The following is a 72,089-nucleotide window of genomic DNA, read 5'->3' as shown; positions in this document are numbered from 1 at the left end:
CTCTTGCAACCTTCTGGGGTGAAGCTGCATTTGCTGCCATTACTATTCTCAAAAAAACAAACGTCCGGGTAAACAACACTCAAACTCCTCATGAACTTTGGTATGGTAAGACTCCTACGGTAAAATACTTCAAAGTTTTTGGAAGCAAATGTTACATCAAAAGGACTGATGAAAAGCTTGGCAAGTTTGAACCTAGAGCAGATGAAGGCATTCTCCTTGGTTACTCTTCCCGAAGTAAAGGATATAAGTGTTACAATAAAAGACTTGGAAAAATTGTTGAAAGACTTATTGATGTAGAGGTTGATGAAGCAAGTGATATTCCAAAGTAGATAAAAACCGAAGATTTTGAAGATGAAGAGGATTATCCTTCAACTTCAAATCAGACTAATGATGAAGAAGAAACCTATGAGGCACCAGAAGAATAGATAAGGGTAGAAGAAAAGACTCCATCCAGGTACGTCCAGAAGAATCATCCAGAGACTCAAATTTTGGGGCAGAAAGAGGCAAGTGTTCAAACAAGAACTATTACAGAAGCTTCAAGTTATCTAGTATTGCTCTCCTCCGTCGAACTATGAAATGTAAGTGAAGCATGCAAAGATGAATGCTGGATCAAGGCCATGAATGAAGAACTTGAGCAGATTGAAAAGAATAACACCTGGGAATTGGTTCCTAGAAATAATGATAAGAATGTCATAGGGACCAAATGGATATTCAAAAACATGTTGAATGAAAATGGAGATGTTATTAGAAACAAGGCCAGACTTGTTTGTAAAGGGTATGCTCAACAAGAAGGTGTAGGCTATGAAGAAACTTTTGCACCGGTTGCTAGACTTGAAGCCATAAGAATGTTCCTTGCTCTTTGTAGCTTTCAGAAGTTCAAAGTATATCAAATGGATGTGAAATCTGCCTTTCTAAATGGAGACTTAGAAGAAGAAGTGTACATTGAGCAACCGGATGGATTTATCCTTGGGAATGATCCAAAACTTGTATGTAGACTCAAAAAGGATCTCTATGGCCTTAAATAGGCTCCAAGGGCTTGGTATTATCGTTTGGACAAATACCTCCATCAACAAGGTTTTTCAAAAGGATCAACAGATAGCAATCTATATATAAAAAATGACAATGATAAATTGCTAATACTTGTTGTGTATGTTGATGATATCATCTTTGGTAGCAATGAAGAAATCATGAACCAAAACTTTGCTTTGGTGAGAATTTGAAATGTCCCTGCTTGGTGAACTCACATATTTTCTTGGTTTACAAGTCCAACAAAACAAAGACAATATCTTTCTATCACAAACCAAGTACCTCAAGCAGATCTTGAAGAAATATGGGATGGAAGATTCGAAACTAGTATGTACCCCTATGATAACAGGATGCAGCCTCAACGCAAATGATGAATCAGCAGCAGTACATCAACCAACCTATAGATCCATGATTGGTAGTCTACTCTATCTGACAGGTACCCAACTAGACATCATGCATGCAGTGGGAATAGTTGGAAGATTCCAGGCAAATCCAAAGGAAGCACACCTTCAGGTAGTTAAAAGGATCTTCAAATATCTTCAAGGAACACAAAACTATGGCTTATGGTATCCTAGAGACACAGATCTCACACTTCATGCATATACAGATGCAGATTGGGCAGGAAGCATGGATGACAAAAAAAGCACTAGTGGTGGTGCATTCTTTATGGGATCCAGATTAGTATCTTGGTTCAGCAAGAAACAAAGTTCAATTGCATTATCTACAGCTGAAGCAGAATATGTGGCTACTGCATCTTGCTGCATGCAACTCCTTTGGATGATGCAAACATTGCAAGACATTGAAATCACTTGTACTCCACCTATCTCCATTTTTTGTGATAATACAAGTGCAATCAGTATTTCAAAGAATCCAGTCATGCATTCAAAGACCAAGCACATACCTATCAAATATCATTTTCTCTGGGAACAAGTGCTTGAACAAAAGGTCAAATTGGAGTATGTTCCCTCCAAGGAATAGGTGGCTGATATATTCACCAAACCACTGCCTAGGGAGACATTTGAATACCTCAGACAGAAGCTGGGAGTAGTTAATGCATCTGGTTCAGAGAATAGTGGTTGTACACGAGTTTCATGAATCGTATTTGTGTACATACGCCAGTTTTTGTGGATACAGTCGCATTTGAAGACAAACAGTGGGCCAGACTCAGGATGGAAAGAGTCTGATATGGGTTTGACAGAGACCATCTGGCACAGGTTCAGGGGGAGCATATACTTCTGATAATGCATTGTTGGCATTTCTTGGTTCATTTTCACAGCTGTTTTTGTTTCAGGTGGAACAGGTGTAGAGGGAGATCATGGTTGCTGATTGACAGATACTGCTGATGATAGTTGTTGATGTCTATCACAGTCTTGTTTCAGATATTTTGTCTCTATGTCATGTATTTCTCTTATTATCAAGGTCATGTAATGACCTATCTTGTTTCCCCACTATGCCTGGGATGGATAATGTAATGTTCTTGTTTTATCATGTATAAGTTTTTGGTGTATCCCCACTTGGTTGGGTGGATGAATCAATCTTGGTATATCCCCACTTGGCTAGGATATGGATGTATGTATGAGTCTTTGGTGATAGGCAGGTCATTTTGTAGAACATATCTTTGCAGACCTTGCCTATAGTTAGGGGGAGCATGGACAACACAACAGAGCAGAGATTTCAGCATGTACTCAGGGGGAGCATAACCCTTTGCCCTTGATGACAAAGGGGGAGAATGACTTTGAGTAACTTGGTGTTGCCATCAAGTCCAAAGGGGGAGATTGTTGGAATTATGACACAGGTTTGGCACTATGACATAGGTATTGTCGTTGATGGCAACTCTCTTGGAAAATCACTCAGATGACAGTTCAGGCTCACTGGCTCTCAGCATAAAGGAAAAGGAGGTATACGCAGGTTCTCGTTGACGAAGCCGCGTATACACCTGATTTCACAGACCAAAAGGCGTGTATGCGTATACACGCACTTTCATGCACATAAAAGTGCGTACAATTTGGAAAAATTGGTTTTGGTCCGTGGCATTTGGTCCATGGTATTTGGTCCGAAGTATTGACCCCAGGTATTGGGTCCGAGGTATTGATTCTATATGGTTTTGGACCATGGATTAAGGCCTAAGACTATAAAAGGGGAAGGAGATCATTAGGCAAAGGGACTCAAGGATCGAATATCTTATGAAGAACAAAATCTAGAATACTGGTCTTTGGGTAATGGTGCATATCTGGATCTCAATCATGGATGAACCTGAGCACTAGAAGGAGGATAAGTTCTATTGATGGGTCAAGATCTAAAGGCTTGAAGAGAAGTATCTTTGTGTGATTATGATATGTTATATTTGGCACATGACTTGATCTATAAATCTGATGATTTGGGTATAACTGATGTTTGAATATTTGAAAAGGGTAAATTATCTTTTATAGGTCTGTACGCAGGTTTCACATAGAAAAGGCACATATACATGCTGGTTCAGTATTTCAAAACTGCCTATATGCAGGTTTTCCTTAATATAATAGTGTATGCACGCAGGTTATACATATTGAATTAGCATACATCTCATAAAATATGTTTTAGCTACTTCTGTTTATTGCTGCAGTTTTCTAGGTTTAGGATTGGTTTCTGGTTACTGTTACTGTATTCTGGTTACAACATTCAGACAAGTGATTGTTTGATTCAGTTTTTGGTTAGTGCAAAGGAGATTGGTTGATGCAAATACATTTGATGTTTGATTGATGATATTGATGTATCTAGTCTGAAAAGTTATGAAACGTGGTCCCTAGAAGAAAAGAGCAGGTTGTAGCCTTCTGTAGGTAAGCACCTACATACTAGTACATCAGCTAGTACAAGAGCTAAGGGGGTTGTAGCTCCTTTCCAGGAGAAGCTGGAGAACGAGAGAAGGTTGTAGCCTTCTGCAAGTAGAAGCCTGCGTACTGGTATAAGACTACACCAGTACATAAATATTGTAAAAAGAAGTTTCTTATTAAAAGAAGATAGAGACGAATTGCAGTAGGTGGTTTTCACCCACGTTGGGTTTCCACCTTATATCTTGCGTTCATTGCCTGTACTGTTTACTGCATTGATTACTGTTTTATGGTTCTGATACACAGATTAAGATCAGCTAACTAAACTAGAAGTCTGCAAGATATACACGTTTTTCTCTAAACACAGTTGCATATATACGCAGGTTTAATTAACAGAAGTAGTGTATATCAATTTGTTTATGGAAATGAAAAATTGTTAAATTGATAATACTGATTCACCCCCCACCCCCCCCCTCTCATTTTTATTTCCAACAGAAACTAATGCATGTGAGGTTAGAAACTTCAAACTCTGAAAATTTAAATTCCCATACCTGAGATGCCATAACCAACTTGAATCCTCATAAGCCATATTTGCATGACTGCTATTATGTTCATTAAACCTCAAGGGAAAAATCCTATTTCTTGTCATAGGCACAACAATGATCACCCTATTTCCCTTATTCTTATCATAGATAGTACATGTCTTATTTTCAAAGACTACTTTATAATTTTTCTCACATAGCTGCCCAACGCTCAACAAATTATATTTCAATTGTGGAGTATAATAAATGTCATGAATACTCTTTATACCTTCTTTTGTTTGGACCTTCACGGCTCCTTTGGTAGCAATCTCCAATGGTTTATCATCACCAAGCTGGATCTTGGATTTGAAACTTCCATCCTTTGCTGAAAATAACTTCTCATTCCCTGTCATATGGTTAGAGCATCCATAATCTAGGTACCAAACATCTTTACTAGTATTTTCACCTTTGGCATAAGATAAAAATAAGTGATCTGGAGGATACTCATCACTTTCTTGAGCATAATTAGCATTTTTACCTTCTTTCAATCTACATTCTCTTTCAAAGTGGCCATCCCTGTTACAATAGTAACATTGAACATTTCTCTTATCAAATCTACCTCTACCTCTTCCTCTGAAACTACCTCTTCCACTTGAGCCACCTCTTCCTATACCTCTTGAATAATTTTGGCTTTTCCATTTACCTTGACATTGATTGCTTTTGGTACTGCTACTGCTTGCATCTTCATTCTTTGTAATTTGTAATTTAGAGGAAAAAGCTTTCTCTACACCTTCAAAAGTGTCTTTCAATATTTCTTCATGAGACATCAAAGATCCAACCAATTGATCAAACTGTAGTTTTGTCAAATCCTTACTTTCTTCCATGATTATTGCAACATGATTCCATCTATGTGTTAAAGATCTCAATAATTTTTTAATTAAAACTTCGTTACTTACAATTTCTCCAAGTGTAGCCATTTTATTGACCACATCTTTGACTCTCACACAATAGTCACTCACACTTTCAGCTTCTTACATCTTCAAATTCTCGAACTCTTGCTTCAATGTCTGAAGCTTGACCACCTTAACTTGATCACTACCTTGGTAAGCTTCTTGTAGAGTCTCCCAGGCAGTTTTGGCGGTTTTTGCTCCTCATATTGTTGGAAATAAGCTCTTATCAAGAGCTATCTGAATTTGAAACAAAGCTTGAGCATTTTTCTTCCTTGCTTCCTTTCTTGTTGTTATTTCATTGGCTGTAAGGGCATTCCAATCAGCTGGCTCCTCATATCCTAATTCAAAAATCTCCCACAAATATTTTCCAATAAAAAAGGTTAACATCTTAATGCACAAATAATCATAATCATTCCCATCAAATTCTGGAACTAGCATCTAGTTAGAATTCGACATGATTAACTTTGGCGAAATTCCAACAATAAAAGTTTAACCCAAAACAATTTTACCTGCTCTAATAGCACTTGTAGAATATGAAATGACTTATTTCCAGCCAACTGATAAGCCAACAATACTATGAAGAAAAATACATATAAAAAAAATAAAACAAATAAAACACAGTTACTGTGTGAGCTAAAAACTACTGCAAATCTCATATATTAATTGAACCATTAACTACATTCTTATATAGTAAAATTATTACTAAAATCAACTCTGAAACAAATCTACTGGCATTACAGCTAATTTCCAGCACTTTCCAGCAGTGACCACCCTAACAATTTGCTGCTTTAATTTTGCAGAGAACACAAAATCTGCTGACTAATTTGTCAGCAATTTACATAACTAATTAAGCATTATTCCCAATATTAGATTTATGTCCAGTACTCCTTGAGGTTTTTTAGATAAAGTCTAGGATTATCATACACTCCCTCATAAACATGCTTAGCTCATATGTTGCCTTTTCCATTTGCATTCGTGCATGTGTTGTTCCGTTGTCAGCGTGTTGTTCTCGAAATGTGAAATTAGACAGTCATACCCCACCACCCTCCCTGCGCTGTAGAAAGAAAGAAGAAGTCTGAAAACATTTCTGAATACAGGTCACATCGCAATGAACCAAAAGATAGTTGCCTTTCAGTTATGATTCCTATATGACGACGCAAATGGTCAGTGTCATACGTGGCATGGGTTGGAATTTTGATTCTTCTTTACTAGTCGAATAATTTTTTTTGACGTTTTGGGTTTTTAGGTTTCTTTTCAAGGAAAGTTATGTTAAAAATTTGGCCCTTCAACTTCAATGTTTTGATAATAAATTAACCTCTTACCAATAAAACTTTAATTAAAAAGTTACCCTTCATGTTAAATTTTTTCACATATTTATCATAAGAAAAAACACTACCGAAACAAACTAATGACTTGTTAAACCTTAAAGTTTGTTTTACTCACTTTTCGATAGGATATAAGTTCTTCTCCAAAACACAAGATATTACAATTATGTGCAAATATGGAAATCTATTCCACACACATCAAACCTGTCATTATTATAATTAGTGTGCTCATATTTCAGTGTTTTCAATTTTCCATTTGGGTTTTGATTAGACCATTTAAATGTTGCAATTTCAATGAAAACAAATGGATTTTTTCCACCAAAGAGGACAAAAAAGTTTACTGAAAAGAAATTTCCATCTCAAGGACTGTAGATTTTACATGAGGCTATATAGATTTTATGTGAGGCTATCTTCCAGGCTCCCGGTCCTCTCCCCCATCATAATCACATGAAATCAAGTGGGGTATGTGTTTGTAGTAAAATCAACATATTGTATTAAAAGTGTTTTAATATTTCATAAAGTTTTCGTAGATGAGTGTTGGTCCGTAACCTATCCTCAACACATTAAAAACAATTATTCCATCAGACCTGCATAACCAACTCAACTATAATCCACCCTATTTATTTTACTTATTATTAGTGAGAAACAACAACACAATATATGGCTTATGTATATCTTTCACATGACAATTTTTATTTTTTGGGATCTTATAGGTGGTCAGTGATAAATAATCAAATACCATTTTTAAGCATGTTTTTATGCGATTGGCTTCACAACAATCTCAAAATTTTAAAATATGCTTGATAGAAAGACGTCAACCATCCTTAAAATTATAAAATATGCTTGATAGACGTCATGTCTTAGATATGTTTACTTCATTGATGGTGGTAAGTTCTTAGGAATTTTGCACGCATTTTCAATTGTAGGACTTTTGGCATTGTTTCCAAGTGAACAAGTACCGAGGTGTACTCTTGTATCCATGCATTAAGATAGCGCAATAGAAGTTCCTGGTGCAAAAGTCATAATTGCAAAAGCCACGTGCTATAGTTCAGATTCTGTGAAAAATGTAAATATAATGTTGATTTTGTAGAATTGAAAAAATAAATGAAAATTTAACAATTGTTAATATTTCACTTGCAAAATTCTTACTCTTCAACTTAGAATGTTAAACTAATGGCAGCTGTCTTTCTCCTTTGCATTGATTTTAGAATTGTCTCACAAAACTTTAGGTTTAATAACCCTCTAAAGTGAAGCTTAATAACTCTCTAAACTTGAAACTTATTAATAGTGAGATCAGATGAATTTTATTTAGATCATTGTTCCTATTATTTCTCAAATTATAAATTATTATAAATGTTAATTAAAATAATTGTCCTTGAAGTTACATTGGTTAACACTCATGAGAAATTTGTAGGGAAAAGGCTTCTTGAGAAAAACAAAACTCAAAATGAACTTATAAATGGTTTGGATAAGAGGAAAATGGTTTTCCAGAACTCACTACTTAAAATAGATCCTTGCAATACTAAATTACTAATAACAAATAACAAACACATTTTTACAGTGATAAACATATTCTTAAAAATAAGATATTTAAATATATTTAAAACATTTACAATAATAAACCTATCTTTTAAACCTTAAAATACTTAAATATATTAAAAACTTACCTGGATTAAAGGTACCAAATACTGCACTCCAACCAAATTCGTAAGTGCCAGGCAAAATCCCATTGTTAATGTAATAATTGTTGAAAGCTTAGAAGACATGGACCTACACATTATCAAGGTAGAAACACACTCCACCCTATTATATTGCATTGCAATCTATGCCCTAAAAACTTCCCAAAACCTATTAAACTAATATAAAAATCTCACTAGAATCTCAAATAAACAAAACAACAACATAAAAATGTATATTATTAAACCATGAAAACTGACAAAAATATGTAGATAAACAAAATAACAATATAAAAATGTATATTATTAAACTATGAAAATTGTCAAACACAAGTAGATAAACAAAACAACAACATAAAAATGTATATTATTAAACTATGATAAGTTGTTTAGATAAACATGTAAATAAGTTGTATAGATAAATACATAACAAGATAATTATATACCAATTTTTTTTTTTTTTTCAACTAGAAAACAAAGTGAAAAATATGCATATATGAACAAGTAGACAAGCCACAAAGTAGTCAAAAGGCGAGGCCACTGAGAACAACCACCATTACTCTCTTTGCCATGCTTAAGTGGCTACTTGGCACTCAATGCTCCTTTGCAACAAAAAAGGTCATCCTTTCCAATTTAATGTATTACATATTTAAAATATATAAAATAGAAAACTGTGTAACAAAATTTGTGGGACGGTGTGACACCCTTAGACAAATGAAACCTTAGAAATTGTGAGTCACCCATATGAAAGCACGAACCTTAGATAAATTGTGATTCACCCATATAAAAAGTGTTAGAGCTTTTTCGTTGTTTAAAATAGAGTAGTAATAACGTTTTCCCAAAAATTAACCCATCAAAAAAGCGTTCTGTACATTTCAAAACCCATTAAAAAAAAAAACGTTCATTTATAAACTTGAAATGGAAAATACATTCAAAATGACCTTTGACGGGCAAAATGCCTGTCAAATTCCAACCCTGAATTGGCATAGATAGTTCGACGACCATCTCAGTTTTTTGGCAATTGTATAGTCCTCGCCGATTTCTGACTTATACATTGAATGCTTCGCCAACTTATTTTTGTAGCCAACATTAACACAAGATGCTACTCCAAATCCCATTTGAATTTCACGAAGTTGCCTCCCGCGTCAATTTGAATTCAAATTTTACTACATCTCGGCACAGTTGAATTGTGTTGTGAATGCCTCGGCCAAAGCGAGTGGAGCTATCATGGAAGTTTGTTAGGGTCTTTTTTTTTGGACGTCAGATCAATCGCAACGAGAGGAAAATGGGCATTCGCATGCTCTTGCGCTAGTGTCATTATTGACTACTCGGTTTTTGGGTACTAAGAGTTACGAGAGTTGCAAACTATGGAAAATTTGGTATTTTTGGAGGGAGTCGTTTACGGAGTTGGAGGAATTGCCTGTACAGTCAAAAGAGACCGAAATCTGGTTAATTTTTTTTTCAAAAAATATTGTAGAGGCAGTGTTTGAATCATGTTTTTGATGGTGGAAATAGATTCAACACCATCAAAAACTTCTAGTACACTTAAAATTTTAAAGTTAAACAACTATCCTTATAAAAATCAATTTATTAAAATCCTTACTGAATTTTCTCAAAATATGGCCAAAATTTCCATGACTTTGAGGGGAAAAAAATAGTGTTATTAGTTTACGACTTTTTGGAGAAGCTGTGGGCATTTAGTTAGTGAAGATGAAGAATATACCGGCGTTGGCACAAGCCACAAAGCTTAGATGCCTAATTGTTTGTAGGTGCCCTGAGTTAGAAGAGTTGGTGAGTATGAAAACATTGGTATCTTTGGAGGAGTTGCGTTTTGATGGATGTGTGAAGCTGAAGAACATAGGATGGTTGATCCGAATTAGATCCATGAAGATTATTAAAGAGCCATCGCTGTATCAAAATAGGACAGACTTCGAATTATGAGCACAGAGCGATCAGGAAGACCTCTAGACAATGGCAGTTTGTAGCCAGCGAGGAACGACGAGGACCTCGGTCAAAGCACGCTGACCGAGGCCCATGGAGACCGCGCAGGAGGCAAAATTGGCACTTGGGAAGCCCAAATCGGGAAACAGAGGGCATTTATGATGCAGAATTAGTGCTTAGCGCTAATCGTGCATCGTTGGGAAAAACCCCTCGAGAAGGAAAAGCCCCGAAGCGCTCGGTCGCATGGAAGCCGGGAAAACCGTGGGGAAAGCGCTAAGGCGAAAGGCGGGTCCCATGCTCCAAAACGGGTTGTATATTGGGGGCATCATTGGGCGGTAAGCAGATTTGGAGAAAAATGAACGATTCCATTTAGCGCCCGATGCGTGGCAGGTGGATGAGAGAGAAAACCACCGCTCATCGTGCACTAACGTTCGATCAAGTCAATTGCGTGAAATGAGCGATTGTTGTAGGATCTACGAGCTCTAGATCTGACGGTGGAGATTGCGCCTGATGGAGAAACCGGAATTGACAAGGGAATTAAGCCACGACATAGAGAAGTTTGACGTCCGATTTGACCGTTGAGTTGGCGGATGACTCATTCCACAGTATAACCAAAAAACCGAACCGTTGAGGAAGAGCTGGCGCAATTCGTGAGAGGACAAGTGGCCACTCCCTGTGAGACATTAGCGAAGACGTAGAGGCAGGGAACTCCAAGCGAACAATAGTAGGTGAACTGAAGGGGCAGAAGAGGAAGCAAGCAGTCATGAGATAGATTGGCTTATAGCCATGAACAAAGAGAAAACAGAACACAGGGAAAAGAGAACGAATATAGAGAAAGCGAGAGCAAAGAAAAGACAGTAAAGAAAGAAGCAGAAAGACAGAGAGCCGAGCTGACCATAGGCAGCATCGAGCAGACAGAAAGCTTGAGAGGTTCAAGCGATCCCTGAGAGGATCTGTTGGGGATTGAGCACTACATTGGGCTCCTTCCATTAAAGACCAGAGAGGTCAAGATCTGGTAAGGAAAAGAGTCTGTGCACTCTAGTGGCTTGGGGAATCCAAGAACCACCCTACCAAACATTATTCTGTTTCAGGAGACTCAAATTGAGCTCCTCATTGTAAATCTCTGCTTTAAAGACACAATACAAGAAGGCCACCACTGAAAGCTGGACCGGAGATGTAGCCTTGGAGAATAGGGTGAACTTCTTATTAATTGTTGTGTTCTTGCATTTGTTTACTGTGTTTCTCTTGCTGTTTTCCATCTTCCAGTGTCTGTGTATTTTGCAATCTGATTGATCCATTGCCTAAAATAACATAGACACACACCAGCACATGAGTCTGTAATACCTTCATTCAATAATTATTTAGCTGAGATCACTCAAGGGTGATTTTCAGATCAATTGGTATCAGAGCTTTAGGCTGTTAAGGTTAGAAAGGCTTGTGTTGGTTTAGCTGTTGAATGCTAACTAAATCAAAGCTCAAGTTAGGAGAATGAGAGTTGGTCAAAACTAATCCTGAAATTGGGAGAGTCTATCCTCAGAGGAAGGTTCGGTAGGACCAGAACCTCAATTCATAGATAGTTTCCTAGCCATAAATTCCATGGTAGAAGAAATGTATAGGGACTTGTTGAATCCCCGAAAATCGGGTCGACAACAAGGGGGATACCCGCCCGGTCTGGACTTTGGTTGGCAGCTCCTTATCCGTTTGGTATAGCAGGTCTGACTGGGGATAATGGGACCAGTTCCCAATCTATGTGTGTGTGTAGAATTTGATGTTGCTGATCTAATAGTTCCTATCTAGGATATTCTAATTCAAACTTTTAATCTAATTCTATGCTATTGTAATCTAACAAACAGCACATCTAAATCTATACTAACCCGGGATGTAATTCTTCTATTATGCAATCTAAAGAGATTTCAAATAACAACTGGTAATAAAGATCATTCAGCGATTATAAGAAAGGAAATCAATCAAGATGAACCACTTCGCATAAAAAGTTAGATGAAACAGTTGTGAATAGCATATCGCATAATGAGCTATTCATACATTAGGCATAAATAAATAGCTATCACCGTACAAAAGTGCCAAATGATAACTCAAGCATTCATGCAATAATACATAAACAACTAAAAACTGTATATCACTTTAACATATAAGCAGAAATGGTCAAGAGATAAAAGTACCATTTATGACTAGTCCTACTCATAAGCTTCAAGCAACAATGATTTATCTCTCCTTTCTTCAACATCCACTAAGAGTACAGAAGTGCAACATTAGTAGTAGATATCAAATGCAAACATCAACAAATCTTGATCCATTCATTCACCAAAACCTCCTCCGAGGGTGCAAAAGTGCATGTTCTGATGACAAGTTTTTGATAAATTTCTGGACCCTTCTCTAAATGCATGAGAAGGGTTTAAATACTACTAACTAAATATCTTAATTACACAGATTCAGGATACAGTTTAAATGACCGTCCTTTTTCTAAGAAAAACTATTTCTAGAAATTAAATTTAATATCTAACTATTTCTGCATTTGCTCCTTAATGTTGCGAGCATTCAATATTTGCCTGGGTAGAGTCGGCTGACTGTCTTCCACTTTTGGTTGAGCTAAGCAAACAGAAATGGTAAGAGCTGGCACCATTTTTTCAGCAAAATCAATGATATATTCGAGAGTCATCCTCTGGCTATGTGGATTTACTGTGTATGCCCAGTAATAATCCAAGTTCCACTTGGTTAATCCTCGAATTGCTTCTGCCTCTTCTTTCAGCTTTATGTTTCCAGTTTATTCTTTACCATTGCTTTCTTGCGTTTTCCGGGCTTACAAGTGACTGAGCAGTTAGAGGCTTTGCTTTTTGAGCAATTTTCTCAGCGATGCGCGATTAGCGCTAGGCGCTAATCGCTCATCGAAAATTGCCTCTGTTCTTTGATCCGGGCCACTCTGATGCGTTTTCCGCCTTTAGCGCCTTTTCCTTCACCGGGTATAAGCTTCAAAATTTGTAAACATACTGCTTTCGTGAGCTTCTGACCTTGAGCGTTAAACCCCCTGTTGATATCAGCATTGTTCAACTACTCATTCAACCATGGCTGTGAATGAAAGATCTGTAATGGATAGCTCAACAGCGCTCTGTGAATATGCGGCTTTGTTGCATGCGGTATCCGCTTATGATGGCATCTTTTCTCTGTCTCTGAGCATTGGAGCTTTACCCTTTTCCCTTATGGCTTCCTGCACATTGCTTCGTGTTACTTCTATTTTTTGTTCCTGCAGTTCACACATGAGTAATGATAATAAAAATCGACAAGAAAGCTTTAAGCTCTATAGATGTACAAAAACATGCCACCTGACGTGAACTGACTCTTCAAAAAACACAAAATCGTCTTTCATTAACAACTGGCGTATCATTCATTAATTATCATTAAAGCACTTATCCAATTCTTGGTTTATGGAAAGCTTTTCTTGAATGTTGAGCCAGGGAAAATTTGCGATGGAACGTTTCTGCGATTCGCATCGCATATCGCATTATCGCATTACAGCAAATTTCATTAAGTTGTGTTATCGCAGGGTTGCTCGATCGCGCTATCGCAAGATCACAGATCGCAGTATCGTGCTATCACAAAATCACGGATCGCAGTATCGCGCTATCGCAAAATCGCAGATCGCTACAATCGTTAAATGGTTATGTGATTTTCATGCGATATTCCGATATGCGATATCGCATATCGGATATTTGTGGATTTTAAGGTTTTCCAATATGAACGTTTTTTAATGCATGCGATGCGATGGAATTCGAGTCGCACTTCCACAGTTTATCATTTTTACTCATAAGGAAATGCCCTCTTATTCTTTGCGCGATGCGATGTTTTCTTAAGGAGTAAAATACATGAGCCTTAATTGAATTTTTTGAATTTTTTACTAAGGGTCCCCACTTACCTAGTGTTATTGCTAATACTATATAAGGAGGGGGGTTGTTGGTGGCCACAACAGGACTTTAGAAAACATAAGGAGGAAGATTCATCAGGCTTCAAGCAAGACAAAGGAGAAGACGAGTCTCACTTTCATGACCACTCAAAAGGAAAAGGGAAAGAGGAAAGCTTTCTCACACCTCCTAATAGCCCTGATCACAAAAAGAAAGCATCTTTGATCAAACTAGATGTTAAATTTGATCTACCTATATATGATGGAGAGTTGAATGCAGAAAAGTTGGACAATTGGATTAGACAAATTGATGTTTATTGCAGAGTGCAGAGTATTGATTCAGACAAGAGCAAGATTTAGCTAGCATGCCTATGCCTTAGAGGCACTTCCTTGGTTTGGTGGGAAGGTAGGACCTAAGCTGACATGAAGAGACATGGTAAGACTATCTCCGTTTGGAGTGAATTTGTTTCTGCAATCAAAAAGCATTTCTATCCATTGGCCTACATGCAGCAAGCCATGATGAGTTGGCAAACTCTTCGACAGCTGAAAGGGCAAAGTGTACAAGGGTACACTCAAGAATTTAGAAAGAGAGCATTGATTCTAGGAATCTCATTAGACTCACCTGAGACTCTGTTGAAGTACATTGGTGGTCTACACAGCTACATGAGGCATACCATCCTCATGTTTAATCCCACTAGTATAGATGAGGTATCTGTACAAGCTACTCATCTAGAATTTAGAGGAAAGAATGGAAGTCCAGAAGTTGGGGGAGCATCCCAACCCACTGTAAGCAAGAATAAGGAGAAAAGAAAGAAAAAATGGAAAGCAAGGAAGGCTAATACTGCACAGAAGAGTAAAGCTTCATGCACTCACTGTAAAAAGGATGGGCATGATGATGAGCACTGTTGGATTCTACATCCAGAGCTGAGACCTAAGAAGTTCGAGGGCAAGAAGAAGAAGAATGTTGCAGCGATTTAGAAGGATTTGGGGTCAGACTCAGGAGATGAAACAACTAGTGCAGCCACAGATATAAAAGGTAAGAATTCTAAAGCGTCTACTAGTAATTCTGCACAATCTATTATTGATGAAGAAAATGAGAGAAAAAGACATGAGCTTTTCCATATTTGAGTTATTTCCAAACATCAAAAGATTGATACTTTGTTTGATAGTGGCTCACAAGTAAATTTAATTTTTGAAGCAATTGTAAAGAAGTTGGGATTAGTAACTACACCTCACAAGAAACCATACCCATTAGGATGGTTGAATGACAAATCACAACTACAAGTGACTAGACAGTGCAAACTCAAGTTTTCTTTTGGGTTAGCATTTGTAGATGAGGTTGAGTTAGACGTAATTCCTTTGGATATATGTGGAATTGTTTTAGGAAGTCCTTACTTGTATGACAGAAAGGTTATTTTTTATAGAGCTGAGAACAAGTATCTACTTGTTAAAGATGGAATCAAATACTTTGTAAGAGCTCATAAGCTCAAGAATAATTATACTCTCATAAACTCAGGGCAGATGAAATGAATGATAAATTCATGCAAACAATTCTTACTGATGGTTGTAAAGGAAAATAAATCTGATAAAACCAATGTATTTGAGGGCTGTAATGCTGAACAGCAAGCTGATTTAGAAAAGGTTGTTTCAGAGTATGATATCTTGTTTCGAGAACCTAAAGGTCTGCCACCCAAAAAGGAAATAGTACATGATATTATTTCGTAGCAAGATGCTCCATTGACTAACATTGGAATGTACAGGTTGTTTTCTTTAGAGAATGTTGAAATCAAGAAGCAGGTGCAGGAGTTGCTCGAAAAAGGGTTCATCAGACCTAGCACATCACCATGTGGGTCACCAATCGTTTTGGTGAGAAAGAAAGATGGCTTGTGGAGAATGTGCATTGATTACCGAGCACTGAATAAGATAACAATCAAAAATCATTATCCCCTTCCTCGCATAGATGATATTTTAGATCAATTGAAGGAAGCTGTTTATTTCTCCAAGTTAGACTTGCACAGTGGATACCATCAAGTCAGAGTTGCAGAACAAGATGCATGGAAGACTGCTTTCAAAACAAAGTAGGGATTGTATGAATGGCTGGTTATGCCTTTTAGCTTAACTAATGCTCCTGCTACTTTCATGAGATTAATGAATGATGTACTCAGACCTTTTCTTGATGATTTTGTTTTTGTGTATCTGGATGACATTCTGATATTTAGCAAAACATGGGAAGAACACTTAAAGCATGTTAAGTAGACACTAGATGTTTTAAAAATAGAAAAACTTTATGTTAAACTCTCAAAATATGAATTTGGCAAAACATCTTTGAATTATTTGGGTCATATAGTAGGGGGTGGTGAATTGAAGATAGATCCCTCTAAGGTGGCAGTTATTGTGAACTGGCCTAAACCCAAATATGCTACAGAAGTTAGAAGCTTCTTAGGAGCAGCACAATATTGGAGGAAGTTCATTTCTAACTTTTCTTTAATTGCATCTCCCTTACATTCTTTAATAGGTTTGAACAAGGTGTTTCAGTGGGGAGGCAAATAGCAAAAAGCCTTCGACACCTTGAAGAAAAGATTAGTACAACACCTATACTAGCACTGCCTGATCTTCAAAGACCATTGGAGATCCAAACAGATGCTAGTGACTATGCCATGGGAGCAGTGTTGACATAGCACGGTAAACCCATATGTTATCATTCTGAGACATTTAATTCTGCAGTAGTGAACTATCCTACATATGATAAAGAATTGTATGCATTAGTACAGAGTGTGAAAAAGTGGAAACATTACTTAATGGGCAAAGAGACAGTAATACATACTGATCATCAACCACTTCAATATCTACACTCCCAAACTAAGTTGCATCAATCAAGACACTATAGATGGATGGGTTTTCTACAACAGTTTCATTTAGTCATCAGATATAAAAAGGGCATACATAATAAAGTTGCAGACGTGTTAGCTAGACCCATTATAAATGCATTTACTATACTTAAGCATAATTCTGTGTTACATGAAAGTTACATTGAACAATATGCTCAAGACATAGACTTTAAAGATGTATATGCAACTTTAAGTCAAGGCAGAAGAGTAGAAGAATTGGACTATCATGTAAAGGACCGACTCTTATACCATTGTGGGAAGTTATGCATTCCACAAACTGAAAGAGTAAAGATCATTCGAGAAGCACACACTTCTTTAATATCAGGTCACTTTGGGATAAGTAAAACAGTTGCACAGCTACAAAGATTTTGTTATTGGCCAAAAATGAATGAGACAATTTCTAGATATGTAAGAGGGTGTACTTTGTGTGCTAAAAGCAAGCCCGACAATAGAAAACTAGGCTTGTACACTCCATTACCAGTTCCTTCTCACCCTTGGGAAAGTGTTTCCATGGATTTTGTGGAGGACTGCCTAAATCTAGGAAAGGTCATGATTATCTATATGTTGTTGTGGATAGGTTCAGAAAAATGTGTATTTTGATAACTTGTAATAAACAGATTACAACTGAACAAACTACAAAACTATTTTTTGAACATGTATGGGTTCATTTTGGATTACCCACTTCCATTATATTTGATTGAGACACCCGGTTTGTGGGGAAATTTTGGTCAAGTCTGTGGGAACTGATGGACACCAAACTGAAGAAAAGCACAACTTTTCATCCACAAACTGATGGCCAGACAGAAGTAGTCAACATGACAGTGATCCAGTTGCTCAGGGGATATTGCAGCAAACATCCTAAGCTTTGGGGTGAACATTTGTGTTATGTGCAACATGCTTACAACAGATCAAAACACTCTTCTACACAAAGATCTCCTTTCGAGACCTGTTTTGGTTTCAAACCAAGGTCTCCTTTGGATTTTGTCTTTGGTAAAGACACCACAGTTGAGGGACACAGTGACGTGGACAGGGCAACTAGGTTCATTGAAAAAATCCAAGAGATCCACCAGGCAGTACATGAAAAATTGGAAAAGAGCCGAGCCAAATACAAGGCAAGGCATGACAAGCATCGGATGGAGCATAGTTTCCAAGTTGGTGACCAAGTTTGGTTGTACATTAGCAAGGACAGGATGTAAGGTGAAGGTAAAAAGCTAAAGCCCATCAAGTATGGACCTTTCAAGATACTTGAGAAGATTAGTGAGAATGCTTTTCACCTTGATCTGCCATCTTACATGCACATCTACTCAGTCGTAAATGCAGATTGCTTGAGATTGTTTGAACCCTCACTGATTGAGGATCCCGAAGAGCAGAGTCAATTTCCTTCTATTGATGACCTGCTATCTGAATATCTTAATGAATTGCAGGAAGACACAATTCTGGACAGGAAGGAGAGGACAACGTGTAGGGGAGATGTTGAGTACCTTAGAATTGGGCTCAAGGGTTCAAAGCCGAGCAGTGAAAAGTGGATAGAGATTGGACAAGTGAGACAGTTGTACTCTCACTTATTCGATGCTTAAAAACCAACTTTTGGTGGTCCAAAAGCTTCTTCAGTGGGAACGCTGTGATCCGAATTAGATCCATGAAGATTATTAAAGAGCCATGGCTATATCAAAACATGACAGACTTCGAATTATGAGCGCAAAGCGATCAGGAAGACCTCTGGACAATGGTAGTTTGCAGCCAGTGAGGAATGACGAGGACCTCGGTCAAAGCACGCTAATCAAGGGCCATGGAGACTGCGCAGGAGGCAAAAATAGCACTTGGGAAGCCCAGATCGGGAAACAGAGGGCATTTATGATGTGCGATTAGCGCTAATTGCGCATCACTGGGAAAAAAAGGAAAAGCCCCGAAGCGCTCGGTCGCATGGAAGCCGGGAAAACCGTGGGGAAAGCGCTAAGGCGAAAGGCGGGTCCCGTGCTCCAAAACTAGCAGTACATCAGGGGCATCCTTGGGTGGTAAATGGATTTGGAGAAAAAAAAGTGATTCCATTCAGCGCCCGATGTGTGGCAGGCGGATGAGAGAGAAAACCACCACTCATCGCGCGCTAACAAGCGAGCAAGTCAACCGCGTAAAATGAACGAATGTCGTAAGATCTGGGGGCTCCAGATCTGACAATGGAGATTGCACCCGATGGAGAAATTGGAATTGACAGGGGAATTAAGCCACGACATAGAGAAGTTTGATGTCCGATTTGACCGCTGAGTTGGCGGATGACTCATTCCATAGTGTAACCGAAAAACCGAACCGTTGAGGAAGAGCTGGCGCAGTTCGTGAGAGGACAAGTGGCCACTCCCTATGAGATGTTGGCGAAGATGCAGAGGCAGGGAACTCCAAGCGAACAACAGTAGGCGAACCGAAGGGGCGGAAGAGGAAGCAAGCAGTCATGAGACAGATTGGCTTTTAGCCATGAACAGACAGAGAACAGAACACAGGGAAAAGAGAACAAAGACAGAGAAAGCGAGAGCAAAGAAAAGACAGTAAAGCAAGAAGTAGAAAGACAGAGAGCCGAGCTGACCATAGGCAGCATCGAGCAGACATAAATCTTGAGAGGTTCAAGCGATCCTTGAGAGGATCTATTGGGAATTGAGCACCACATTGGGCTCCTTCCATTGCAGACCAGAGAGGTCAAAATCTGGTAAGGAAAATAGCCTGTGCACTCTAGTGGCTTGGGGAATCCAAGAACCACCCTACCAAACATTATTATGTTTCAGGAGACTCAAATTGAGCTCCTCATTGTAAATCTTTGCTTTAAAGACACAATACAAGAAGGCCACCACTGAAAGCTGGACTGGAGATGTAGCCCTGGAGAATAGGGTGAACTCCTTATTAATTGTTGTGTTCTTGCATTTGCTTACTGTGTTTCTCTTGTTGTTTTCCATCTTCCAATGTCTGTGTATTTTGCAATCTGATTGATCCGTTGCCTAAAATAACATAGACACACACCAGCACATGAGTCTGTAATACCTTCATTCAATAATTATTTAGCTGAGATCACTCAAGGGTGATTTTCAGATCAAGGGTTTGCGCAAGGGACAAATCTTAGGACGCTGAATCCTCGTTCTTGATTTATGTTAAAAAATGTGGAAGGCGTTGAACATTGTAAGCGGTTGGAGATGCTTAATACCTTTGGTTGTCCTAACTTACAATATCTGAGTGTTCGGTGCGATATGAGTAAACCTGTAAGCTGAGGATGGGGCAAGAATCTTACACCTAGAACAACCTTCGTTAAACTTTCGAAATGTTTAGAATTATTATTTAAAATAAATTATATTACCGTGCTCATGACTCTGGTTCAAAGACATCACTAATATTTTAAAAATTTAGCCCTACTTATGTCTCTCAAAGTTCCTATTTCATAAGTGCTCATGGCTCTTGTACAATGTCATCTTTAATATTTTATCATTAATATTTTAAGTCCTCTCTGCGCCTCTTTTAATTAGATCAAATAAGATCCATCGCTTAAATTAGAGACTAATTGTTCCTTTTACAAAACAGAACAATCTTATAGGAAATTGTTCTTATAACCAATATGCGGTGAAGTTTTTGTTTTTGTTTTTTTAAATTTAAAAGTAAATATTTTAATTTTAAAATAAATTATAAATAAATAAATGGTTTTTATTAATAAACATGTTTTAATATAAAATAAACATTTATCCCACTTTTAAATAATAATATTTTTTTAATTAAATTTATAAACAAAAAAATATAAATAATAATTAACTTATTTTTTATTACTAAAATATTCATAACTATTCTATTGGTAAAATCAATAAATTAAACAAAAAGAGAACATAACCTTATGAAGTAAGAGAACATAAGTATGAATATAGTCTTTTGCTATTAAAAAAATAAGAGGAAAGAAAATTATAATTTTTTCAAAGTAAATGATTAGATATAAATATATTTAAGGTTGCTTTATTATTATGACGTAAGGCATTCCCCTCTGAAAATAACTTTCCTAGCTTCTTTTGTGTCATAATCTATGCCATTCGATCTTTTGTTAGACGATTGGGTTATGGTTTGAATTAAATGATAGTTACTACTCTTCAAAATATGAAATTCACTGTGCATCCATTTAACAACTGCACAAACCACTTGGAAGATGCATACCATGGTTTGCCTCTGTCCTGCAGCACTGGCCTCATTTTCAGGTCAATTGCAGATGAAGTTTTTGTTTCGCACAAGGTCTCCTAGTGGGTCTTTTGTTAGACGATTGCGTTATGATTATTTGTTGATTTGAATTATATGACAATTACTACTCTTCAAAATATGAAATTCACTATCCATCCATTTAGCAACCACAAAAACGACTTGGCAGATGCATACCATGGTTTGCGCATGTCCTCCAAATTGGCCTCATTTCCAAGTCAATTGCAGAAGAAGATTTTGTTTGGCGCAAGGTCTCCTAGTGGGTGAAACTTGAGTTTTTTAGGAGATGACTTATTTTGTAACTTCGGTTATTTATTTTAGATATTGATGCTAATGTATGCAGACTTTTGCATGTCTTATTCACCTCGGTCTATGAGGGTTTTATCTGGATTTCTGTCGTAGCCCTCTTTTTTTTTCTTGCAGGGACTACTTCTGTAAATTTCAACTGGGTGGAAAGCACACCGCTGCTAGAATTTTCAAATGTTGGGTTAGGAATTTTGAATGGTTGCGGTGCTCTTTACAATGCCCATCTAGCTAATTGTAAAATTTTTACCTGGAGAACTATCTTTGGAATCGACATAAGGGTTTCCTTTCAGTTCTCTGTTAAAAATTTGCATCTGGTATGTATTTTTTTTTTTATTATGTTGCCTTCACTGATATTACACTAGGGCTTATATGGGCTTTTAAAAGTATTTTCTTTACTTCTTCTACTATTGTCTATTCGGTGGTTCGTGCTTCCTTTAGTTCTTTGGTTCTTACGAAACGACACCCAACCACAAGAGGAGTCTTGTCTTTTTTCCTTGTGAAAAAACTACTCGATAAGGAAATTGAAGAAAACCTGATTCTTTAGGGGATGACATATTTTGTAACTTAGGTTATTTATTTTAGATATTGATGTTAATGTATGCAAACCTATGCATGTCTTTTTCACCTCGGGCTATGAAGGTTTTTATCTGTCGTAACCCTCTTTTTTTTTTTTTTTTCTCGCGAGAACTACTTCTGTAAATTTCAACTGGGTGGAAACCACATTGCTGCTAGAATTTTCAACTGTTAGGTTAGGAATTTTTAGCGATTGTGGCACTCTTTACAATGCCCATCAAGCTAATTGTAATTTTTTTACCCGGAGAACTATCTTTTGAATTGACATAAGGGTTAGATAAAAATCAGACTTGAATTGAAAAAGAAGGAGTTACAACTCACAGGTGAGTACTACACCTGGAGACTGCACTCAAACAAAGAGAACTCTCTCCGTACACTCTACATTCATCAAATGAGCAATTACATCATTAAGTACATTACTAGAACTCAGGAAGTTGCAACCAAACTCCTAAACTCTAGGAACAAATCCTAAACTAAGGAGATACGTTACAACTTGTGTAACCATTTCTCCATTAATACAAAATAATATTAATTATTTTCAACTCCCCCCCTTAATGGAGAAAGGATTATCCTGAACTCCTAGCATCCCTCTAAACAATTCAAACTTTACACGCCCAAGAGGCTTAGTAAAAATATCAGCCATGTTATCACAAGTTTTACAATATTCAACACATATCTCTTTTGACTGTTGTTTCTCTCGAACAAAATGAACCTGAGTATCGATATGCTTGGTATTTTTATGAAAGACTGGATTGTATGCAAGCTTGATGGTACTCTGGTTGTCAGTTTTGATAATAGTTGATTCTTTCTGCTCTTCTCCTACATCATTGAGAAGTCTTCTCAACCAGATAGCTTCACATGTGGCTGCACACAATGCTTGGTACTCAGCTTCACATGAAGATAGAGCTACAATGTGCTTCTTTTTGCTGCTCCATGCTATGACCCTGGATCCAATGCTGAATGCGTAACCTGTGATAGATCTTCGATCATCCAAGTTACCTGCCCAATCGGAATCTGAAAAACCTGCTAGAATAACATCAGAAGTGTCAGTGTACAAAATGCCATAATTACTAGTACCACTAAGATACCTCAACACACTTTTTGCTGCAACCCAATGACTTTCGAGTGGTTTTGACATGAACTGGCTCAACACACTAACAGAATATGCCAAATCTAGTCAGATATATCAAACTGCCAACTAGTTGTCTGTACATGGTAGCATCCACCTCTTTAGTACCATCGTCACTGCTCAACTTTAAGTTCTGCTGTAATGGTGTTGCTGCTGATCTGCACTGCTCCATTCTGAACCTTTCCAGCAAGCTTCTGGCATACTTCCCTTGAGTGAGAAAAGTCTGTCCAGAGTCTTTCCATACCTCCAATCCAAGCAATAATGAAGGTTTCTGAGATCTTTCATCTCAAACACTTGTGACCTCTGCTATTTGATTTCTTTGATCAGATTGTTAGCATTCCCTGTTATGATCATACCATCTACATACAAAGAAATCAAAATAATTTGCCTCTGTTTATTAAACTTGGTATATAGATTTGGATCATTCAAGCTCGTATGAAAGCCACGCTGAACAAAAAATGAGTCAATTTTCTCATACCACGACCTGGGTGCCTGTTTTGAACCATAAAGTGCATTTTTCAATTTACACACAAGATGTTCCTGCCCCTTTTTCACAAAACCTTCAGGCTGTACTAAATAAATTTCTTCCTTCAAGTCACCATTCAGAAATGCAGACTTAACATCTAGCTGGTGTAGCTGCCATTTGTGTTTTGTTGCTAAGGAAATTAGCCTTCTAATGGTGTTTAATTTGGCTACAAGAGCAAAGGTATCATCAAAGTCTATTCCCTCTTTCTGTGAGTAACCTTTTGCTACCAGTGTAGCTTTAAGTTTCTCTATACTCCCATCTGCATTTATTTTTGGTTTATACAGCCATTTGCATCCTATGGGGGTTTTACCTTTAGGAAATTCAACCAAATCCCAAGTATGGTTTCTGTTTATTGATTCTATTTCCTCATACATTGCAACCCTCCATGCATCAGATTTACTTGCTTCCTCATAATTTGCAGGTTCTACAATGTTTAAAATCTTTGACATTAATGCATAGTCTTTCAATTTAGAAGATAATAGAGTCTTCCTACCTGATCTCCTTGGTAGGGGACTTACCTCAAATCTGTCTATTTCAGCCTTTTTTGGGCTTGCATCATCATTGATTACATTGTCTGTTACTTCTTCTTCTTGTTTCTCCTCCTGCTCTTCATCTTCCTCACTGTTTTCTTCCATTAGCAATGGAATGTGCCAATCACTGTTAGAGTCATTCTTTCCTTCTTCAACCTGTTCATGAAATATGACATCTCTGCTTGCAAAAACCTTGTGAGTCACAGGATTAAATAACTTATATGCCTTGAACTCAGTGCCATATCCAACAAATATACATTTCAGGGCTTTAGGATCTAACTTCTTCCTATCTGCCTTAGGTATATGAGCATAAGCTTTTGACCCAAATATTCTTAAGTGACTCACTGCTGGTTTGAATCCAAAAAATGCTTCAAAAGGGGTTTTGAAGCCTAGACATCTAGTAGGACTCCTATTCTTTAAATACACAGCAGTGTTAATAGCTTCTGCCCAAAGACCATTTGATAGACCCTTACCTTGAAGCATGCTCCTTGCGCACTCCACAAGAGTTTTGTTCTTCCATTCTGCCACTCCATTCTGCTGTGGAGTGTGGGGCACTGTAAACTGTTGCACAATCCCATGATGCTTGCAGAAATCCATGAACTCTCCCTACCTGTATTCTCCCCCTTGATTTGAGCGAAGAATTTTTATCCTTTTTCCTGTCTGGTTTTCTACCATGGATTTAAACTCTTTAAAATATTGAAAGGCTTGACTCTTTTTACTCAGAAAGTATATCCATGAAAATCTACTGCAATCATCTGTAAATAAGAGAAAGTAATATGCTCATCCTAATGACCTGGTTTGCATAGGTCCACAGATGTCTGTATGCACCAGTTCTAAAATGTCTCTTTCCTTTCTATTAACATGCAAAGGGAACTCTTCTCTATGCATTTTCCCTAATGCACATCCATCACAATCCAGCTTAACATTACGGAAAACAGGGAGTCCATCGACCATACCTTTTCTTTGAAGTAGGATGAGGTCTTGCAGATTAAGATGGCCGAATCTATGATGCCAGAGATTTTCGGTTGTCGATCTAGCTGCAACCATTGCTTGCTGTGGCATACTCTTCACATCTAGTCTGTACAGGCTCCCCACGTGCACTCCTGTTGCAATTGTTTCCATCTGGCTATCCTTAATGACACAGTTAGTCTTAAAGAATTGAACTTGCATGTCTTGATCAGTAATCATTGAGACAGAGACCAAATTTTTCTTAATTCCTGGAACATACAATACATTTTTAAGGTGTCTAATGTCACCGCTAGGTAATTTTACAGGAATGTCACCATATCCTTTGATCTCATGTCCACTATCATCTCCTAAATAGATTTTCGACCCACATGAAGTTTCTTCAAGGAATTCAAACCAATCCTTCTTACCAGTCATATGTGAGGATGCGCTCGAGTCAACATACCATATGTCGTACTCATCTCCCTTTGAAGTTGAAAGGGCACGATCAACTATAAATAGTCGAAGTTCGTGGCTATGATCCTCTTCTTCCTTAACAAAGTAACCCTTATGTTTTCTCTGTTTGTTTCTTCCTTCGTCAGCTTGCCTCTTATAACAATCTTTAATCTGATGTCCAGGTTTTCCACAGTAAAAACATTTTTTGCTGGGAAAATTATTAGCAGACATACCTTTAAACGGTCTCTTCTGAAATGTGTTGGCTCCTTTTTGCTGCTGCTGCTGCGGTTGCTGATGCTGCTTCCCTCTATACTGTCTCCTTTTTGCCATCAGAGCAAGGTCATTGCTCTGTGATTTCAAATTTTGTCATCGCTCTTCTTCCTGTATCAGAATCCCTATCAGCTCTTCAAATGAAGGGGCTTTCTCCCTTGCTGACAACCCTGTGATAAACATCTGGTATTCATCAGTCATTCCGTTCAACGTGATCGTGACCAGATCTGAATCGGAAACTTTCTCTCCGATATCTCCCAATCTGTCCTTCAGGTCTTTGACTCTAGCAATGAATCCAGCAGCGGACTCATTCTCCTCCATCTTCAATGCAAACAGCTTGCCTTTGAGTGACAAGACATGGTTTGTATTCTGCGTCTGGTATAGGTTTTTGATCGTCGTCCAAATGTCAGTGGCCGATTTACAGTCTCTAATATGTGGGATAACATTGTCCTTGACGGACATCTTCAATATGACCTTTGCTTTTGTCTCCCTTTTATCCCAATCTTGTTCTTGTGTGGCTGATCCTGATCTCAGCTCATTTCCTATAACGATCGACCACACATTTGCACTTTCAAGTAAAGTCTGCATCTTGAATTTCCAGTTGGAGAAATTCGATCCATCAAGTTTTCCATATTCGTGGAGATACGATTCTATACTGTTATTCATATTGGATTGATAAAATTTCTGATCCTCTGATGAATAAGTCTATCCAACTGTACACTTTCAGGACACACTAAAAAAAAAATCACCACATACCAGATCCGAACCTCTGTTTTGCTGAGAAAAAAAAATTGTATCTTCAATGAGCCACCACCGGGCAAGTCCGATCTGCTGCCACCAAACAGATCCGGAACTCCAATGCGCCACCACCGGGCAAATCCGATCTGCTGCCACCGAGTAGATCAGGAACTCCAATGCGCCACCACCGGGCAAATCCGATCTGCTGCCACCGAGTAGATCAGGAACTTCAATGCGCCACCACCGGGCAACTCCGATCTGCTACCACCGAACAGATCTGAAATTTCAAAGTGCCACCACCAGGCAACTCCAATCTCCAAAAAATTGCAGATTTTCCAAAGAGAAAGAGGCTGGCGCTTCTCGACGGTGAAATACCTGTGCCGAAAGCAAAATTGACGCGTCTTACGAAATTGGCGCGATTAAGGCTTGATTTTCCGCGCCAATAGGACTTTCTGGCGCACTGGCGCGACTATATCACTCAAAACCGCGCCAAATGGCGCTACTGTTCCTTAATAAACAGTGCCAACCCTTTCTTCCGCTCAAAAATGGCGCGACTATTCGCGACGAAACCGCGCCAACCCTATTTTCCGCTCATAGATGATCAGTCATCTGAGACCTGTCTTCAGGTGTTACTGCAGTCCACTTGATTCTACGAATGCTTCTGTACACTCCACCGCCACTACAGTTTTGTAATCAATGATGCATCCTAAAAAAAAATAAGGCTATCCCTACTTTGTGCTCTGATACCAAGATAAAAATCAGACTTGAATTGAAAAAGAAGGAGTTACAACTCATAGGTGAGTACTGCACTCAAACAAAGAGAACTCTCTCCGTACACTCTACATTCATTAAATGAGCAATTACATCATTAAGTACATTACTAGAACTCAGGAAGCTGCAACCAAACTCTTAAACTCTAGGAACAAATCCTAAACTAAGGAGATACGTTACAACTTGTGTAACCATTTCTCCATTAATACAAAATAATATTAATTATTTTCAATTGGGTTTCCTTTCAGTTCTTTGTTAGAAATTTGCTTCTGGTATGTAATTTTTTTATCATGTTGCTTTCACAGATATTACAGTCAGGCTTATGTGGGCTTTAAAAAGTATTTTCTTTAATTCTTTTACTAATGTCTGTTGACTGGTTCATGTTTCCTTTGGTTCTTTGGTTCTTACAAAATGACACCCAGCCACAAGAGGGGTCTCGTCTTTTTTCCTTGTGAAAAAACTACTCACGAAGGAAATTGATGAAAACCTGAGTTGGACTTTACTGAGGAAGATTTGCAGATTTAGAAAGCATGTTAGCAGTTTACAGAAATGGATAAGCTCAAGGTGTTGGTGTTGCATTTTTCATATTCAAGGATGTTAGTACTGTAAACAGGCCCTTGAGGATATAAGAACCGAGCAAAGGAGGCCAGTTGCAATGTTTTATCTATTATGGAACTTCAAATTGAAAAATGTCATTGGAAGGTTGAGATAACATCAGGAGCTGCTGATACATATTGGCACCATTTGGTTACCAGCAAATTTTCAATGAAAATGCGTCAGGTGGCTACGAATTTCAGCCTTCTCATACTTCTTTTATTTTTTAGAATTTCGTAGGTCTTCTATCTTATTTGAAAAATTATGTGTCTTGTATTACACTCTAGGTACATAAGCAAGGTAGTTCTCTTGGGAGAGTTGTGGATCTTACAAAATTTGAAGGCTATACAAAGCTTATTCGTGAACTAGATTTGATGTTCAATTTTGAAGGACAACTGTAGGATGCAAACAAAGGTTGGCAGGTTGTCTACAAATATGATGAAGGAGACATGATGCTTGTAGGAGATGATCCATGGCAATAAGTATCAATGCATAGTATTCTTCTCAAGCTCTTCCAGCATGTTTTTAGGTAAGTTATTCCAGTTCTCTGGTGCATTTTCTGATTTATTTATTCAATTTGTTTTGTTTGAAAGCAAAGAGTTTTGCATCATAGTGCCCAAAATTTTCATATATACACGCAAGGAAGTTGAAAAAATGATTCCTAGGGCACCCCCAAACATGAAGCTTCCAGGGCATGCTGAAGAGGAAAAGGTTGCGAGAGAAACCCCTACTCTGTAGCCAGTGCATAAAGAAATTATGATGCCCAACACTTTAGTATTTGATTTATAAGTCTACCCCGCTTAATTGCAGTCACTAGATTGTGAATTGGCACATAATGTGTTCAGTATGCGTTGTCTATATTTTTTCTTATTTTGGTCTGGTTTTAATTTCAAATTGAACGTTGAAGGAATTGTTGCTCCAACAAATTTGGTTTCTATATGGACACAAACATTGAAGGTCTTTTTGTTGAGTTGACGATGAGGCTTGTATGAGTTGTATTATTTTTACTGAAGAACTGGAATGAGGATGTGATCCAATCCCAATTTAAAAGGTGTTTTGTTTAGTGACAGACTATCGACTAGCTACAGAGACACGACCAGGAAACAACTACATGGCATATGATAAATAGTTTTGATAGTTGATCTCCTTATGGAAATTAACAAAAATTTTAGTAATTTTTTTGTCTAATGTATATTAGTTTCGATGGCACAAGCCAGATATGCATTTAAAGGCACATATCATCAAGTTCATTTTGGCCTCAAAAATTAAAAATACTTGAACACAGGTCGGTGTTGGTCAAAGTAGTGCCACCAACTTTTGTCGGTGAGAGATTTTGCCTCCAAAGGCAGGTTTTGGCAAAGTAAATTTTTTCTGGAAATACTAATTGTTAATGTTAAAATGGTCTTGAAAAATAAGCTTGTTATGGCCATTGTATTATTCTCTCAATATGTAAGGAAATGACACTTGAGTTTTCAGATTTTGCTCTTCTGAAATATATGATGATGGATCAATTTGGTGGAGAGAAAACGAGCCTTTTCTTGATATGCTTATTACATTTATTTCTAACATTTCTCTGTGATCCATTTACAGGTATAACTGGTTTTAAAATGAATACAAGAGAAGATGTTATTATGGTTTTAGATGAATGGAAAACATTATTCAACTCACATTTGGCAAGTTAAAGCTTATTTATTTTCTGCTACTAGGAGACAAAATCCAGAAGACAGTCCAACATGGTATGCTTAGAGCTAGAACTAAGATCACGATCAGTTCAAATTGCAGCGCACTGTAGTAAGATCTTTAAAGATTTTTGCTTTCTCTTTATTTTGGTGGGTGAAGCTTAGCTCTGGAACGCAACTCCATGCTTAGTAGACAGTAATGTTCTCATTGTAGCTTGAGAGCTTTGAGCCAACTTTTTGAAGGCCTTAGTTAAGAGGGAAGAGATGCAATTGAACAAGGATAGAATTTAATAAAGCTGGCTAGAGTGTGATTTATTATGTGCACAACCACCACTTCTCAACATTAAATAAGATTAAATTCGAAATATCCATGAGAAATCTTTGCAACAAGCTACAATGGAAAGGCTCTTGGGATCCGAGTGTAGTGCTTGTATTACAATTACATAAAGAGAATTAAAATCTTTTACTATTTATGCTTTGAACATTAAGAATTATAATTGTAAACGGATTGTGCTGCACGAACATAAGTACATTGCATTATTTTTTTATATGTTATTTCATTTGAAAAAATGGTTAATATTTGACTTATGGCCTTTGGATGACGAGTATTGATTGTTTGAGAGATTCATATGAATGAGAGTTAACCACTAATACTCTTGCCGTATGAAATGCATTAGCATGAAGTTAAACTTTGGTTTGATAAATAATTAAGACTCGACATTTGACTAAAGTATAAAAGGTAGGTGGAAGCAAAATTTATATAATCAATTTATAAGAAATGTTTCAAAGAAAGTGAGTATTATATTGGCCAAATAGGGATCCATTGAATAATATATTATGCATTGAAGATCTAAGAAGGGACCTTAGAAACATGTTAGAGTTGTCCCAAGGTAAGCATTGCATGTGCTAGGATGTAGGTGGCCTATTGAAGTGGATTAGTGGGATATTTGACTATATTGATGATGGGCATAAGAAAATGGAGTGATAGAAGTCATATGATGCAATGACACATGTGAGTGAGTTATAGAACAAATTAAGAAGCCAGATGTCAAGTAACTTGAGCACAACTTTCTATGTTCACTCCACCAAACAGGGGAGATAATTTGAATCAGCTGTCTTTGCATGCCAATTTTTCATCATTGACAAACCTTTCAGATTCTTTGAGAGAAAGGATAGTAGGGACCACCAAGGAAGAAAAAGGTGTCGGTTTGATTGTTGTTGGAGACACCTTGAGATTTTATTTTCTTATAGAGATTGATAAGTTCATTTGATTAGTCTTGTAGAGGGAGAAGTACTTATGAGAATGAACCATTAGAGGGCCATTCTATCAAGAGTGTGTAATATAGTGTATTTCTCATTTCAAATTAAAACTTACTTTTTAATAATTCTGATTATATCTCCGACACGGAAAGAATATCTCAGTCTCCTAGTGAAAAAGTGCTTTATTTATTTATTTATTTTCTTTTCTTCCTTCATGTGTTAGTTTTGATAAAGTTGAGAATAAGCAACTTCATATCCCAATTTTATGCCAAAATCACAGAGAATGTAATTTTGTAACAAATTGCCATTGTTTGCTAAGAAAAAACAAAAGAAAAATACTACTACCATTTGCAAAATATAAATTTTAGTGTAGGAAATCTAAAAAATAAGAACGAAGATGGGACCATAGAAATACAAATGACTTCATAGGTGCATGTCAAAAGCATGGTGACCATCCATACAAGATGCAAATGATTTCTCATCATCCTCTCTCTTTGAGATGTATTTATCAATGATGTTGACAACCAAAAGCAAAGTTTCCTTAATGAGTTCAAATTTCATCTCACCTATAGAAGGCAACTGGGACAAATACTATTAGGCTACTAGTAACATTTAAGGGAAATTCATTTATACCTTATGTTAGGTTTTGAAAAATTCACACCTTTGGAGGTTGATGAGGAAGATCAGTATCATTCTCATAAATGTGTTGATCTTCTTTTGTAGAAGGGGGAAAATCCTTTCCTCTTGGAATTCAAGGATGCCTCTAGAGGAAGCTTTGTGGAGTCCAAGCCTTGATGTTGACTGAGACTTCTCCACTAATGCATCTAAAATTGTCAAAAGAATTGGGGGAAATGATATAAAAGTCTTGAAACAGATTGGGATCAAGTGCAATTGCAAGAATACTCTTGTCGCTCTTGCACTCAAACTTGCCAAAGGTCTAGCATTAGTTCCATTAGTTTCCCTTAACCATGTTAGGAGGTTTATCATAAATGTTGTGATTAGAGGGTTAAAATATGATATAAAGTCTAGAGAAACAATAATTGATTATATGTTAGGAAGAGTACTAGCCTCTTCACATCCTATGAGCTTGGATGAAAAATATTAGAAGTTTACGAAATGTAAAAATAGTTAACTTGGAGGAAAATGACGTGTTAGAAATAATTAAGTCCAGAAACATTTGGGATGTCAGGGATAATGATAATCTTCAAAAAAAATTTGGGAAAGATATTGCTGAGTGGGAAGAAATAAATTCAAAATATTATACAAATTCAAGTCAAACATAAACAACTTGAAAGAATGGTAGTCTAGCAAGGGACTATGATAAGGTATATGGTAAAAGCAAGGACAATTATGATCCACAGAGTAACAATAGACTTACAAGAAAAATCATAGAATGTATTCTCTATTTTTTCCAAAGCTCGAGTGCTCATTCAAATAATTATTTGCCTCCTTCGATACGAGTTGTCTAGGAAAATGATGATGCACTTCTAGATGTTTGTTAGCATTTGTTGCTCCAGTCAATGACACAAATCAAGATGGCAATAAAGCTCTACATTGGGCTTTGAAACATGACACTCCTCTCAATGGATGTAGTGTAAATTGTTTGGTTGTGGAAAATCTTTTAGATGTTGGTGCAATTGTAAGATCTGGAAACAATACATGACCAACTCTTGTTCACACAGCTACAAGTAATGGCCACCTTGAAGCACTCTTATTAATAATAAATAAGAATGGTGGAAGTATTAACATGCTCACAGGAACAAGAGAGACCCCTCTATATTATGATGTGAACAATAACCATCTTGCATGCGTTTCTCTCTTGCTCAGACACGGAGCTAATAGAAATGTAAAATGTTTGAGAAATCAAAAGCCTATTCAACTTGCACATTCATCAGAGTGCGTCGTTGAGTCTACATGATAAATAATTACTTGATGAAGCATGTGATAATATTATAACTTCTCAAAGTTGCATTTTGTCTTCCATTGAGAAATATTTAACAAGGTTCAAGTATTCACATTCCCAAAAATCATGCGGGACTCATTCAATGCTTCCAGGTAGTTTGTCTACTTCCAAACATGTATCTTCTTTGCAACCTGTTGCTCATCCTGGAAATCCTCCAATGGCTAAATATTTCTCACAAATTGTTGCAGAGGCTCCACAAAAGTTCTAGGTAGAGTCTTCCTCACAATTCCCTTCTTCCAATGGACAAGAATTTGAGCAAGCCACAAATTCGACTTGGGAAATGGTCTAGAAAAAGTACCACAAGCATATAAATAGTTCAGATTCAACCTTGAATATGAAGGAGTTACACTTCCTCCTTAAAACTTTATTTTTGTTCATTCGTATCTTTATTCATGTGTTAATAACTTAATACAACTTTAATTGTTAGTATTTTGTAACATAAATGGTTCAATGGAGACTGATGATTTTTTGAAGTTAGAAAAAGGAGTTTTACATTATGCTTGTGTGCTTGATTCTGATGAGATGTTGCGACCTTTTGTTAGGTTCTAAAAAATTCACACTTGTGGATGTTGATGTTGTTGATCAGGCAGATCAATGTTTAGGTTTACATTTTGCAAGTTTTTATCATTCTCGTAAATGTGTTGATCTTCTTCTGAAGAAGGGGGAAAATACTTCTCTCTTGGCATTCAAGGATGCCAAGAGAGGAATCTTTATGGAGTCCAAGCCTTGATGTTGACTTGGACTTATCCACTGATGCATATGAAATTATTAAAATAACTGGGGAAAACTATCTAATAGTCTTGAAACACGTTGGTTTTGTTGTATTTGAAAAGAAGAAAGAAGAAAGATACAAATGAAGTTGTACGAAGGCACTACATTTCGTCCCTAGGAAAAAGAGTGGAATTTAAGAAAATAATGACTTGTACTGCATTGGATGCGGGAGATGAGGTGGGAAGGAAAAAATATTCATCTTTGGGGTTATCATCGCTAGATACTACTCAAACTTCTCAACCTTCTCTATCTTAAATTTTTTGTATTCTTGATGGTGGATTACATCCACCAGGTTCAGATGCAGTAGGTTACCATTAGCATTTGACACAACCATCTTTATTTCTTCAGCTCCCTGTAGAAATTCCCACTGTAGATCAACAGATTATGCAATATACTAAAACACAATATAAGATCTTCTTCTACAACACTTTGCGGAAGCTATCAATTTGAGCACAATCAATGAGAACACATATAACTGAGAATGAGAAGCAATCACACATAACATAGAATGAATAACCTGGGGAAAGCCTTAGCCTCAAACCCCAACTGTGTATTATCATACAAGTGGAAAATAGTCACATAATTACACAAAGCCTTAGCTTGGAAGCTAACCAGCTCTCAGTATAATCCCTCTGCTGCTCACAGATAGTCAAAGGCCTCTCACAAACCTTCTCCTATACCCTCCAAGCCTCCTATTTCCTTGCGTAGTTTTTCTTGGGGTCCAGTGCTTCCACACATGTGAATTCCCACATCACATTGCTCACTTGGCCCAGTAGTAACTGTGCAATCCTGAAGGAGATGAATCTTTCTGCATAAATGAGTTTCCTTTATAGGAAAAAACCATCTAACTGATAGTACACTGTCCCTTCTCTAATCTCAATTGGGTCTCTGTCTGAACTGACATGCGTGAGTTATTTATGAGAGAATATTCAGTTATCTAGAGTACAATAGTTACATGCATGCAAACATTAACTAACTGAAATCACAATTAATTCAACAAACTATTTGAATTAATCTAACTGGACTTAACTCAGTTAACTGAGCCAACTAATTACAACTCAATATTACAACTCATCCTTATCTCTTTAACTGATGTATAAATTCCTCAATTAATGGAGAAACTATTGCATGTTCCCAAATAGACTTCATGTTTGATTTTCCTTAACTAATTAACTCAAGATGAATTAATTAATTAATTTACAAACAGTTGCTAAGATCAAATTCGAATTTTACTTTAATATTTTAGTTAGGGATTAACTAAAATTGGAATCCATCCTGAAATTCTATTTATAGCAATGCTATTTTTAGAACTTCCATTTTTCATTCCTTGTTGCTATGTCCAACACTGGTACCTGAATTACTATTTATAATAGTGCTATTTTTAGCATTTCTTGTTGCCATTTTCAACACTCCCTCTCAACAAGAAAGACATTCAACTCGAACTCGATCCTGAACCTTTGGAATGTTCTGCATGCAACACTTCTCCCAAGTGTTGTTACTTCAACAACTCTAGAAACAAAAAATCTCCCAACTGACATCCCTGTTGGGCTAGAAACATCCTCTGATGCTGAAGCTCCATCTGCCGCTGAGAAGTGCTCCCTTTCTGACCTCTGAGCTACTACAACACTCCATGTATCTCACATCGTTGCACACCTCTTTGTGCCATCCTACACTGGTGCAACACTCCTGTGCCTCTCACATTGTTGCAGCCTACTAGTTCTGTACTATCTTGGGATTTCTGCACTGTAGCTCTCTCTGTCGCTCCATCCACATCTGTCTCTACCCACTCAGCCAATCCTGCTACTCCTCATCGGGGCTCCCATAACAAAGTCGAATCAAAGAGGTTGGGTACCTCAAGGATCTTGCCCCTAGTCCATCCTTCTTGGGACTGTCACTCCACATCGCCCCACCTCCTACCTGGAGGTATGGATACATGTGATCCCTCTGCCCACCTGGCTCGAAATTTTCCCCTACTGGAGGTTTCTGCATGAGTGGATGCCTCCCTTTTCACACTTGATCTTCCGAAGCTTGTCTTTCAGTGCTAGCTTCCTCTGATCGCTGCTATTCTGATATAGATCTTTCAATGTTTTCCACATCGAAAATGATGTCTCCTTCCCATGGAGGCTCGAGACAATGTGGTCTCAAACTCCCTCTAGGAGGATTCTCCTTGCTCTAGCCACAAATTTCTTCCATTCCACCAATTGAGTAGCATCAATCGGCTTGGGGACTTCTTAATCAATGAAGTCCTTTAGATCGTTATCCTCTAATACTGCCTCCATGCGATCCTTCCAGGCTATATAATTCGAGCTGCCATCAAGGGAATACTCGAGTCTTAAACCACTGAACTCCATTGGTGAAATTGAGATGTGATAAGAACTCGATTTCTATATTCAGGAACCACAAACTTCGAACTTCTCCCTTATTGTATACTGTTCTTTGCCTTGATCACCTTCGCTCCGATACTATGTAGAAATTCCCACTGTAGATCAACAGATTATGCAATATACTAAAACACAATACAAGATCTACTTCTACAACACTTTGCAAAAGCTTAATCAATTTGAGCACAATCAATGAGAACACATATAACTGAGAATGAGAAGTAATCACACATAACACAGAAAAAATAACTCGGGGAAAGCCTCAGCCTAAAAACCCAACTCTGTATTATCATACAAGTGGAAAATAGTCACAGAATTACACAAAGCCTTAGCTTGGAAGCCAACCAGCTCTTAGTATAATCCCTCTGCTGCTCATAGACAGTCAAGTGCCTCTCACAAACCTTCACCTCTGCCCTCCAAACCTCTTATTTCCTTATGCAATTTTCTTGGGGTCTAGTGCTTCCACACATGTGAATTCCCACCTCACACTGCTCACTTGGCCCAGTAGTAACTGCGCAATCCTGAAGGAGATGAATCCTTCTGCATAGATGAGTTTCTTTTATAGGAAAAATCCATCTAACTGATAGTACGCTGTCCCTCCTCTGATCTCAACTGGGTCTTTGTCTAAACTGACATGCATGAGTTATTTATGAGAGAATATTCAGTTATCTGAAGTGCAGCAATTACATGCATGCAAGCATTAACTAACTGAACTCACAATTAATTCAACAAACTATTTGAATTAATCTAACTGGACTTGACTCAGTTAACTGAGCCAACTAATTACAACTCATCCTTATCTCTTTAACTGATGGATAAATTCCTCAATTAATGGAGAAACTGTTGCATGTCCCCACATAGACTTGATGTTTGATTTTCCTTAACTAATTAACTCAAGATGAATTAATTAATTAATTTACAAACATCTGCTAAGATCAAATTCGAATTTTACTTCAGTATTTTAGTTTATGGACTAACTAAAATTGGAATCCATCCCGAAATGCTATTTATAGCAATGCTATTTTTAGCACTTCCATTTTTCATTCCTTGTTGCTATGTCCAACACTGGTACCCGAACTGCTATTTATAGCATTTCTTGTTGTCATTTTCAACACTCCCCTAATCATTGGTTGGGGATGGTCTTCAATCCATACAACCCTTTTCTTGCTAACTTGTAGATTATTTGCTGGAGAATAACAAGTTGATTTTAAAAAGTGAACAAATAAAAGATTTTCAAAATAATTCAGACATTTTCCATGCCATTCATGAAAAATGTATTTTGGAAATTGGTCTGAGCTCTATTAGTAATGAAAAATATCCATTTTCCTATAAAATTGAAAATTCATTGAAGGTAGATGATGCCATTTATAGTTCTTCACTTCATTCTTTTGATTTTTCCTCTTCACCAACTCCTAGTACTATGCCTTCAAGATTGTTTACTCCATTTTCAAATGGTAGTAAATGCACAAGTCTCTCAAGAAATAAACCATTTACTTGCTTTAGCAATGGTGCATCTGATGGATTTTTCAGCATTATGCCTGAACTCAGTGGCTCAAGTTGAATTAATGATGCTAATGATGACAAGGATATTGAATTGCTAGGGGTGATCCCTGTGCCATAACCAACACAACCAAAATAGTTTGCATGTAAAACATTAGCTTTTAACTGTGGTGTCACTCTAGCTATACCCATAATTTCTTTTCACAATGTTTGGGAAGGAGATACCTTAGCTAGTCGCTAAAATCGAGATTCTCAGTTTTCGTATGGTGAAAATTGGTATGGTTATGCTCGACAAAAAACAAAATATGATTCTCAAATTTCAGGTGGTTCAAGTTGTTATTATATGCTTGAAAAGGTAGGACCCAACAATTTCTCAGGTGATTTTTGCTATAATGGTTTGTTACCTGAAGGTTTTGAATATGGTGAGGATTATCAAGTTTCAGTTGGGTCATAACGACCTCTAAAGGTTTCTCCACCGCTGAATGAATTGTCACTTCAGAGATATGCCACTGGCAATGGACACTTTCAAGGATTTAATAGCTCACATGAAACTGCTGCTTATGATTTAAGACAGTTGAATAGCATTTTGTTTACTAATTTTTATCTTCAATGATTTTTTATATGTCACCATGCTTCTTGAATTTATGCTTTACAATGTTTCGTTTACAACATCTGGTGCAATTTCTAGTTTTTTGAAATGATAAATGATATCTTTGGTATATTGTGTAGTCAACTTTTTTGGCAGTAGTGACAAGGACATGGTTATCCTAAGAAAAAATTATAATAAAAATAAAGTAAATATGAAAATAAAAATTTAATTTCATAAAACAAGGAGCATATATGTATGGTTATTCCAAGAAACAATTATAATAAAATAAAGTAAATAAGAAAATAAAAATTTAATTTTTATAAAACAAGGAACATATATATGTGAATGTAATTATTTGTTTAAAAAAATATAGTAAAGGAAATAAAGCTTTTATAAAACAAATGTTTAGATAGAAATACACTTAGTGTTGCTTTATCAGTTTTTGAAATGTTGTTTTTTTATTTTTAGAGTATATTGTGTTAGTTGAATTTTTTTTTTGGCAGTTGTGACAATGGAATTTATTGTTATACTAAGAGCATTGTTGACCTTTTTTTATGCATTACCTCTACCAGGCATAACCCATCATTATTTTTCACTAATCTTACAAACCACCCATACTTCTCTAATCTCTTTAAAAACTTCCACACTTAGTTATATGTTTCAAGCCTTTGTGTGGAAATTTCTCACCTAAACAAGAACTCTGCACTTCACACACTTTCTGCTTTACACCTACACATATAGTTGTTCCCACATTACTCAACCATATTTTGTTAGTGTGCACTATATAATCCATAATATCTTCTTCACATACCCATTTTTGTGCATAATTATTTCTTCACACATTCAAGTCTCCTTGCTTCCTATCCTTCCACACATCACATTTTCACACTCCTATATATTCACACATATGAATGTTTCACACTATGAAATCATATACTCTTATAAAATAAGTCTCTCCACTTACAGACCATACTTACTGGAATTTAAAAAATACCCATTTTTCTCTCTATGAAGCTAATTCAAAACTCATATAAAAAAGCCCGATCCTCAAGGTAAAAAGGTGGTGATATGGTGTTATGAAAGTCAAATCTTCCATGATTCCATGAAACACGTGTCCTTGATTATTAACACCAACTATGATTCTTGTATGTCCTGATGAAGGTGTTACTAGATGAAGGGATGTATTATTAAATGTTACTCACAAATTGATATTTTAAACAACTATGAGCTTTGTAATACAACAATAGAACTATCATGTATATAGTGTTTCAAAGGAATAAAGAATTATAGTGAGTAAAATAAAGGAGTAATTCTTTCATGAGGATACAAATAATTCGCTCGCTCGGCAGGATAAAAAATTCCATTGCTCGATGGCATACTAGTGGTATTGAATTTGACGACAAAGCAAAAGTTCAACAATAAAATTTGAACTACATGTTTTGCTAATGTTGGATTTGTTTTGGAGGTCTTTGATTTCAAAGAATACATTTCTTGGTGTGCCTGTCATTTTGATTCTAAGACTAGAAATATTAAAGTTTCTCTACAAGAAAATAATCCAGTTCTATTGGATTTGAAAGTTTTCAAGAAAATGTTGAAGCTACCAAACTGAAATAGGAAACACGAGCTTCTTGAAGTAGATGCTTTCCTCAACTCTCAAGATGGGATGTGAATGTTCCTAGAGTATTCATGGTTCAATTAGTGCACATGCTAAAATTAGAGAGAAGAAACCTTCTCAACATGTTAGAATCATAAAAGGAACTAATTAAATAAATAAATAATAAAAACGTTTAAAATAGACATAAATTTCTATTTTAAAGCGATTCTAGCTTTATTTTTATTTAATTTTCTTTCAGCTAGGTTCATGAATACTCTCCACGCCTTCCACTAAGCGGGGGTTATAAAATGTGTGGCTCTACATGAAGCGCGCATGCCCTCTCCATCTCACTTCTGGTGGTAAACTTAGGCAAAACCCTCCTCTACTCTTTGACACACTCACTTCACTTTTCATTTTTTGCTTTTTGGTTTTTTTTTCTCCAGGCATTGTGGTTTGCTCTGCATGGAGGCAAGTCTACTCCTCCGCAATGGTTTTGACAAAGATGACAAATATGGAGAGCATGAACAAAAATGGTAGGGATGGGGCTTTGGATATGGAAGGTGGTTTTCCTTAGGTGATCATGCTCTATCTCATGAATTATTTCCATCTCAAAGAAGAACTCTACATAGTATTACCTTCATCTTGAATGTAGACTTCTCATGCAACTCATAAGGTCATAAGGACTTAGTTATGTTTATTCTCCTTCATTAGGTTGAAATTTGATTCCTAACTTGGTTTAGCAACACTAAAGAATGATTTGCCACAACCATGGGTTGGGATTCAAATTCCTCTGTATTATGGTTTGATGCCTAGTACAACTGCCACATCTAGCTTGGATGAGAACTTGTATTGTAGTTGTTGGTTGAAAAGTTTTCAGTGTTGACCCAAGGTTCGACCGCATGGTGCCAACAAAGGAGTTTGTCATAGTTTAGCACAACACCAACTTTTTCATTCCTCCTCATGGGAGAAAAGTTTTACCCGAGGCGTGCTCAAACTTCTAAGTGTTGTGTTGGGATTTTAGAAAGGAACAAGATTCATTATATTAATTAAATTACACCCCAATCCAACAAACATTAACAGATCCTCATATAACACTTACACGATAGCAAAAGAATACAGAATATGAGTTAATAAAGAATTACAAAATTTTGAAAGGGTCGTTTGATATGCCAAGTTCAAATAGATATAATCAGAGACATAGATTCCTGCGACAATCTTCTTTTATTGATCTGGAATTTATCCAGGATAAAGAATGAAAGGTATTACATACTCATGTGCATGGATGTGCCTATGTTACTTATGCAACAGATCGATAAAATTGCGAGAATACATAGACACTGAGGTAATCAGAGAAAACATAATAGTCAAACATGTAAACAAAACAAGTTTAATAAGGAGTTCACCCAATGCTCCTGGGCTACGTCTCCTGGTCCAGCCTTTTAGTGGTGGCCTCTCTATTATGTTTTCAAGCAGAGTTTTTACAACAGTGAGCTCAATTCGAGACTCATTAAACATAATGGAGTCAGTAGGAATGGAGTGCACAGACTCTCCTTACTGAAACTCGACCTCTGAGGGTCACAGTAGTATGACAGGCCTATGCCAAGGAGTTTGCTTGAACCTCTCAAGCCTTCAATGGAGTACACAAACTCTCTGACTCTCTCTGGTTCTGTCTGGCTCGATGCTGCCTTTAGGTCAGCTCGGCTTCTACTCTCTATTCTCTGCTATTAGCTTTCCGCGCCTCTATGTGTTTCCCCCCTTTGCTTCTATTAGTTTATGGCTTTAAAGCCAGTATGTTCTTTGACTGCTCATTTCCGCTTCCCGACCTTCTAGTTTTCTTTCCTCTGTCCGTTCGAATTCCTCTTCTCTGCGTCATCATCACTGGGTAACGCCTTGCAGGGAGGTGGCCACCTGTTTGCTAACGAACTGAGTGTCAGATTCCCTGAATCATACTCGAATGGCCGTTAAATCTGTTTGCTTCAAGATCACCCGCGAAAACGATTCGTTTGCCAACTCATCATCCACATCGAACTTCAAATCCCCTGTCATCTTGATTTTTGACCTGTCAAATCCGGTCAGTCATCGGGACATATCTCTGCCGTCGATCTGGCCCCCCCAGATCCTATGGTAGTTCTTCATATTGGGTCGATAAGTCACACAACGTTTACCTGTCCGATGCGGGCGGTTTTTCTCTCTCTTCTGCCGGATGCGTGTCGCTAAATGTGTGGCATCGAGTGGGACTCAGTCAAAACTGCTTACTGCCTCGAAGACTTCTGATATCCTGCCAGTTTTGGGGAATCCCGCGCTACAGAACTGAAACTGTTACTTTTCTGAATTTTATAGTGTTTTCGGGTCCGGGCGCTTCAGGGCTTTCCTTCACTGAGGGGGATGCCCTGCTTAGCGCTAATCGTGTATTAGAATCCACCCCTGTTTCCCAAATTAGCCTCCGGTTTTGCCAGTTTTGTGCCATTGTGCTTTACCATGGGCCAACAGTCTGCGCGCTTGACCGAGGGTCCTCGTTGCTCTGCTTTGGCTACAACTGCAATCGTTATGAGGATTCCTTCTAATATCTTCGATCTTTTCTAAGACTTGAATCTTTTAGCATAATTTGAAACAGTCATGAAAACTTAGAGAGTTTTAAGATCCAATTTGGATCACGGCCTTCCCACTGAAAAAGCTTTTGGACCACCAAAAGTTGGTTTTCTTTCAAGCATCAATCAAGTGAGGGTATTGCTTTCTTGCTTGCTCAATTTCTATCCATTTTTCACTGCTTGGCTTTGAACCTTTGAGTCCGATCCTGAGGTACTCAACATCACCTCTGTCAGTAGTTCTTACCTTCTTGTCCAGAACTGTATCTTCCTGCAACTCATTAAGATATTTAGGTATCATATCATCAATAGAAGGCAATTAACTCTACTCTTCGGGGTCTTCAATTAATGAAGGTTCAAATAGTCTCAAGCTGTCTGCATTAACAACTGAGTAGATGTGCATGTAAGCTAGTAGATAAAGGTGAAAAGCATTCTCACCAATTTTTTCAAGTATCTTGAAAGGTCCATACCTTATTGGCTTCAACTTCTTACCTTCACCTTGCATTCGGTCTTTGCTGATATACAGCTAGACTTGATCACCAACTTGGAAAATATGCTCCATCTGATGCTTGTCATGCCTTGCCTTGTACTTGGCTTGGCTCTTTTCCAATTGTTCCTGTACTACTTGGTGAATCTCTTGGATTTGTTCAATGAACTTGGTTGCCTTGTCCACATCACTATGTCCATCAACTGCTATGTCTTTACCAAAGACAAAATCCAAGGGAGACCTTGGTGTGAAACCAAAATAGGTCTCAAAAGGAGATCTCTATGTAGAAGAATGTTTAGCTTGGTTGTAAGCATGTTGCACATAACATAAATGTTCATCCCAAAGTTTGGGATGCTTGCTGCAATAGCCTTTGAGCAACTGGATCACTGTCTTGTTGACCACTTCTGTTTGGCCATCTATTTGCGGATGAAAAGCTGTGCTTTTCTTCAGCCTGGTGTCCATCAATTCCCACAAACTTGACCAAAATTTCCCAACAAATTGGGTATCTCGATCAGATATTATGGAAATGGGTAATCCAAAATGAACCCATACATGCTGGAAGAACAACTTTGCAGTTTGTTCAGCTGTAATCTGTTTGTTACAAGGTATTAAAATACACATTTTGCTGAACCTATCCACATCAACATATAAATAGTCATGACCTTTCCTAGATTTAGGCAGTCCTCTAATAAATTCCATGGAAACACTTTCCCAAAGATGAGAAGGAACTGGTAGTGGAGTGTACAAGCCTAGTTTTATATTGTTGGGCTTGCTTTTAGCACACATGGTACACCCTCTTATATATCTAGAAACTGTCTCATTCATTTTCGGTCAATAACAAAACCTTTGCAGCTGTGCAACTGTTTTACTTACACCAAAGTGACTTGATATTAGAGAAGTGTGTGCTTCTCGAATTATCTTTACTCTTTCAGTTTGTGGAATGCATAGCTTCCCACAATGATACAAGAGTTGGTCCTTAAAATGATAATCCAATTCTTCTACTCGTTTGCCTTGAATTATGTTAGAAAATTATATATTACAGAGCAATGGAACACATAGAATATTGCATAAATATAAACATAGAAAACGCATAAAACCAGAGAGACATAGATATACGTGGTTCACCCAGTTTGGGCTACATCCACCCCGAACAGCCAATCCTTCCTTTCTATTATCCAGCAAAATGAAGAGACACAACCTACAACAGATCCGCCGTAATATTCTCTGTTTTCTCTCACAGTCTCACCTCTCTATTTCTCGCTCGGAGAATACACATCTATTACACAGCCTCAATACAATGCCCTCATACATAGAGAGGGGTTGCCTTTTAGGGCAAAAAACCTTAAACTAAACATAAGTTCTACCGTAAGATCATCCGCCTAATGAACGGCCTAGATTGACTAGAAATTACTATACTTTTACAAGGCAATTTTACATCTGTTTTTAGCTTCGGGGGCGCTGCCCCCGAAACCCTCGCCGAGGTACCGCTGGCCCCCGAACCCCCCAACTAGGGGGGATCACCCCCCCGAACCCCCGCGAGGGGGGTAAAGTCCCCCCCGCACCCCCTCCGCGTGGAGGGGTGTACAAACTTCCTGGGGTATACATCCGGCTGAAACAAAGACCTCTAAATAATCATACTCCACACCCAACAATCTCCCACTTGGAGAATGATTGTAGCAACTCCACCACTGCTTCATTTGCTGGACAATGACTCCTCTTTAGACCTGGCTATTTTTCATCTTCATCGTCATCCTTGAAGACCAATTGAAACTGAGCATATTCTCAGTTTCTCCCTGGTTACAACTTTTGTTAGCATATCTGCAGGATTCTGGCTAGTGTGTATCTTTTGCAGCTTCAACTCTCCATCTTCCAACACTGATCATACGAAATGGTACTTGAGCTGTATGTGTTTAGTCCTGGAATGAAATGCTGAGTTCTTTACAAGATGAATGGCACTTTGGCTATCACTGTATAACGTGCCCATATCATGCTCCTTACCCAATTCACCCATAAACCTTTGTAACCAAATCATTTCCTTACTAGCCTCTGTAGTAGCGACATACTCTGCTTCTGTTGTTGAAAGTGCAACAACACTTTGGATTTTTGAAACCCAACTAACAGCTGTTCCACCTACAGTAAATACATATCCTGTAGTGCTCCTCCTATTATCTCCGTCACCTGCCATATCTGCATCAACATCTCCCTGTGGAGAAATGTTTGAACCACCAAATCATAATGCTTGATTTGTGGTACCTTTCAGATATCTGAGAATCCATTTCACTGACATCCAATGTTCATTTCCTGGATTGCTCATGTACCTGCTTACAACTCCCACTGCATGTGCAATATCAGGCCTTGTGCAGACCATTGCATACATTAAGCTTCCAACTGCTGATGCATATGGAACTTTAGACATATAATCCATGTCTTCTTGGGTCTTTGGGCACATTTCCTTACTAAGTTTGAAATGGCTAGCAAAAGGTGTACTAACTGGTTTTGCATTGTGCATATTAAATATTTTCAACACCTTTTGTATGTACTTATTCTGAGACAATGTTAATTTGCGATTTTTCCTGTCTCTAGTTATTCTCATACCAAGGATTTGTTTTGCAGCTCCCAAATATTTCATTGCAAATGAATTTGCCAATTTTCTTTTGAGCACATTTATTTCCTGCATGTTAGACCCTGCAACAAGCATGTCATCTACATACAATAACAATATAATATAGCTGCCATCATTTTTCTTTTTCAGATAAACACAATGATCAGAGTGACATCTAGTATAACCTTATTCAGACATAAACTTGTCAAATTTTAGATACTACTGCCTTGGAGCCTGGCCATACAAGCTCTTCTTCAACCTGCACACTAGTTTCTCCTTCTCTTTTATCTCATATCCTTGTGGCTGTTGCATATATATCTCTTCCTCCAAATCCCCATGGAGAAAGGCTGTCTTTACATCTAATTGCTCAAGATGCAAATCTTCAACTACTACTAGACTTAAAATAGTCCTGATTGAAGTCATTTTAACAACAGGAGAAAATATTTCATCAAAATCAATACCTTTCTTCTGTGCAAACCCCTTCACCACAAGTCTAGCTTTGTACCTCTATTTTCCTCCATCTTCTTCCTTTAGCCTGTAAACCCATTTATTCTGCAATGTAGTTTTACCTGCAGACAACCTGACTAAGTCCCAAGTCTGGTTATGCATTAAGGAGTCCATCTCTTCTTCCATGGCTAGCTCCCACTTCTTCCTGCTTTCAACTTGCATTGCTTCTTCATAACATTCGGGTTCACCAGAATCAGTCAACAATAAATAATATAATGAAGGAGAGTATTGTTCAAGGGGTACACTTATCCGGGTAGATCGAAATGTTGAAGGCGACCGACGCTGCGAGGCACAACCGTACTGTTCCGAGTGCCTTTCTATCAAGAAAGTTCCATTCTTCATCTGTCATACCCGTCGGCATCTTTGCTTTTCTGACCAATGGTAGGTACATATCTTTCTGATACATATAATCTTTCATCTGCATCTTCCACAGTGAGAAGTTTTGGCCGTTAAATTTCTCGACCCTAAACTTACCATCTTCCGCCATTGCTCCCACTCGAATGAGGAACCCTTCTTTCTTGCAAGTTTATCAGCCAAATAGACCTTCGGCTCTGATACAATCTCACCTCTCTGTTTCTCGCTCGGAGAATACACATCTATTACAAAGCCTCAATACAATGCCCTCATACATAGAGAGGGGTTGCCTTCTAGGGAAAAAAAAACCCTAAACTAAACATAAGTTCTACCGTCAGATCATCCGCCTAATGAACGGTCCAAATTGACTAGAAATTACTATACTTTTACAAGGCAATTTTACATCTGTTTTTAGCTACTGGTCCCTGAACCCCACAACCGGGGGGATCGCCCCCCCCCCTCGAACCCCTGCGGGGGGGACAAGTCCCCCCCGCACCCCCCCGCATGGAGGGGTGTACAAACTTCATGGGGTATACATTCAGTTGAAACAAAGACCTCTAAATAATCATGCTCCACACCCAACAACTTAAAGTTGCATATACATCTTTAAAATCTATATCTTGAGCATATTGTTCAATGTAGCTCTCATGCAATACTGAATTATGCTTAAGTATAGTAGATGCATTTATAATTGGTCTAGATAACATATCTACAACTTTATTGTGTATGCCCTTTTTATATCTGATGACTAAATGAAACTGTTGTAGAAAACCCATCCATCTATAGTGTCTTGATTGCTGCAACTTAGTTTGGGAGTGTAGATATTGAAGTGGTTGATGATTAGCATGTATAACTGTCTCTTTGCCCATTAAGTAATGTTTCCACTTTTTCACACTCTGTACTAATGCATACAATTCTATATCATATGTAGGATAGTTAACTACTGCAGAATTAAATGTGTCAGAATGATAACATATGGGTTTACTGGGCTGCATCAACATTACTCCCATGGCATAGCCACTCGCATATGTTTCAATCTCAAATGGTATTTGAAGATCGGGCAGTGCTAGTACTGGCGCTGTACTAATATTTTTTTTCAAGGTGTCTAAGGCTTTCTACTGTTTGCCTCCCCACTGAAACACATTATTTAATCCTGTTAAAGCATGTAAGGGAGCTGAAATTAAGGAAAAGTTAGAAATAAACTTTCTCCAATATTGTGCTGCTCCTAAGAAGCTTCTGACTTCTGTAGCAGATTTGGGTTTAGGCCAGTTTATAATGACTGCAACCTTAAAGGGATCTATCTTCAATTCAGCCCCCCTACTATATGTCCCAAATAATTCAAGTATGTTTTGCCAAATTCACGTTTTGAGAGTTTAACATAAAGTTTTTCTTTTCAAAACATCCAGTGTCTACTTAACATGCTTTAAATGTTCTTCCCATGTTCTGCTAAATATAAGAATTTCATCCAGATATACAATAACAAAATCATCAAGAAAAGGTCTGAGTACATCATTCGTTACTCTCATGAAAGTAGCAGGAGCATTAGTTAAGTCAAAAGGCATAACCAACCACTCATACAATCCCTGCTTTGTTTTAAAAGAAGTTTTCCATGCATCTTGCTCTGCAACTCTGACCTAATGATAGCCACTATGCAAGTCTAACTTGGAAAAATAAACAACTTCTTTCAACTAATCTAATAGATCATCTATGCGAGGAAGGGGATAACGATTTTTGATCATTATCTTATTTAGTGCTCGGTAATCAATGCACATTCTCCACGAGCCATCTTTATTTTTCACCAAAACAATTGGAGACCCACATGGTGATGTGCTAGGTTTGATGAACCCCTTTTTAAGCAGATCCTGTACCTGCTTCTTGATTTCTGCATTCTCTAAAGCAGACAACCTGTACATTCCGATGTTAGGCAATGGAGCATCTTGCTGCAAAGTAATGTCATGCACTATTTCCTTTTTGGGTGGCAGACCTTTAGGTTCTTGAAACAATACATCATATTCTGAAACAAATTTTTCTAAATCAGCTTGTTGTTTAGCATCACAGCCCTCAAATACATTGGTTTTATCAGGTTTCTTTTCCTTTACAACCATCAGTAAAAATTGTTTGCATGAATTTACAATTCGTTTCATCTGCCCTGAGTTTATGAGAGTATAATTATTCTTGAGCTTATGAGCTCTTACAATATATTCGATTCCATCTTTAACGAGTAAATACTTGTTCTCAACTCTATAGAAAATAACTTTTCTATCATACAAGTAAGAACTTTCTAAAAAAATTCCACATATACTAAAGGAACCATATCTAACTCAACCTCATCTACAAATGCTGACCCAAAAGAAAACTTAAGTTTACATTGTCTAGTCACTTGTAGCTTTGCTTTATCACATAGCCAACCTAATGGATATGGTTTCTTGTGAGGTGTGGTTAGTAATCCCAATTTCTTTACAATTGCTTCAGAAATTAAATTTACTTGTGAGCCACTATCAAACAAAGTATCAATCTTTTGATGATTGGAAATAACTCAAATATGAAAAAGCTCATGTCTTTATCTCTCATTTTCTTTATTATCAGTAGATTGTGCATAATTACTAGTAGACGCTTCAGAATTTTTACCTTTTATACCTTTGGCTGCGATTGTTGCTTCATCTCCTCAGTTTGACCCCAAATACTTTTGAATAGTTCCAGCAGTCTTCTTCTTCTTGCCCTCGAACTTCTTAGGTTTCAGCTTCGGATGCAGAATCCAATAGTGTTCATTGTCATGCCCATCCTTCTTACAGTGAGTGCAAGAGGACTTGCTCTTCTATATAGTGCTTGTCTTCCTCTCTTTCCATTTCTATTTTCTTTTCTCCTTATTTTTGCTTGCAGTTGGTTGGGATGATCCCCCAACTTCTGGGTTCCCATTCTTACCTCTAGCTTCTAGATGCCTCACCTGAGCGGATACCTCATCTATGCTAGTGGGATTAAACATGAGGATGGTGTGCCTCATGTAGCTGTGTAGACCACCTATGTACTTCAACAGAGTCTCTGGTGAGTCTAAAGAAATTCCTAGAACCAAAGCTCTTTTCCTAAATTCTTGAGTGTAACCTTGTACACTTTGCCCTTTTATTTGTCGAAGAGTTTGCCAGCTCATCATGGCTTGCTACATGTAGGCTAGTGGATAGAATTGCTTTTTAATTACAGAAACAAATTCACTCTAGACAGAAAGAATCTTACCATGTTTCTTCATGTCAGCTTGTGTCTTGCCTTCCCACCATACCAAGGCGATGCCTCCAAGGCGTAGGCTAGCTAGCTGAATATTACTCTTGTCTGAGTCGATGCTTTGCACTCTGCAATAAACATCAATCTTTCTGATCCAATTATCCAGCTTCTCTACATTCAACTCTCCATCATATATTGGTAAATCAAATTTAACATCTAATTTAATCAAAGATGTTTTCTTTTTATTTTCAGGGCTATTAGGAGGCGTGATAAATTTTTCTTCTTTCCCGTTGCCTTTAAAGTGGTCATGGAGGAGAGATTCTTCTACTCCTTTTTCTTGTTTGGAGCTTGATGAATCTTCATCTCTATGTTTCTTATAGTCCCTATGCATTTCCTCCACCATGGATTTCAGGGTCATAAAACTATCCATGAACTGGAGGTCTGATTCCAAGGGATTTTCTTTTGACATTTTCCTCTTAGAATAGACTCTTCCAATTTCCGGGTTAGTTTCAACCAATTCTCCTTCTCCTAATTTAAGCTTTGATCTAGTTAGCATTCAACAACAAAATCCAGCACAAGCTTGTCTAACCTTAGTAACCCTAAGCTCTGATACCACTTGATTTGGAATTTATCCAGAATAAAGAATTGAAGGTATTACAGACTCATGTGCATGGATGTGCCTATGTTACTTATGCAACGGATTGATAAGATTGCGAGAATACATAGACACTGAGGCAATTAGAGAAAACATAACAGTGAAACATGTAAACAAAACAAGTTTAATAAGGAGTTCTCCTAATGCTCCTGGGCTATGTCTCCTGGTCCAACCTTTCAGTGGTGGCCTCTCTATTATGTTTTCAAGCAGAGTTTTTACAACAGTGAGCTCGATTCGAGACTCACTAAACAAAATGGAGTCAGTAGGAATGGAGTGCACAGAGTCTCCTTGCTGAAACTCGACCTTTGAGGGTCACAGTAGTATGACAGGCCTATGCTGAGGAGTTTTCTTGAACCTCTCAAGCCTTCAATGGAGTACACAGACTCTCTGACTCTCTCTGGCTCGATGTTGCCTTCAGGTCAGTTCGGCTTCTACTCTCTGTTCTCTGCTATTAGCTTTCTGTGCCTCTATGTGTTGCCCCCCCTGCTTCTGTCAGTTTATGGCTTTAAAGCCAGTCTGTTCTTTGATTGTTCGTTTCCGCTTGTCGGCCTTCTGGTTTCCTTTCCTTTGTGCATTCGAATTCCTCTGCTCTGCGTCATCATCACTGGGTAACACCTCGTAGGGAGGTGGCCACCTAGTTGCTAACGAACTGGGTGTCATATTCCCTGAATCATACTCGAATGGTCGTTTAAATCTATTTGCTTCAAGATCACCTGCAAACACGAATCGTTTGCCGACTCATCATCCACGTCGGACTTCAAATCCCCTGTCATCTTGCTTTTTGACCTGTCAAATCCGGTCAATCATTGGGACGTATCTCCATCGTCGATCTGGACCCCCTAGATCCTATGGTCGTCCTTCATATTGGGCGAACATGTCGCATGACGTTTACCCATATGATGTGGGCGGTTTTTCTCTCTCTTTCACTGGGCGCATGTCGCTTGATGTGTGGCATTGGGCGGGACTTAGTCAAAACTGCTTACTGCCTCGAAGCCTTCCGATATCCTGCCGGTTTTGGGGAATCCCGCGCTACGGAACCGAAACAATTACTTTTCCAAATTTTATAGCGTTTTCAGGTCTGGGCGCTTTGGGGCTTTCCTTCACTGAGGAGGACGCCCTGCTTAGTGCTAATTGTGTATCAGAATCCACCTCTGTTTCCTGAATTAGCCTCCAGTTTTGCCAGTTTTGTGCCATTGCGCTTTACCATGGGCCAATGGTCTGCGCGCTTGACCGAGGGTCCTCGTTGCTCCGCTCTGGCCACAACTGCAATTGTTATGAGGATTCCTTCTGATAGCTTCGATATTTTCTAAGACTTGAATCTTTTAGCATAATTTGAAATAGTCATGAAAACTTAAAGAGTGTTAGGATCCAATTCGGATCATTTATTAAACACAAAAATCCAAAATAATACATCAGAGATATACAAAAGCTACACAAGATCTATTTAGGACTTCTTTAAATATATGGACAAGAAGGGTTTTTTTTGCGGTTTAGTTAGATTATTAAATTTTGAAATTAGTAAATTAAATATTTTTTTAATGTATATAACTTCATGCGGATTAATTTGATTATTGAATTTTGAAATTAGTAAATTAAATATTTTTTTAATGTATACAATTATTTTGTATAATTTTGCGATGTATTCTTGCAGATTATAGTGTTAGAACTTAAGATTCTTACTTCTACAATTCTGAATACAAATAACACTAGATTTTATCTTTTTTCTACATAATTAAGTAAAATAATATTAACTAAATAAATACAAATAACACTAAATTTTATCTTTTTTCTACATAATTAAGTAAAATAATATTAACTAAATAGAAAAACCATTTCACTACCTTCCAAATTCTAAAATAATGATATATGCAACTAAGGTAAAAACAAGTTACATTTTAAATTTTTTTACTTTTGTTGTGAATAAATATAATAAAATTAATGAATATTGAATTTTAAAATTTAAATGATGTAGGCCTGTGAGGAGGCCTTCTCCAACTGAAACTGCGCCGAGATATTATTCAATGAGTTTTGTAGCTGATGGGCAGCTATGGCTTTACTTGTAAGGGTGGAGTATATCATCTCTCTACCCTGTTTATGCAGTTCTATTTGGTCTATGGGATGAATATCCCTTGCCAATACTTCAAAGTCAATCCTCTTGAAGTCTGAAGATGTCTTTGGCTGCTGTGCTCTAGGTTTGATAAAAGACATTTGAAGCTTTCCCTCCTTGATGTCAAAAGCTGACATCAACCTTGTTTGATTTGTTAGAGTGATTTTTAGATATTGAGCATATGTCTGAGCTTTGAGCTTCTCATTCATAATTTTGATTTCTTTATATTTTTCCTTTATGTCTTGGTCCTTGTCTTCAGGCCTACTGAATGATGATACTTCTACACTTAGCTGCCTTTCCAACATTTGAGTTTGTGATGTGGATGGTTCCTGTGTCTCCCCAAATAGGGTTGTGCCCTTGCTTCTATCCAAATTAGTGTTGGTCACCTATGTTGATCCTTCTGTATCTTCCTGTTCAGAAACAGGATTGAGCCTTTGCCTTTTGTTGTGACTGGTTTCACACTGTACATTAGATGTATCCATGCCTGAAGTGGAAGCTCCCTCTCTGTTCCTCTTAGGATTTCTTTCTTCATTTTGGGGAGTCTGCATGATAGGAGGGGTGCTCATGGCTGGTTCTTGTTGTTCAAGTACCTGCAGAAACGAGCTCTCATCAAACTGCCTTTCTAAGTCACATAAGGCATTCTCTACATCTACCTTTGTACTGTCTTTGTCTACAAGAGTGTTTTCCACCCACTCAGATTGATTTGCATATCTTTCTATCTCTGGTATGGGGTGGTGGATATAAGGTCCCAACTTGGCCTTTTTTCTTAATCTGGTCATGAATTCTTGAGGGTCATACCTCCACATGAAACTCTGTTGGAACTTCATTTGCTGCAAAATTTGGTCTGCTTCCTTCCTTGCCTCTCTAGAATTGTAGATGAAGGGGCCTAACTGATTTTTTACTTTGAATTGAGATCTCTTTTTGGCCGAGACAAAATTTATCTCATCAGAGTTAATTATTTTCCTATAGTACTCTAGAGAAAATAACCTCATGGGGAGGTACTTTGGTAGTTTATATGGTTAAAAATGACAACCATAAATCCTTATCTTTGTGTGGTTTTGGTAAAGGTACCAATCTCCCACTTTGCTTTGTTTAGACAACTGAAGGACCCTTTTGATTTCTGGACTTATCCTAGGTGGAGGGCTTCCTTTCAGCATAGTCATGACTGGATGGACAAAAGAATCTATGAAATCTGAATAGGTATATGGTGAGTCATACTTATGGAACAATGGGGTCCAAAAAATGACAAACCTAGGTTGGCCTTTGGTATCCAACTTTTGGAGGGGAAAAGAAAATCTGTTTGGCTGATAATATAAGAACATATGGTAGAGGACAGATGAGTATTTGAATAATATTTCGTTGTTCATCCTGGTGAACTGTTCATGCATTCTCTCAGCTATGAACTTAACATAATTGTACACAACAGTAGGACATTGTCCTGGGGTATAGTTTGACATGAAAGCCAGGACAAGTTCATCAAAAAATTCATCATCAGAGCAGCCTAGCACACATGATATCATGGTGATGATTTGTTTACCCCTTTCAAAGAACATGGCATAAAGATATGGGGGGGTTGGGGGAGAGGGATTTTTAGGAATGTACTGCTCTTTAGCAATGAAATATTGGAACAATTTCGCTAGTCTGGACGGACTTAGTTTGGAATATTGGTCTAACAAATATCCAATTAAGAGTGGAGTCAGGTTTGGTCCTGGTTGGAGTTGCAACATTTCATTTATGGATTTAGCTGTGATAGTAAACAACACCGTTTGGTCACGAGACATTATGGTCCTATGGCTAGGGATGTAGCATGCACGACACATATGCAAAATTTCTGGGAAGATATGTACTTGGGGGAACTGATATTTGGGCAAATTTGACTCCCAAAGGCCAATATCATCAGCATGGTTGAGGTATTTGTCCCTACTTTGACAATGGATTCTAAGCAAGTTGCCCTGGGTAGATGTATCTTTGATTTGGAAATCCCTGTCAGCCAAGGGAAGGTGGTCGAGGTCCAAATGGGGAGTTGTGATCGGTCTAATGTCCAAGGCAACAGGGGCAGCCATAACTTAGTTCTTGTGGATTTAAATTAGGCACTGGGGGTTTATTCAAAGGTTTTAAATGGAAATTGGAAAGTTATCAGAGGGTTTGGCCATAGGTTTTTAAATTTAAGCTATTTTTCAATTAATTTTACTTAATGAAAATGCTTGACAGGCTGAACTTTTCCAATTTTGAATAGGGAGTGGTATTCTATGGTGAAATACTTGGAATTGGGCGAATTGGCTTCAAGTTGATGGTTCAAGACAGCTGCAGAGGTTTGTATAGTTCTGGTACGGGCTGAGAGGTCAGTTGGGTTGTCTACAACGTCTTCTGGAGCGAATTTGGAGGTCTGTGGCGAGTTCGATGTTTGCAGGAGTCGCAAAGGTTTTTAGAGTTTACAAAGAAAAATGAGTGAAAAGGGTGAAAAGAGGGCTTCGCAGCCTTTTATAGAAAAATAATTATTTTTGGCGGGTTCATTTATGAATGAACAGTTGGTGGTTTTTTCGGTTAAGTGGGGAAGCAGTTTTGCTTGGCCATCGCACCGCTTTTGTGGCGAGGGTGGTTTTTAGGAGGGGTCACCCGATCTACCTTAGAGCATGACACATAGCATTCGGGGAGTTGGGGAAAACCGCCTTATCGGGCGGGTAAAGGTCGGCGATCGGGTTTGGCCGATATGGCTGTGGGCCATCGGATGAGGGGGGGATGATCAAACAGGAGTCGGGTGAGGGAATTGCATGGGGGATAAAGCAAAGGCTTTCGGGGGGGACATAGCTTTAATCTTCGGCAGTATGGGATTAGTTTAGGAATTAATCCTGGGTTAAGTGATCAGGTAGGGCTTTAATCGCGGGATTAGGGAATCGGGTGAGGTTAATGATGGGATTAACTTAGGTTTATCGGGATTAGGTAAACTAAGTAAGGTTGTATCAGATATGGGTAATTTATATAGTTTTTATTAAAACTAAGGGTTGGGATATTTAATTTAGGGGTTTAATTAATATACGGGAAAAAGGTAATTATAGGGGATTTATACAATAAAATTAGAAATTAATATGACATGAGCGGAGTGACTATTCCTAAAGCATAATGTAGCATGTAATATTTGCATGCTTTACATACACAGTACTTAGGATAAAATTCTTTTGTGGGTTTTGAAATGAAATAGAATTTACATGGTGGTTTTTACTTTTCCTAGGCAAATGAAGTTTTTCCTTAGGAAAAGGGATTTTACTAAGATAATGAGGGGAAATGAAGAGAGATGAATTTTCATGAAGGGGATCCTAACACTTCTGTTCCTAAGTCATTCAGCCGAGGGTCCGGTCCCTCCAAAAGTCAGAGAAATGTTCTGAGCCTCTTTGACCTGTAGGATTTACAGTACTAGAACTTATTTATGGGAGATCAGTAAGTAGAGGGGTGAAATGATTGAGGGGATGTTAAATAAACCAAGTTGTAAACCATTGTCCTTGCTTTGTTTATTGCTTATGCACCTTTTAAAGATGTATTTAAACATAACATAAGTGCTTTTGTGTAATCACTTGATATTTCTGCAACATTTCTTCTACTTACCCATTTACTCACCCTACCATTTTTTCTTCATTTTATTTGGGTACATTTAGGGTAGAAAACCCTTATCAATTCTTTTTCTTTTACAAAGTAGACTATCTAATTCTAACCTTATATCATTCAAGGGCTCAGATTAAACTGATGAGCTCATTTTATTTTCTCTACCTATCTAATGATCTGCCAAGATTAAACTGTTTGGTCAGATTTTATTCTCTAACTATAAACATTAAATTCAAAGCATGGTGTAATCAAGATTAAACAGTTTGATTACCATGGATTGTGGCATGAATAACAAGCTGCACACAATCATTATTATGCATAAAAGTAAATAGTAGTGGCATTTTGATTTGCCCACTTTCATGGTCTCTTTTGTTTTTGGGGTTCATATATTTTCATTTTTTGACCTTTTCTTATTCTTTTAGGACATACCCTCTTTACATTTTAATTTTTTTTTAATATGGAAAACATTTGTAGAAAGCAAAAGTATGTACAATATTACAAGGCTTAACCTTAGTCATTCAAAATTATGACTCCTATTGGTATAGGAACCTAACATATGCTATTACCATGCATAACACCCTCGTATATATATCAACATACTGAATAAATTATCACAAAATTTATATGCGACGATGTTGAACCATATCTACATATGTATGTGACTAACTAGAAGTAAACTTGCGTACATATATTGAATTATTGAATTAAACCTTCACTTCAAATACAACTCGCATTTTGCTTACTTCACTATCAAAACTATAGATTTCTAAAAACAAATTTAGATCACAACATCAGTGTAACTAAAAATCTATCATTGTTAAATACTTAAACATTTGAAACAAGCAAATCAATCAAGCATATATTTCAACATATCTTCAGATCTTTGAGATCTGAATCTTCTCCTTACTCCCTGGTGCACACCTATTCTAGATCATATCACACATGAATAACCCATACATTGTACACCCATCACCTTGATCTCTATCTCCATATATAGCTTTTGCATTGGCCAATACCTTAGATAAATCCCTTGGTAATGTTGTTAGTATTTTTTGACAGGATCAAATAAATGTTGTCGCCCCAATTACTATGGGAAAATACCATGGTAATGACCCATGGTATCCATATTTCCATGGTTCAGATTATGCACACGACTTTTGATCAAAGGACCTGGGTATGTATGCAAATCTTCTTCACAGGAACCACATATACTTTCTAAAACTTCACTTTTGTCATCCATCTGTAATTAAACTATTTCTTTATCCATATCTTCTGTAGCATCTGTACCAATTTGTATGAGTTCTATAACAATCATATTATCACAATGTTTAAATAAAGTGCATCTTTATCAAGCAGGTTGCCATCAAGGACAACACATTATTCATAATGCCAACAATCTTCCCCTTTGGAATTGATGGTAACCACTTTGGTGTTTGGACACCACTTACAAACACTTTCAATTTGGACACTACTTGCAAAAACTCTTGAAAATACCAAGTCTTCTCTCCAAAATACCAAGTTTTCTCTCCAAAAACCAAGCTCCTTCCCCCTTTGACATCAAGGGCAAAGGGATGATCCAGGCTGAATCAAGTAATTCCTTTGTAGTGATGATCACTGTAGAGTTGATCTATTGAATATGAATTGACCATGTTCCCCCTGAGCATATGTTGAACATGTACAAGAGATAAAATAAAAATACAAGGCTTTGTGTCTCAAGCAAAGATGACATTTCCTATCACTAATGACTCTATAATCCCATGATTACATCAACCACCCAACATATTGGGTTTGCATATTGGACCCAAATTTTACATCAATATTCCAAAATAATGGGATTACATACATGACGTGACTTGATCCCAATAGCCCATACATGGCTGAATTTTACAATGATTTCAACATAGGTATTTACATGACCTTTACATCAAGAGACACAAATAATGATTTCGACAAAGAGGCACTTTTGTAGCTAGACTATTATAGTCATCAACAACCACCTGTACCATATAGAAATCTTCTATATAATCATCTGACAACAACAACATACATTTCATTATGACAACAAAATGAACATTCTCATCATTAACATGTAAGATAAAACAATGTAGCATCAATCTCTCCAATTTCATCATCATGTGACTAAATATGCAGTGCTTCCAAGCATCACCAAGCAAATATAACATAAGATAGTGCAATAAATCTCTATCATCAACTCATTCCCTTGAACTCATCTCATCAAGGTCATCACACTCTCTCCATATATAGGAGGAGCCAAAACCCTCAAGTAATAATGTCAATCTCTTGAATCACAACACCATATGTAACATATACAACATCACATTATCTCCATTAATAAATATATGTGTAAAACAAATAGAACCTCCAACATCACATGTCATCAATTAACATCAACAACAACCATAACATACACATCCTCCTCATAAAGTGTATCAAGTAGGATTAACACACCATTAACAACTTCACCAAGTTCAACTCAAGCATCATATAAGCATCATTTGTAACTTCACCACATGCAATCCATGCATCATTGATAGCTCATGACATAATGACAACAACATGTGAATATTACAACAGTGAGAAAATGAAATAAGAAAGATAATAACAGTGATAACCATGAACTCATCATAAACATCATCATGCAACAAGGAGTGCTCAAGAAACCATTATGCCAACAATGAACTATTAGAAGCATAGAAGATGCTCCCCCTAAACCTGTGCCAATTCTTCATCATCACTCTGATCCTATCCATCTCATCAATCAACAAATGCGCCAAACAATATTTCATCAACAACAATATAAGATTTTGCAACAAATTATAAACTCATTATGAGCCCATACCATAAGTAGCATAAGGTCATCACCAACAGAATGCAACAAACCAATGTCAGAACCAAAATTATAATAATGAACTGATGGAAGCATATGAGAAGCCCCCCCTGAAAATGTGCTACTTATTTTCATCACCGAGAAGCATATATGACTGTCTAAATCAAAAACTGCATATACACGAGACTGTCTTTCATAAGATCCATGTATAGAAAATAAATTGTTGTTTCTTTACAACCAAAACTCCCCCTGAACATGATATGTTTGTTCCTGTTCACTGTTACTTCATGCAATGTTAGTAATATACACATCACCAAAAGAATATCAAAACAAAGTAGGCAATCATCATTAAGATACACATGCATAACTCCCCCTGAGATCATACATCACTGATCTTGTGGACCTAATAATCATCACCTATTATTCATGAGGTTATGTACTTGACATTCAATTCTACAGTCACTATTAGAAGTATGATTTTTAAGAGAAGTGGACTGTATTAGGGACAATCTTCTTTTACTCTAAATCTAAAGAAGAGGAACTATACCTCTTATTTTTGCTTGAATTCTTCTTTACTCGCACATAGAATTTGTCTTCATTTCTGAATCCTCTTTACTATAACCTTTCCAGTGTCTTCTTCTATAACTTTGTATATAGTTGATGTAAACACGATTATATGTCCTTTGTCAGCTATTTGACCGACACTTAGAATATTATGCTTTAGCCCTTGAACTAATAATGCATCAGTTGCTTTTGTATACTTATCAAGTTTGTATGTACTTTTTCCTAGAACCTTTTTTTGGAACACTATTTCCGAGAATAAATTTACAATCTTTGTTTTTCTTGAGAGATTCAAAACTGTTCTTATCTCTAGACATATGATGAGAGAATTCAATGTCTATGTATCATTCATCTTCATCTTCAAATGAACATAGATCAAGGCCACACTTAACTTGTTCTTCTTCCTTTTGTTTAATATGAGAAGTGACGGTGAATCCATTTTTCTCAAGTATTTTGGTAACATTATTATTGTATGGTTGCTTGCCTTGGAGAAAATAAAATTGTTGTATGTGTGAATCCATTGGCTTGTTCTTGCATTCTTTTTCTACATGCCCAAACTTGTTACAAGTATAACATCTTACATGACCAGAAAAGGGAGCAGAGGAATCATAATATTCTTGTTTCATATTATTTCTATTGCAATTAATGGCTTTGTGACCAAACATGTTACAAGCGAAACAATATCCCTTAAAGAAACCTGACTACCTAGGAGCTGATGATATTCTTGTGAACATGCTTCTGCAATTAGTTGCAAAATGTCCAAAGTTATGATAGATAAAGCATTCAATACCATTGTCTAGAGGAGAAAATTGATTGATACTTCTATAGTTAGGAGAAAATGATTTCATTTGAAAATTTTATGTCTTTGGTTGCTGGTTTGGTTGACTTCTTAATTTTTTACCAAATCTTTCAGAGTTTTCCTTGTTAACCTCATAATTTTTTGCACAATATTGTGAGTTAAATTCTCGTTTTATAGTTTCATGAAAAACAAGACCAGATTTAATGGAGGGAGACCTTTGACTACTAAGAATGTTATCCAAAATCGTAGTACTATCTTGAAATCTCAAGTGTTTATCCTTTTCTTCTAATATAACTTTTAGAATGTTTACCTCCGCCTCCATTTTTTGACATTATTCTTCATTTTCCAAATACCGCTTCCTCATTCCTTCTTCAACCTTTCTCCCTTCTTCCAATTTATCATTTAATTCGATAATCTCTTCCTTCAGCCCATTCTCTTGCTCTTGAAACACTTGAAGTAGCTCTTCATTTCATTTGTTTGATTTTTCAAGATCCGATCTTAGAGAGACAATCTCAGCTTCAAGTCCTTCACAATATTGTTTAGATTATGGTGCAATATTTACCGATTTATCATGATCCCTGTTCTCATATTCCTGCAACTTGTTCTTAAGATTGTTAATCCTTTTCAAGGAAAAAATAAGTTTTCTTCTAAGATTAAGTGCTTTCTCTAACTTGTCTTCTTTTGAATTAGTAACTCCATCTGACATGTCATACTCATCTTTTGCCACATCATTATTTCCTTTAGAAACAAGATTACTTGTTGGTTATTCTTATGAACAATCTTCCTCTATTTTTCCGTCATGGATTACCTGTAGATTATCCCATGCTTCCTTTTCAATTGCATAATACATAACCTTTCCTAATTTTGAATAAGATATGTTACCAATGATTTCATTTAATTCCACATTATTCTTTTGCAATTCTTCACCCAATGGAGGAGTTTTAGTGAGACCATTACATACAAAATTCCAAACATCAGATCCAAGGTTCATTAACTTAGACTTCATCTTTTCATTTCATTCTTGATAGTTAGTATCACTAAGCATAAGCATACCTTTATTTTCCATTTCTGTTTTCTCTTTAGAATGATTAATTTCACTTCTACCCATGAGAGAAATTTCAGTTGATTCATTGTAATATTCACTACCATCATTATTACATAGACAGGGAAATGGACCACAATTAGAACAAGAACCAGTACCTAACAATTATTTATTACTATTTTCTTCATTCTTGATCAACAAAAAGTGGGGTGTTCGTGTAGCTGAATATTTGCTGACATCTATAATTGTTACTGCATATGATATATCGCTTTCACTGCCACGATTTTATTGAATTGACTTCTTCCTTTGAGCTTCCTTCTTATTTTTCTTCTTTCCCATTGTCCCTGATCCACTCTCAATCAATTAAGCTTCTGTTGGAGTGACCTGCTCTAATACTAATTGTTAGGAAAATATTGGGGCGGGGTAAGGGGGATGGACAGGTGAATCAATTTTTTAATTCACTTAAACTTTCAATTGCACATTCAGAATTTTGTACGCTGATGTCATTTATGGAATCCACATGTGTACGTGACTTTAATGAAGTAAAACCACATATATTCAGCTAACTGACTTTTCATATGTTCCATCAATTGTTTATTCTTAATTAGTGCATCATTATTTTATTATTCATTTATTAATCAGAAACCATGAGAAGGAAAGAGAAGATAAATCATCAACACACAAGAAACATATCAACACATATGAACACTGAAATTTTAGGTGGAAGCCCAATGTGGGAGAAAACCACCAATGTCGCCTTATTTATCTTTTTCTTTTAATATAAAGAAAATATTCATTACATCTTGTACTAGTGCATATTCTTACTAGCATGTAGGCACCCATCTGCAGGAGGCTACAACCTCCACTCATTCTCCAACACCCACTGAAAGGGAGAAGAACCCCTTGATCTCATTTACTGTATCCTATTGGAATGGAGCTCCTACCCCTTGATCAAGTTTACCAGCTATCATTGTGTTGTGGTAAAACACAACCCCCCCATTTTTGACTTATTCACTTAAAATTATGGAGACCCTTTCTATAAATTTTTTGGCTAAACACCTTTTAGGATTTTTATTTAGTTGATTATCCTACGCGATTGTTAATTTTTCATTTTCTTTGGATTCTTGTTTCAAGATTGCTTTGTTAAAATTGATTTTTCATAAGATTCCCATTGATGCTTGTTTTACCTCATTTGGACAACTGGTTTGTAAATGACACTCCAATGAAGTCTAATCATTTATGTTGCTTGGGTTAAAAATGCATAAAATGTAAATATTCTATTTTTGTAAATAAATTAGTTCAATAATGCATTTATTTTAAATATTAACCCCTAGTTAGTTCTTACTACCATTTTTTATTTTTACTTATACAGCCAAATCATGAAACATCGGGATTTTAAAAATTTATTTCAATTTCCAAATAAACTACTAATCTGGAAAAATCAAAATGTCAAAGTGGCTGTAGTTTAGATAGGCAAATTAAGCTTTAGAAAATTTCATAACTAGACTAAACATCATTAAAATAAAACCAAAATAAAAATTGATATTTGATATTAAATCTTAAATTAATTAAATTAAAATTATATATATATATATATATATATATATATATAGATAATAAAAAATAATAATAAATTTATTACATCGAATCGCAAAAACGCATCACAAAATTTCACTTGACATATTTTTAAAAATTGTGATGACCCTTACCTCCCAATGTGCGATTGCGCAAAGTCAAAAACATGTCGTTTTAACCAAAGTCTCATATGAGCTTTGTGGTTTGGTTTTTAATTTGAAATTTTTACTCATACGGATTAGTAAAGTAGTAATATAAATATAGTGGTGTAGGTTAGTTTTAAATTAATATTAAAATAGTTATTTAATATTAAATTTTAAATTAAAGAAATTAATTAATATATAAAATTTAATTATTATTTAGATTAATATTAATTAGTTTATAAATAGTTAATTGTATTTTAATTAGTTAGATTTATATTAATTAATGACAATTTATTAAATAATTAATTTAGTTTATAATTAACAATTAAATTAGAATTAATTATTAGATAATTAGAATTCTAATTTAGGATTAAATTTTTAATTAAAAATTCTGTTTTTTTAGTTCAGTGACAAAAATTTTAGAATTGTACCAGTTTTGATCCATCAACTTTGGAGGCTCATAGATTGAGTTATACTTGGCCAAATAAGGCCCATGATGGCTCATTGGAAAGATAAAATCAAGGAGAACATTTATGATGAGGTTTCACTAACAGATTTAGTCATTTATTGGGTCAAAAATCGGGCAGAAGATCAAGCTCCGAATTTTGAAAACAAAATAATTTTTTTGAGTTTTATTTTTTTCATTTTCATTTGCCCAAGCCTTTTCTAATTGTAGATTTGCTCATCAATAATATCCTTGGCCAATTAAACCATCCCAAGCATCAATAGAGAGTTTATATTTTAGTTTCAATTATTTATTTAAATTGAATTTGATTGGATTTATTTTAATGCTAGAACTAATATTTTGATTTTATTGTTGCTTCTTAATTCATCTTGATTTCTTTTTGCAGGAAAATAGTAAAAGAGATATGGAGAAAAATATCTCAATTAATGAAAATGCTCTAACAATTAAAGATGAGAATTTTGAGCAAATAAAATTGATTGGAAAAATTTTTCTTCAACAAACTTTCATCTCAAGAATTCCTTTGCAAATATTATAAATAGTAGATTGCAGAATGTTAAAAGGGCTGCTCTTCTCTGCAATTCTGGAATTCTAAAAACACTTTTGTTATAGGGATTTAGAGTTGTAGGTGGGAGGAGTGGAATCTCAGATTTGAGGATTGTTGAGGTTTTTCTTCTACATTCTGAGTTATGTATAATGAACAGAGTTTGCACTAAAGTAGCTCTGGTTTTGAAAGTAGAAGCTCAGGAATTATAAAGGAGTATTAGAGAGCAGAGCTGGAGAAATGGATTTAGTAAATTGGTATTTCGAATACTATTATTTTAAATGCTAGTTTTATTTTATGATAAAAGAATTATGTCAATTTACTTACATATTTGTGCACTTTTGTCGGTATGGGTAATTTGTCCCTATTTTATGTTATTATTATCTCTATTCTTATGGGCTGAATTCTGATTTCTAAGTAACTATTTACTCATAAATCTGTCTTTTAATACTGGTTTAATAAATAGTGATATGTTGTGAACTTCTTGTCTAGTCAATTTAATGTCTTAAATTGTTTTACATAAATTATCAATCCGGGTATCGTAAACTGATGAAGTGTGGTGCACCATATGTTCTTAGTTAACTTTTTTCTTACTTCGTTGTTTAATAGTTTATGTTGTTTTTGGGGTTTTGTTCTTGTTGGTTTCCTAAAGTGTTTAATGCAAATGGAAATCCTATTCTAAAGTCTTAAGAATACTTTTAAAAAGTATGAATGGAGATTTCAAGACAAGATTTATGTCCTTTATGGTAACTTCCAAAACTTAGCACTTTAAAAGATCTCAAAACATGCTATTGATCAAATCAGTGCTTGAACAAAAGTGTAAATATGCAGCTACTTAAATCAAACAAAAGATGAAACACTGATCATGAAATCACTGTTTCTGCTGCCCATCTAATTATAGAAATAAAATCTAAACTATTGCACTCAAACAAACCAAAAATTGCAGACTAATGAAAGTAAGATCAATTTACTTCACTTATAATCCGATAGCTCGCCAAGTAGCTTTTCGGGGTTAAGCCATGGCTCTGGAGATAACGTCAAATAACATGAAGAATTGATATCTAAATTACCTACTTGCAGATTAATGAAATCAAAATCAAATTACTTCACTTATAATCCGATAGCTCGCCAAGTAGCTTTTCGGGGTTAAGCCATGACTTCGGAGATAACGTCAAATGACATGAAGAACTTGATATCTAAACTACCTACTTGTAGATTAATGAAAACAGAATCAAATTACTTCACTTATAATCCGATAGCTCGCCAAGTAGCTTTTCGGGGTTAAGCCATGGCTCTGGAGATAATGTCAAATAACATGAAGAAATTGATATTTAAACTACCTACTTGCAAAATGAAAGTAAAATCAAATCACTTCACTTATAATCCGATAGCTCACCAAGTAGCTTTTCGGGGTTAAGCCATGGCTCCGGAGATAACGTCAAATAACATGAAGAATTTGATATCTAAACTCCCTACTTGCAGATTAATGAAAGCAAAATCAAATTACTTCACTTATAATCCAATAACTCGCCAAGTACCTTTTTGAGGTTAAGCCATGGCTTCAGAGATAACGTCAAATAACATGAATAATTTGATATCTAAACTAACCAACAACAGAAAATAAATAAGACTGAAATCAAAGCATAATTGAAATTGAAAAGCTTAAGAAAGTTCAACAGAGAGGCAAATCTCATGTCACTATTTGATGCAAAAACATGTAAATAAAAACTAATCTACAATCAACCGGTTGAACACACTTGCATGAATTAAAATTGCATGAATAGAAAATCTAAACTATCAAACTTGAAAGCAATAAAATGACATACATGAATGAAATCAAAGCAAAATTACAAAATAAAATATTCTCTACCTTACATTCTAATGTGCTCCATAACATCTATTTCACATCTCCTTCCATGTTGAGAACATCAAAGCTTTATTCAAATTCTTCAAAATTACAAAGTACAACAAAGCTCTCTAAAGCTTTCCAAAGCCATCAAGGAAGAACTACAAATTCCAAGCTAAAGAACTAAAAAGCCAAGATAAGACTAACAAATGAAAGAGAGAGATCTCCTATTTATATAAAAATATGAGAAGCCATCTCATTAATGAGAGTCCATGAATCTCTCCCTCTACCTCTAGAGTCCTAATCAAAATAGGCACTGATAAGACACATGTATTCTTAAAGTTTCAATACAATTAGGAGCTATGACACATATCCTCATGATCCCATGATTCTTTCCACTCAAATTCGAATTTGACCTTAGAGTGCCACATAAAGGTCTTCTAGAAGTCTCATTTTAACCTACACATGTCAATAATCTCAACCCACTTGTTAGGTATAAGCATATGCACATTATTTTCTAATTTTTAACCACAAATTGACTTAAAAAGGCTAAGAATTAATAAAGTTTAGAAAAACATAAATATGGCTCAATGATAATGAAAGTGGGATGAATGTAGTGACATAGTAGTGAAATGGAGGTGAAATGGAGGTGATATAATGGACATAATAGTGAAAGTGTAATGAAAATGAATGACATTTTCAAGACCCAACGCTTATTCCGCATATTATTATTTAATAATTCAAGTTACTGATTAAATGATCAATATCATTTTGTGAACTTCTTCCTGAGTGTTGTTGATTAATTATTTAAGTTAAGAGGTCTCAATAGATGTGTGTTGTATTCATAATGTCAGTGAATTGAACTACTTCATTAGCTTAATATTCATTATAAGCCAGACATATTTAAATCCCAATATTTTAAATAGCTACTCTTGGTTGGGTTAGATCTATATCTGCATAATTGAGATAAGATTAAGATAGTTTCTTTTGCTTGCATCTTAGAATAAGTTTGCATTTAGATTAATTTCCGTATTCTTTTAAGTCTTTTTCCCAAAGAGGTAAACTTTAGTAGTGGATTGGTTGAGCCCCAAATCAGCTTAAGAATCACTTTCTTGCTTGATCAGCAAGATGGTTGATCTGATATCTCTTCTCCATTGGTAAATGAAAGTCACATTTTAAAGCCATTGGAGATTGAGAGAAGGTAACTAGACCTAGTTGAACTAGTCGGAACCACCATTCCAAACGGAAAATGAGCTGCTTTAAGGTCTGGACCAGGTGGTCATCCCCCATGTTATTGCAGCAATTTTCGAGGCTTCAACATAATGGTGCTATAAAGAGGACCTAAAACTTGTTGTCTTTTGGAGTCCTTTAAATTTTAACATTTTATTTAATCACGATTGCTCCTCTTAAACTTCCAATTTGGAGTTGTATCCATGGATCTGCATCTTCCAATACTCCACCCGAAGTGGTAAGAATCTTGTCTTAGGTAAAGTTCAATGGTAAGAGAAATTCTTCTGCTTTTAATCATGTCTTTCAATTTATTTGAAAGGTTTCAAATTATGATTTTCAAGGACTTGATGAAGGCATTTTATGCAGAATTTTTACTCTCACATTTGCGGCAAAAGCCAGAAACTGGTGTAGAACTCTTCCGGTTGCCTCAATTCACAGCTGGAATCAATTTGTTATAATTTTCATTTGTAAATTTGACGGCTATGACTATGATCAGGTACGTGATGAAATTGAATATCTACGAAAAGAAAATGAGTCTGTTAGAGATTTTAATATTCGATTTCATTTGAATTGTTTAAAATTTAATGTCAAAGATAAACTTATGAAAGAAGAATCACTAGATTGGTTTGAATATATTTGTTCTCTTCCTCCCATTCCCAATCCATATGAAATTAGTTCAAGCTTTGTTCCATCCCCTTCCAACATAAATGAGAATTTCAATATGGATGTCCAAATAAATTGTGATGAAGTGGTTTCACAAAGCTTGGAAAATATTTCTAATCAAATGCAAGAAGACAACAACAACAATTTTGGAGAAAGAGCCGCCTTGAAATCTGAAAGCTACTTTGAGGTAAATTCAGAAAATCAAATTGGAAATCAGCAAGTGCAAGTAGCAATCAAAATAAATAATAAAATGCAAACTGCTATACAAATTTCTGAATTTTTCCATGATGAACAAATGCCGAAATCAGAGCAGCAAAGCAGCCTTCTTCAAGAAAGAATTAACATGCAAAGGAATGATTTAGAATCTGAAATTTACAATCAGCGTAATGTATAAGAGTTCTCAAACCAAGACATTTTTAAATGCATTATTTCAGATTCACATTTTCTCCTTTATCTTGATATTTTTAATGATGGTAATTTATTCCCTCTTGGTATTAATGATATTTCAGAAAATAAAGAGAATGAGCTAAATAAATTACCAATAAGTTTTTATCAAGATAGAGAAACAATTATTAATCATCCTTTTGCTATTAATGAACATGAATTTTTTATTCCTTTTTGTTTTGATATATTGGATGAGATCGAAGGGAATTCTAGAGAATATTGTGAAGTCATTTATAATAATTACTCTAACATTGAGGAGGTCGATTTTTATTCTTCTAAAGAGTGTCTTCATGAGAAAATTCAAATAACATCTGAGAATGAGGAACATTTCAATTTAGAAATTATTCCAACTAATCCTTATTCTAAAACAACAAATTATCTTCATGATTTCACTATTCAAGAAAACATTCCAATTTATGATTCATATCATGATCAAGCTCTCATTCCTACTCATAATCATAATTCGTTTTCTAATTCACAAGTTGGAATCGACAATTACTCAAATTTCATAATTTTAGCCAATCTTTGTGAAAAAAGGAATTATTTCAAAACGATCCCAATTGCGCTGTAACATTAATTGTAACAATAGTGATTTCATTTTATTTTTGTTTCCTCACTTCTTTTGTTTAAAATCAGATTTTATTTCTAATTTTATTTTTCAGATTTTTGATACTTTACGCTGACATATTGAGCATTTTACTATCAAACATTCAATTGATGCATTGCCCTGTTGGAAAATTGAAGTTTTATATTATAATCAAGAGCATCAAAAGCTATTAATATTTCTATTTCAATCAATGCTAATGTTTCATCAAAAGCTTCTATCTTCTCAAAGACAATGTTAAAAAGAGAATGTATTTTTACAATCTGGCCAGCAATCCAATTTAATTAATAATTTTCCATTTTATTTGAAAGATTTCCATCCATTTTTCATTAGCTTATTTGAAAAATATTTGGAAATTTTTCCTTCAAGGAAGATTGTTAATAGTTTAACATTTGTACATAACACTAACAATTTTTTCCAGACCTTTGAATGTAAAAGTTCATATCCACAATCTGGCTTGTTATCTCTTCGTTTGAACATTTCCCAATCTTTAATAGAAATCCATCCAAATTTCTATGATCCAATTGGTATTCAATTGGAAAGGAAATTTCAAGAGAAGGAGATTTTAATTAACTTGCTAACAATAACTGTAAATTCTATTTACAAATTTATTTTCCTTAGTTTAGTTAGATTTGTATTTTTATTACTAACATTTGAATTGTACATACATGCAGGAATTAAAATGAGAAAATGGTTACATTAGAAATATGACTATACCTAGTCATTTTCATGTATATGGTTAGAATAGGAGTAGAATTAATTTAGTTAGTTTGTTTTATGTAGTTATTTTGTTTTTAACAGTTGTGCAGATTAAAAAATAAAATAAAACAAAGCAATCAACCCTTCTCATACATGTTCAGTGAAACATTTTCTTCCTATCAGAAAGTTTTAATTCCTATTTTCCTTTTCTAAATTTTCTTGCAGTAATACCGCTACCCATGAATACCTCTCTGCCTATGTCGAATAATGTATTGACAGAATTTAATTGAGTATGCACCTGACACACATTTAAATCTGTGTTGATATTCTTCCACAATTAGTGGCTTTATCCCATTCGGACCTTTAGTTTATTATCTGATGTTGTAATATGTATCATATTCAATTACTAAAGGCATTATTGAACAGTCACTATAACAATACAGATTCTTCTCAAGTTATTCGAAATAAGCAGGGGTAATAAATTGTTGTTTCAATTCAAAAGGGAAGACTATTTTCATATTTATTTCTGGTAAATTTTATATTTCCTGAACATGAATAAGCAGATTTTTTAGGCTGATTGCACACTCCGATTTAAAATAAATAATGATATGATTTTGAACAAAGTCAGAATTTTGATAAATCGAAGAAAGAATTTTAAGATTCATGAGGTAAAATCTACAGACAATTTCCTTCCAGGTACGCATTTATAAGTTTATTTTTATCTATTATTAGTTTCTTTTTTCCTTAGTTTATTTTTGATTCTTGTTTTGTTTCATTTGCAGACTTTCATTTATTTTCAAAACTTAAAGTAAGCAACAAACGCATTTCAAATTTGTAATAGGTTCAAAGAAATTTTATTTGTGATTCATTAGAATTTGAGCATTTTTAATTTTGCTCTCATTCATCATTTCAATTTGATTTTCATATTGCTGATAATACGGTGAATACATATTCGCAATACTACCATCCCGCTCATCTTCGTCAATAATTTCATTCCGATATTACATCATCCACTTCACAACCATTTGTAGCGAAATATTTCATCCGAACTAGCTCTTAGCATTTTTGATAACAAATTGTTCATTAATGATCTCCGATGTATTACCTCGCTCATATGTCATATCGCATTTCGCATATCGGAGGTTGTAGTTGAATATACTTCCATTATCATGAATCACCGATCTCTGAAAATGACTTTACCAATATTGCAATGACCACATAATTCTGGACCTGATATGAAATTCAAATCAAGTTTATAAAATATCGCGTCCATTCAATCACAATAATGGTAGGAGCATAACTTTAAAAGGGCCCATGTCTCGGATCAGATATGTTATTAAATTTTCATCATAAAGTTATCAGGTCCACTCTTCATCGCATATCGACATCGTAAGAATCATATTGTGTTTCATCGGGTACTAAAGGTTCGCCAATCGCCGATTAGCAATCGCTACATCACATTTTTATTTATGGTCACATCACATTTTCGAATCTACGATGTGCGTTGTGCGATGTGGGAAGCACAATGTAAATATTCCCCAATCCCTGATATAATATTTCTTCAATGATGCGATTGCTCCATTTCATCGCACATCTTCTCATTGCATGTTTTCATATCAACAATTTGCCATTGCAATCTCTGATGCGATAGCTTCCAATGCATGCCTCTGAGCCATTAACATTTAATCGATATATGGCATAGCAACAAAGGTGAAGTCTTGCAAATTAAACTTGAAGCATGGTGAAGAAACATGTGATGTGAATCATCTGATACAGCGATGTGTTATTTTAAAAGCGAACTTGGGTAACCACTATAGTAAGAAAGAAGTTGATGAGAAATTTGCAGCATATTCAAATCATTTCGATTTCTCATATATTTCAATTTTAAATATATAATTCCATAATTAAAAAAGAAATTCAAAACCTCTCTATCTTCATATTTAAATTTTATTATCTTGGATTTGGTTTTGATTCTGGACAATTTATAAAATCATGGAGTTTATATGAAACTTATAATATTTTGAGAAACAGTTATTACTGCAAATTTTCATTCTCATTTCTGATGCATTTGTTTTCCCTTGAACACTAAGCATTCCATTTTTGCATTTTACTGCTTACTTTAGTTTAAATAAATAAATAATGATTTTGGGTTATAAGATTTTGGTTAGTTTGTCTTCTTCATATTTTTAATGTTAATTAAAATAAGAAGTCAGCTAGTTTGGAGAAACTGATATTTCTCAGGTAATATCAAAGGCAATCATCCAATGGTAAGATTCATGTACCCACTTTCATTAATTTCCATTTCGTTACTTTAGTTTCAGTTTTGTTTTTTTGACATAAAAATTTGTTTTGCAGCTCTTCATAAAAGCTTCCAATCCTCCGCTAAATCATATTTTCGAAGTCCTATACTCTTCTCCTCGTTTTATTTCAAGAAGCAGCGATAATCTTCGTTGAAACAACTACACTAGGAAGTTGTTGAACCTTTAGTTTGTTTCTTTAAGCATTCCTTTTATTAGAAAATGATTAAGATGATGCTTTGAAACAAGAAGATTGATATCGGACAAAAAAATTTTATTGTGGCTAAATTTTATCGTCACTGCTATCCAAAAAGCCTAAAACACTTACAACTCTGCAAGGTATGATTTTTCTGAATCTCAACATAAGAAGGAATGATTACATGATTATTTTCT

The 72,089-nt window shown here is 36.1% G+C and overlaps 1 protein-coding gene across 1 annotated transcript; it reads right to left on the bottom strand.

The window, feature by feature from the left end:
• Positions 1–26,087: 26,087 nt before the first annotated feature.
• Positions 26,088–26,657, bottom strand: LOC149198377 (uncharacterized). The gene has a single exon (XM_089409037.1). The coding sequence runs from the start codon at positions 26,655–26,657 to the stop codon at positions 26,088–26,090; it is 570 nt and encodes a 189-aa protein (XP_089265163.1).
• Between the last annotated feature and the right edge of the window lie 45,432 nt (positions 26,658–72,089).

The sequence above is a fragment of the Pinus tabuliformis genome, chromosome 2_2 (assembly GCF_031772625.1).
Source record: "Pinus tabuliformis cultivar Carrire ecotype Pingquan chromosome 2_2, CPIR1, whole genome shotgun sequence".
Taxonomy (NCBI): domain Eukaryota; kingdom Viridiplantae; phylum Streptophyta; class Pinopsida; order Pinales; family Pinaceae; genus Pinus; species Pinus tabuliformis.
This window is presented reverse-complemented; position numbering and strand designations above follow the sequence as displayed.

Bases quoted from the DNA above. Each gene is read 5' to 3' on its own strand.
- LOC149198377 (XM_089409037.1), bottom strand. From the start codon at position 26,657: ATGAATAACAGTATAGAATCGTATCTCCACGAATATGGAAAACTTGAT.